The sequence below is a fragment of the Trichosurus vulpecula genome, chromosome 1, assembly GCF_011100635.1.
Source record: "Trichosurus vulpecula isolate mTriVul1 chromosome 1, mTriVul1.pri, whole genome shotgun sequence".
NCBI classification, from domain to species: domain Eukaryota; kingdom Metazoa; phylum Chordata; class Mammalia; order Diprotodontia; family Phalangeridae; genus Trichosurus; species Trichosurus vulpecula.
Window position 1 is genome coordinate 297281552 of NC_050573.1, and position 70407 is coordinate 297351958.

General features: G+C 36.0%; 1 protein-coding gene across 1 annotated transcript; it reads left to right on the plus strand.

The window, feature by feature from the left end:
• The first annotated feature begins 231 nt into the window (after nucleotides 1-231).
• On the plus strand, nucleotides 232-60630 carry ZC2HC1A (zinc finger C2HC-type containing 1A). The gene is made up of 9 exons (XM_036742041.1): nucleotides 232-361; nucleotides 13732-13808; nucleotides 16188-16304; nucleotides 23067-23208; nucleotides 27423-27571; nucleotides 30093-30192; nucleotides 31752-31851; nucleotides 52417-52527; nucleotides 57440-60630. The coding sequence occupies exons 1-9, from the start codon at nucleotides 346-348 to the stop codon at nucleotides 57600-57602; spliced, it is 975 nt and encodes a 324-aa protein (XP_036597936.1). The 5' UTR covers nucleotides 232-345; the 3' UTR covers nucleotides 57603-60630.
• Nucleotides 60631-70407: the final 9777 nt, after the last annotated feature.

Below are 70407 nucleotides of genomic sequence, written 5' to 3' on the forward strand. Positions count from 1 at the left end.
GGATTGTAAATGCCAGAGGCGCCCAGGAGGGAGGAGGGGATGCAGAAGGGGAGTTGAGGCGGGGTAGGGGGGGACCGGAGGCGTAGTCCTCTCCCTGCCCCCTTTCTCCTCCTCCTCCCCTTCTCCCCCTTCCCCCGCCCTTTCCTCCTCCTCCTCCTCCCCCTCCCGTCTCCAAAGCCCAAGCCCCTCTCCCTCCTCCTCCAAGCTCCTGAGCCAATGGGAGCGGGGTATGTTAGCGGGTGGGAGGCGGCGGCCGCGTTGCTAAAGCAGGAGCTTGGGCGGCGGCGGCGGCAGGAGCGGGAGGAGCCGGAGCCCCGGAGCCCCGGAGCCAGAGCGTGTGGCGCCATGGAGGGGCAGGGAGGTGAGCGAGGGGCCGGGCAGAGCGGGAATGGCTGCTCCAGTCCGGGGCGACCCCTGTGTCTGGGGGCCCAGGAGGCGGGGCCCGGGGTGCCCCCTGCCTCGGTCTGGGGCGGGCAGGAGGGGAAGTCAGGGCTTGGGGGGCAGCGCGGGGCGGGCCGGCGACCCCACCTTCTCCGGGCCCCGCCCCAGAGCCCCTGGTCGGAGGAAGCCCCGGGGCATCTTCCGAGGCATCCTCGGCTGTGATTTGTGCCCTTCTTCTGCCCGGGACACACCCGTCCGTCTGTCCATCTCTCCGGCCCGTGTTGATCTCAGCTTCATGCTGCGCGTTTAATTTTTTAACCCCCCCCCCCCCCCCCCCAGCTCCTTGGAGGCTTTATTGTCTTCCTCCCCTCCCCCCTTCTCCGCGGCGACCGTGGGGCGTGTCCCCACCTTCTGCTTTTTGCTTGAGCCTGTTATTGAAACCTTAAAAAACAAAACAATCGGCAGCATCCCTCCCCCCCACTCCCCCAGTGTCCGGGCGCAGCCCGGGGTCCGGGTGCCCGGTCCGAGATGACAGAAGGCGGCGGGCACCGCTCTCTGCGCCGCTCGTGCCCGCGGCGTGGGAGGGGGGCGGCTGCTTTGGGTGATGTTTCCGTTTGTGCCTCTTTCTGCCGCTGGTTATTTCACCTCACTTGTTCCTCCAGCATTGCCCCTCCTTGCGGGGATGGTTGATCCAAAAGTTGGGTTTCTCGGGGATTTTGATCAATAGCGGCTGTACAGTTTACTTTTGAAAGGTGTTGGGCACCCACCCCTTGAGCACTGTGGACTGAAGGGCCCCCGGCCTCTTTCTGTTCTTGTTTCTGCCTAGCGTAACATCAGTTCTAGGAGAGTTAAGTGTGAATTTGGGGATTGGACCTTGGCCAATACCTTGGCTATTGCCTCACGGTACAAAAGGAGGAAAATTTTATGGTGTGAAATGGAGAGTAAAATGATTTTCCCCCTTGAATACTCAATATGCAAATAGCAACTAAGATGTCTTATGTAAATTATTTTGCAGAGTTTTTTGCTTCCAAGATCAAATTTTTCCATTAAACCTAGCTGCTTCTTGGCTTTTCCTTCAGATGCCATATCTATGCCAGATATGTGTTTAATATAAGCACTTTGAAGAAGGACGCAGAAAATGTTAGAAGCAAAGTAGTTTTTTTTTTTTAAACGAAATTCCATTTTTGTCCAGGAGGAATACATTAGGACATAGCTATCAAGTTCTAGATTCTTTTTTTCAGTAGTTTAGTGGACAGATCACTTACTCTGTTCCAGTGTCTGTAAAATAGGGGATGCTGGTGATTGTTCATCACTTTTAAGATAATAAAGTGTAAGATTATAAAAACTTTATAGATTAACTTTTAAGAATTTGAGTGGTCTGAAAAATATTTGAATAATATTGATAATTACTTTAATATTTTAAAATTTTTGTTTTAAAAAATTATAAAGTTTTAAAATTTTTAAAGTTATGCTTTTAAAAGAGCAGAACTCTACTGTAACAGCTCAAATTATAACTGATACTTCTAAAGATTTCTGATTTCACTGATCCAGGCTCCCCCTTCCCTGACACTGCACCCACCAGAGCATTTATTGAATTGCTTTGCCACACTCTCCAGTTCATCACCTAGAGTGTCTTAAGTCTTCTTGTGAGCTTAGCTGTTTCTCAAAGGGAAGGCACACTAGCTATCATTTGTTTGTAACTAAAGATTTTCCATCCTTATAAGCTTTCCAGACCTTGAATATCATAGCCATAACTTTCACTTTTGGGTCAGCATTGGGATAGGATTTTATTTAATGATAATTTAACCCAATTAAAATGTGTGTCTATCTCATAAGTTTGCTTATTACATATGTAGTTGTATTAGTACCTTTTTTCCCCCGAAGGGGGTAGTATAAAGGGTCAACTTTTCAGTGGATTTTATTTATTTACAATACACTAATTTTTTTTGTCACAATTATTTGTGAAATAATATTATTTGTCATGAAGAGCAGAGTTCAAAACTGACCTCAGACACTTATTAGCTGTTTGGCCCTGGGCAAAATCACTGTTTGTCTGAGTTTCCTCAGGCTGTTTTGAGGATCAAGTGAAATCATATTTATAAAAACCTTCATATCAGTGCCTAGGTCGTAGTAGGCACTGTATAAATGCTTATTCCCTCTCCCTTCCTATAATTTTGGGATTAAAAAATACTCAATACTGCTTAATGAGAGAACAACAGAAAAATAGTCTGTTGGGTTGCAATATAAAAATGTCTGTGGTACTCTGGTTGAGCAAGAAAACTTCTAGGAGAAGACAACTTCTGAGGGAAAGTAGTAGCCAGACAAATATAGGTTCAAGTATATGAGTACTTATGCCCTCAAAAAATTCTAGCAGAGATAAATTAAATTTCATAGAATATTAGTAATCTTGATTATCTGGATATTGATTCTCTACCATAATATATATTGTTATTTGTCAATAAGTCAGGCTTCTAGTACCTCCTTGGTTGTCAAGCAGAGGGAGTTGAGCCAGGAAGAATTAGGGTAGTAAGACAAAAGACTTGTATATGTCTGTATTTTTCTCCATTGAATATTGTCCTCCTATATCCCAAAAGTAAACATAGATGACTTGAAGATTATCTGCTACTATGAATAATTCACATGCCATATTCCCTCTGTATTAGTAGTTAAATCGACTTTTACCTTAACAAAAATTAAATCAGTAGTATTTCAGTGAGGAGCATAGGGGTAGAGGAAGCATGGTGTAATGGAAAGATACCTTCATTTAAAGTTAAGATAACTGAATTTCAGTCAAGTTGCAGTTGGTGCTTTCACCGACTAGTCATGTAACCTTGGGTAAGTAACTTAATATTATTGGCAGCCTCATATTCTTGTAAAATTGTATGCTTGGATTATATAACTTCTGTGGTTCTTTTCCAGCTCTGAAATATAATTTTATTAAAGTGATACATTTATGAGCCCTTAATGACTGTCTTTGCTTCCATCCATACAGGACTTACCTGTACTACTATTGGGATTTAGCTAGGTTTTTTTTACTTTTTTAAAAAAAATTTTGTTCATTTTAAACAAATATAAAATGAGAAAGGAGAAAAACTTTCCATGTACATAGTGGAACATAAGAGAAGATTCGATATAAAACAAAAAATTTTCATTTCAAGAAAACCCATTTACCGTGTTTCCCCATGTATAAGATGCACCCTTTTTGGGAAAATTTGGGGGCCTAAAAACTGAGTCTTATACAGTGGTTGTAGTTTTTTTTTTCTTGCATTTCCTGCTTTTTCCCGCTTGTTGTCTTTGCGCTCGTTGTTTTGAATTTGTTCCTGTTATATTAGGTTACATCTGCCCAGAAATGGCTCAGAAAAGATTTTCATACAGTGCTGAATTCAAGTTAAAAGTGACCCAGTTTGCAAAGGTGAATGGAAATCATGCTGCAGAATGTAAGTTTGGTCCTCCTCCAACTGACAAAACCATCCGAGCCTGGCTACGGAAGAAGAAACCCTATTGAAAACACCAAGGCAGAAGAAGGCCATGAAAGGCAAGTCAGCAAAATGGCCTGATTTAGAGAGGGAATTGAAGATACGGATTGACGTGCAAAGGGCAATTGGAATTCCTGTGTCCACAAAGATGGTTCAGCATGAGGCAAGAAGAATTGCTGATGAAAAAGAAGTTACTGATTTCAAAGGAGGACACAATTGGTGCTTCAGGTTCATGAAATGGAATGGACTAGGCATGTGTACACACACCAAACTTGCCCAAAAGATGCCTGAAAGCTATGAACATTTGTATAAAACTTGAATTCAATAACTTTATGTAATACATGTTTTTTTTTTTTTTCAAATTTTGGGCCCCCAAATTACGGTGCATCTTATACATAGGAGCATCTTATACATGGGGAAATACAGTAATAAATACAGCACATTGTTTTCAAAGCTACCCAGCTTTTTTGTGCTTTCTTCTGGGTTTTCTATTGTTTTCTACTGCACCTTCCCCTCTCCCCCACCCAGGCTATAGTGAAATGGGAATGTATATACATATACATGCATATCTATATACATACACATATATGTTATATATACACACTATATAAATAGATATGTATATGTAAAACCATACTATGCGTATTTCTATTTGTCAGTTCCTTCTCTGGTGCTGGATAGCATCCTCCTTCATAGGTACAAGTTGTTTCATGTTTTTCTACATCCATCAGCTCATCATTTCTTGTATCACAGTGGTAGTCCATCACAATCATACACACAGCTTATTTAACCATTCCCCAATTGAAGGGCATCTGTCATTTTAGCCAGTCTGATAAGTGTGAGATGATCTCTCAAAGTTGTTTTTATTTGTATTTCTTTAATCAGTAGTGATTTAGAGCAATTTTTCATGCGTCTGTCTATATATACACATATATTTATATATTATTTTGATATATCAAAGAACTGCTGTTGATATTCCTTGACCATTTATCATTTGGGGTGTGACATGTATTCTTATAAATTTCACAGAGTTCTTTATGTATTTGAGAAATGAATCCTAAACAATATTGAATATTGGTGACTCATAGTGTAGTTTCCTTATTTTTCTCTTTTAAATCTATTTTAGCTTTACCTTTGAGATCATGATTACTACCCCTGCTTTTTTTTTAACACAGTAAATTTTACTCCAGCCTTTTATTTTATTTGTGTATATCTCATTTTTATTTTGTTTTCTGAAAGTGACATAGTGTTGAATTCAAATTTTTAGTCCATTCTGCTGTTTCCATTTTATGGGTAAATTCATCCCGTTTACATTCTAAGTTACAATTACTTGTTCTGTATTTCCCTACATCCTGTTTTTCCTCATTATCCTTCTCACCCTATTTATTGTTGATTACAATATTTTCTTCTTAACTTGGGAACTTGGAAACTTTGCTATGATATTCCTGTAAGTTGTTCCTCCTAGGATGTCTTTCAGGTGGTGATTGGTGAATTTTTTTTTCTATTTCTGCTTTACCTTCTTGTTCTAGAACTTAAGGGAAATTTTCCTTAATAATTTCTTGTAATACTATATCAAGAATCTTTTTTTGATTGCAACTTTAAAGTAGTCTCAGTATTATATTGTCTCCTTGATCTGTTCTCAGTTGTTTTTCTGATGAGATGTGTCACTTATTCTTCTATTTTTTTCATTCTTTTGATTTTGTTTTATTATCTCTTGGTGTCTTATAACATCATTAGCTTGCACTTGCCCAATTCTAGTTTTCAAGGAATTACTAAGTTTTTGATTCTCTTTTTCCAGTTTGGTTGACTTTCTTTTCATAATCTTCTTGATTTTCTGGGGTTGCTGTTATTTTTCACCCTAATTTTTCCTCAATCTCCCTTAGCCAATTTTTAAAGCCTTTATTAAATCCTTCAAAGAACTCTTTTTGTGCTTGTGACCATTTGAAGTTTCTCATTGAAAAAGGAGTGATTTTTTTTAAGCTCCATTATCTTCTTCTGAATATGAACCAAATCTTCTCTATCTCCATGGTAGCTATCTCTGGTTGGGTTCTTTCTCATTTGCTTATTCGTTTTTATTTTATTTTTAGCAGCTTATTATTGATGTTCAAGTTCTAGTCCCAGTGGGTGGGGAATGATGCCCCAGGCCTCAGGTCCTTCTTACTGTTATTTTCTGAGCTCTGTCTGGGGCTCTATCCTTGGGCACTCCTCTCCACTTGTAAAGCTGGGGCCTCTAGCCATACTGTCCTGCAAAAACTCTTGCTCTGGCCAAGATGGCAGAGTAGAAGCAAGAACCTGCTTGAGCTTTCCCCGCAAACTCCTCAAAATACCTGTAAAAATGACTAAACAAATTCTAGAGCAGCGGAAGCCACAAAATGACAGTGAAACAGATTTCCAGCCCTAAGACTATCTGGAAGGCCAACAGAAAGGGTCTATTGCACTGGATTTGGAGTGGAGCCAGTTCAAGGTGGGCTGCTCTGGCACAGATGGGGCTGGAGCAGGCCTCAGGGTACCGAATCACTGGCAGCTGCGGTGGGTTTCCAGACTTCTCAACCACAAATGCCAAAGACATCTTCAAAGGTCAGTGAGAAAGGTCTCTCACCAGGGTGAGAGAGGAGCATGGTCTGGCCATAGCCCCTGCCCCAGGGTGGTGGAAGCTACTGCCACAGCGGTGGCTGCTTCTGGAACTCTCGGCCTAAAGACAGTAGGATAATCAAGTGGCTGAACTGGGTTGAAGTCCTGGGTGGCAGTCCTGGGGCGAGGAGGAGCATGGCAGAGCTAGTGGTGGCTGTAGAGAGGGAACCCTCTTTGCAGTTCCAGAGCAGAAAAGAGTGCTTGTGGTTGTTCATGGATCAGAGCGCAGGCTAGGAGAGGAGTAAACACCTCTCTTTTGGTTATACCACTTTGGAGGAACTAAGAATTTATAGGTCCCTAGAGATATCTCTGAAAACAGCTGCACAAAGCCCCTGAAACTTGGGGCAGTACACTCTCTACTTAACAAAGAGCTCAAAAGTCAAATAATTGGCTGGGAAAAGAAGTAAGACTATAGAAGGTTACTTTCTTGGTTAAAAGTTATTTCCTTATGTCCTTGGTGGCAAAGAAGATCAAAGCATACAACTGGAGGAAGAACGCAAGGTCAAGGCTCTTACATCCAAAGCCTGCAAGAAAAGTATTAAATGGTCTCAGGTCATGGAAGAGCTCAAAAAGGATTTTGAAAATCAAGTAAGAGAAGTAGAGGAAAAATTGGGAAGGGAATTGAGAGTGATGCAAGAAAATCATGAAAAACAAGTCAACAGCTTGCTAAAGGAGACCCCCGACCCCCCCCCAAATGCTGAAGAAAATGACACCTTTAAAAATAGACTAACCCAAATGACAAAAGAGGTATAAAAAGAAAACGCCTTAAAGAGCAGAATTAGCCAAATCGAAAAGAAGGTCGAAAAGTTCACTGAGGAAAATAATTCCTTAAAAATTAGAATGGAGCAAATGGAAGCTAATGACTTTATGAGAAATCAAGAAATTATAAAACAAAACCAAAAGAATGAAAAAATAGAAGACAGTGTGAAACATCTCATTGGAAAAACCACTGACCTGGAAAGTAGATCCAGGAGAGATAATTTAAAAATTATTGGTCTTCCTGAAAATCATGATAAAAAAAAAAGACCCTAGACATCATCGTTCAAGAAATTATCAAGGAAAACTACCCTGATATTCTAATTCTAGAACCAGAGGGTAAAATAGAAATGGAAAGAATCCACCAGTCACCTCCTAGAAGAGATCCCAAAAGGAATACTCTTAGGAATACTGTAGCCAAATTCCAGAGTTCCCATGTCAAGGAGAAGAAAGTATCATAAGTAGCTAGAAAGGAACAATTCAATTGTGGATCCACAATCAGGATAACACAAGATTTAGTAGCTTCTATGTTAAGGGATTGGAAGGTTTGGAATATGATATTCCAGAGGTCGAAGGAGGTAGGATTAAATAGAATTTCAGTGAAATAGAGGACTTCCAAGCATTCTTGTTGAAAAGACCATAGCTGAATAGAAAATTTGACGTTGAAATACAAGAATCAAGAGAAACATGAAAAGGTAACCAAACAGGAAAGACAAGCCATAAGGGACGTATTAAAGTTGACCTATTTACATTCCTACGTGGAAAGATGATATTTGTAACTCATGAGACCTTTCTCAGTATTAGGGTAGTTAGAGGAAATATGTGTATATGTATGCGTATATGTGTATGCGTATGTGTGTGTGTGTGTCTGTGTCTGTGTATGTATGTGTATATACATATATCTCTATCGGGAATATATGTGTATGTATGTGTATGTATATATTGTGTGTGTGTGTATATATATATGTGTGTATACATAGCTCTCTCTCTCTTTCTCTCCCCTCCTCCCCCTGTCTTCCTCTCCCCCTCTCTCCCTCTCCCCCTGTCTCCCCCTTCCCCTCTATCCCCCCTCTCCCTCTCCCTCTCCTCCCTCTCCCTCTCCTCCCTCCCCCTCTCCTCCCTCCCTCCCTCCCTCTCTCTCTCTCTCTCTCTCTCTTTCTCGACAGAGGGCACAGGTTGAGCTGAATATGAAGGGATGATACCTAAAAAATAAAATTAAGTATTGAGAGGAATGTAATGGGAGAAAGAAAGGGAAAGGTAGAATGTAGTAAATCATCTCACATGGAAGAGGCAAGAAAGAGCTTTTACAAGGGAGGGGAGGAGGTGAGAGGGAATAAATGAGCCTTATTCTCATTGGATTTGGCTTAAGGAGGGAATAACACACTCAATTGAATATGGAAATCTATCTTACCTGGTAGGAAAGCAGGGAGGAACAGGGTAAGAGGGGGGATAATAGAAGGGAGGGCAGATTGGGGGAGGGGGCAATCTGAAGCAAACACCTTTGTGAGGGGACAGGTCAAGGGAGAGAATGGAATAAATGGAGGGAAGGACAGGATAGAGGGAAATGTGGTTAGTCTTTAACAACATATATGACATTGAATTGCTTGATTTCTCAATAAGGGTGGGTGGGGAGAGAGGAAAGGAAAGAATGTGGAACTCAAAGCTTTAAAAAAATGATTGTTAAGAAATTGTTTTTGCATGCAACTGGGAAATAAGATGTACCGGCAGTGGGGTATAGATATCTATCTTGCCCTACAGGGAAATAGAGGGGAGGGGCATAGGAGAAGGGAGGGTGATAGAAAGGAGGGCAGATTGGGGGAAGGGGTGGTCCGGGTGCACGCTAAGCCATCTTGGGGTGGGGGGGAGGGGAGAGATGGGGAGAAAATTTGGAATTCAAAATCTCGTGGAAGTCAATGTTGAAAACTGAAAATAAATAAATTATTAATAGGAAAAAAAGCTCTTGCTCACTGTGGTCCTTCCAGAGGCTTCAACTTTCAGCTGTTCTCTTTACCCTGAACCAAAATCAGGGACTCTTCCTTTCTGTAAGTGCCCACAGCCAGCAGGGTCCCTGCCGTTCTGCTACCCCACTCATCGGGTGTGTGCTAGTTCTTTCTCTCCCATAGCAGCCTGGACCTTGTCTAGTCAGCACAGCTGTGCTTTGTGTCCCTTAACATTGGAAGGTTCTTAAATCTTCCCCTGCTCAGTCTTCCAACCCCAACCCTGTTCCTGAGGTGAAAGTTCCTGAGGCTGAGGCTGCCTCCCAACCCAGCTGCCCCAGGGCTTGTTTATTGATTCCCAGGAGTTGGCCTGGAGGTGTTTGCACTTCATTCAGGCCAAGCCTCCACCCCTGGAGGTCCAGTCTTTCCTGGGGTCTTCTTACATTGTCCTAAGAGTACAACTGCTTTACCCTGACTTTTGTTTATTTCTGTTGCTCTATGATCACTTTGAGGAGATGTTCTGTCTTTTTTTGTGGAGGAAATTTGGAGAACCTGAGGTTTTCTGACCTACTCCACCATCTTCAAGAATCCTCTCAATTTAGCTGATTTTTCAGAGGGATTGCCAGCCACTCTGAGACTTGCAGATATATGACCCCAGACTGTCCTTTCCTTTCTACCTTTGAACTTTTGCTTTTCTGTAGACTGCTAGGTTGTAAAGAGGCATTGTACCCCTCATCTAATTATACTGAGATCTGAGTTGCAAGGCTAATCTGTAATACGAAATTTTCCTCTTGTGTTGGCACTACAGTTGTCAGTTGCGGCAAGTCCATGGAGGTAGTCACTGTTTAGTGTTCTGGGTTTATTTTATTTTATTTATTTCTTTTCCCCTTCAGGAACTTTAACCCGCTGTCCATAACTGGGCCACTTCAATTCTCCTTAGACAGCTTGGTGGCCTCTGAATGTAGTATGGACAGTCCGTGGCTTAGCCCAGTGCAATTTAGAACTCTTTGAACTCAGGAGATGCTAGCCTTAAATTTCCTAGTAGCAGGGATTGCAGGTGTACACCACCACACCCAGCTGTCCTTTACTTTTAAACTTATTTTATTTATTAAGTGTGGATTACAATTTTTAAAGTTTTTAAGTAGTAGTATTTTCCTTCACATCTTTAAATGTCATTTCAAGAAAACCTATATCAACCAGATTAGAACCATTCTCTAACCTGTAGGTGGCCAGAGCTGAACAAAGCAGCCTAGAAACAGGAGAGTCAGGAATCAAGGTTAATTTCAGAGTGAAAAAAAAAAAAAACAGTTTTGTAAACCAGAGTCCTCCTGAGAAGGAGGGCTTGTGGCAGGGGTAGGGTTTTTAAGCATGAAAACCATAAAAAGGCGGGACCCAACACAGTTACTTTTAGGTCTTGAGTAAACAGTTCCCACAGCAGGCCAGGTGTCCCTGCATTTTGGGGACAATACTGGTGTTCTTGGGTCATGTGGAAACAGCCCCCAAGTTGGTTGTCTCAAGTCTTAAGGGTTATTAAGTCAAGTACAGAACCAGAGTTAGCATGGCGGGAACAGGAGTGAAGCACCTGGTTTGGTTCACTTAGCAGGTAAAACACAGGAATGTTTAGAGTGTCAGGAAATGTGATCGATTGCTTTCTGCTGCCCCGCCACGGCTGTTGCTTCAGTTGTCAGGCTAGAATCTCCTGGGAAATAGGGTAGCTCCAACAAATCTAAATAGTTATTGACTAATATGAAAATTATAAATCCCTCAGTGCATACCTCGTGCTGGTCAAACAGTAAATTTTGCCAGAGTCAGATCATCCAGAGCACAAAGGATTGTTGTTATTCCAAGCCTGGGACATGGCTTGCTTACTGGACCTTAACTCTGGAAAATGGTGTTTCCTACTATCTTGACACCTGTAACTCAAGTTTTGATGTTGCCAACTACATTGGTTCCCATCAGCATCAATGATGTGGTTAGGATGAATTCATAATAATAGCTTATATTTTTGATCATGGTTGTTTGAAAATTTTCTAGCATTAGCGGTACATGGATAATTTTATTCTTTTATTATGAAAATGCTAATCTTATGTCCATTAGCACTCAAATTGTAAAAGAACCTACTTTCTTTCTTCCTCAGTTTTTTTTAGGAGAATCACCCAGTTGTAGCTATGCAGAATTTTCTGTACCTAAGGAGTTTTATGCTGTGGTAAAATGCTGTGATCTCTTTCCAGCCTCATGAGATTTACCCTCTTTCAAAGGAATTTTCAGGCATGGTGCAGAGAAAAATTGTGGAGCATTTACTCCTCTCTCTCTCTCTGATCATTCTTATCCTAGATGATTTTTCCACAAGGAGAAGATAAACCATAGTCATGTGGTAGTTCTGGGATTCTGTGGAACTCCAGAGCTTGTTCATGAATAAAGGGCAATCATTATTACTCACTGGCATACTGACTAGTGCACTATTGCGTGTTTAACGCTCACTGTTGGGGCAATCATTTCTTACTGTCTGGTCCTTTGTATCATGTATAAAGACTCGGCCAAGCCTCATTTTACATGTTGTCACTCTTGAGGTGTATTTAAGGTAGAGCTTAGCTTAACCATTATAACATCTCATTTGATACCATTATTTTCTCATCTCAGTTTATAGTCCAAGTGAGCACTGTGCACATATATACTAAGAATTCTATTGAATGAGAAATTTGGGCAAACTCTGGCCATTTCATAGTTAAACATAGCAAAGATAACCTGCTTGGAGTTTATATGTAGGAAAAGAGAGTATGGTATAATGACTAGAGTATCAGCCTCATAGCCAGAAAGACCTGGATTCAGGTTGTTCTTACACATGCTGCCTGCGTGACCCTTAATCTTTCAGTGCTTTAGGCAACTTTCTGAAGATGTAAGTTGCAGAGAATGTACTGACCTGCATTGGTAGAGGGAGTTTCCTCAACTTTACTAATGAAATCACAGTTCCTTGTCCCTCTTTTATATAGTTGTCTTTAAACACACTTAAATTTTTTTAATAGAATTTTATGGTTTAGAGAATGTGTTCGTGATTATTATTATGTAGGGGTAGGGGGGCGGGATATAAGAACATCTGAAAACCAAGCTTAAGAGATTATATGACAGGTTGTATTTCATTGGTTATTATTGTGCTGACACTGTAGTCCATCAGTTCCACCTCAAGATAAAACAATCAGCAGCAGCCTCAGCTTTCTGGATTGTTAATAGAGTTAGATGATCCAGGAGTTGAAGTTGCTCTCCCCAGATAACCTAGCTTCTGCTATTGGAGAAGGAAGAACCAGGCAGAGCTTACCCTGGCTTTTGTATTTTGTGTTGCTTAACTTTTGCTGTACTGGCTTCAGCGTTTTGTGATAGATATGATACTACCAGTTTAAAAAAAATATGGCATTGAAGTACTGGGGAAATTAGAAGTAAATATAGTTCTTTGCTTACTGTATTTGAATTTAGGTTAGTGGCTGTTGTTTGGTTCCACTGGATTTGGGGGAACTCAGATCCCTTAAAATGAGTCAGTCATATTTTTACTGTTTTTTTAAATTAAAATTTAACTAATATAATTAGTGGCACTTTATAAATCAACTATTTCTTAAACTTTAACATAAATGAAGAAAAATTATGTTAATAAGTATGCATTAAAAGATTCATGAGAAAATAGAAAATTTCTTTTCATTTTAACCTTTTGTAGAATGTGACAGGTTTAAAAAAACAAATTATTTAGGAATAAAGTTAGGTTGTATGGTTAGATACTATAGTTCCAAGATGTGATGAATGTTATTGTTATAGATGACAATTGTTTGAATAATAAAATTTGAGTAGCCTAGCTACTCATTACATTGTAGATTATTTCCTGAGTAAGTGAATGACAGCTGTTGAAATAACTTATAGAGATCAGAGTTTCTTAATATTTATTTTTGTGATGGTAAAATAATTGAAGATGTAAATGCATTTTACATGGGAAAGTACTCAGGTTATCTTTAAAGCAAAATACCTGTTTAAAATACAAAACATAGTGCCAGATTTTCAATTCCAAAGCTATTTATTTTTAAGTAATACTTTTGGAAACTGCTTTTAGGGTGCTAGAGTAATTTTCTTTTTCAAATATCCTAGGGTGTTGTGTTCTGACAGGGTTAACTTGTTTCATAGTCCAACTTAGTTCCATTCATAAGTACCTGGGAATATGTGGCTTTTTGGTAATGTATAAGTCCTTGATATTTTCATTTTAAAAAATAACCTTTGGTTAATGTAAATTGAAGAAAATTAATGTTTAGAGAGATCCATTTTATAGTCCTTGAATTCTTAAGTATTTTTATATTTGTTCTGAATGATTAAATCATTGTAATAATTTGATATTGTGGGTACCAGATATTTATATATAGGATTTAAAAATTTAAATAACTAAGATTTTTACAGAACTCCATTAATTTAAATTTGTTGATCTAATAGCTATTTAGTAATAAATAAGATTTAGGGTTACATAGTTTAATTTGTGAGCTAAGAAACCTGAAAATTGTTTATCGATTTTTTTCTCTTAGAAAATGGAAGTGTAGTACAAATTGGGGAATTGTTACCATGCAAGATCTGTGGAAGAACCTTCTTTCCAGTTGCCTTAGTGAGTACATTGATTATTTACCTGTTTGCTTCTGAATTTACTAGGTCAGCAATGCGTTGGAATCCACATTGGTAGAGGGAATATCTATGTCGATGAGATCATGGATTCATTGAAGCACTATAACAGCTTTATATGGAACTGCCTCCACATTGTGATTGGATGGGATGCTGGAAAGAACTACTTATACCAATTAACTTCATTTTCTCATTCTTCTATTAGAGCTTCATAGCTTTTGTATTTTGAATAATCTTCAGGACTTCCCTATTAAAGTGAAAATGCTAAGTGATTAATAAATATCTAATAAAGCAGTGAATAAGTTAGTTGACAGCTAGCAGAGACCAAGATTCTGTAAGAATGAAAGGTTTAGAATTCTAGGGTAAGAAGAATGTAGTGAGCAGCATTGGTAGCATCAAGGAGGAGAAAGGGGAGAGACTTTTCAGGAAGGAGGAAAAGATGTTAACAATAAATTTCACCTATTTCACAATGAAATTATTTCAAGAAAGTATTGCTGGCATTGATTCATTTCCATTGAAATCCTTTTTTCTGCTATCTTTGTAATTACAAAAGTAAGTGTCTTCTTTCAGTCTTAAATAACCTTGAGAAGTGGTTTTATTATTCTGTCCATCTTTACAAGTGTGAAAAGGAAGGTTTATGGTATTAAATTACTCCATTTAAGACTTTGAAGTAAGTGTTATCTGGTAGGCACTGTTTTAGGAGGTTAGTCACTCAGCAAGGTATCCTATTTAGCATATTAAATGGTTTCCAAAGTACAATGAATTTTGGTGAAACTACTTTAAAAAATATACTTTCCTAGACAGGGAAGGAAAACATTACAAATAGGAGGAGAAACATAAAACAAAGATCCGCCACATCTTTATGTACCAGAAAACCATAATTGTGATCCTAGGGATAATTTTCATTTAATTTTGTATAATTCTTGCTAGGGTTTTCATTTTAGCCCTAGAAGTTAAGGATTATGCTAAAGATAACTAGAATAGTTGCAGAATCCCCCCTGAAAAATGGGTGTGTGTGTGTGTGTGTGTGTGTGTGTGTGTGTGTGTCTTTAACTACAGTAAATTAGTAAAATCAAAGTATAGATATGAAGTTCAGTATGGCTCTGATAATCTTTCAGTGCAGCTAGCCACCCCATTAAAATTGTGTTGAAGCTTATCCTTTTGTTGCCTTTCTTGAAGCCAAGAAGAAGAAGAAAAAGGAAGTAAATTGAGTCATGCAGCTAGGCAGTTGACATTCAGGTTGAATTAGGGATGTTTGCCTGAACAACAACAACAAAAAAACAAAACCAAAGAAGCCCCAAAACTCAAGAGGGATATTATCACTCACTGTCTTAAAATATTTCAAACATTCTCGTTTGAAAGAGAGGCAACTTAATTTAATGGAAAGGACACTGAATTTGAAGTCAGACTGGTTCATATCCTCTATTTGCTGCCAATTACATTTATGACTTTGGGAAATTCAGGACATTAAACTAGCTGATCTCTTAAGTTCTTCAAAATCATATTATCCTTTGGCTTATCTGTTTGATCCCAGAGGGGAGATCCAATGGGTAGAAATTAGGTTGAGGCAGGTTTTGGTTTCATATAACAACTTCCTGACAATGAGAACTATTTAAACGTGTGTGGACTTTCTTGTGAGATATTCCAACAGAAGCTATGTGGCCACTTATCAGTGATGGAGTAGTATATATTCATGCTACAGGTAGAGGTTGAACTCTTATTCTGATATTCTCTAATACTGAAAAGGTACTGGAGCTCTTCAGTGTCTCAGTTCATTATGGCCAAATTACCATGCTAGACTTTTGATAGCCCCTTCTTGACTATAATTACCTTAGTTGGCTAAAAGCAAGTCTATACTTTTTCTTTTTGCAGGTCTCACTAAGAATGTAATAATTACTTTTCCATTATTCCAACTTCCATTTCATCCAATGAGTTTCTTTCAAAGTATAGAGATAGGAACTTGAGCAGGAAGAACTACAATGGAAGGTGTCAAAGCAGTTTATAATAGTGGCACCAGCACTGGGGATAGTGTAAGGACAAATACAGATTGCAAAAAATACTGATGTGATCTGTGGGGACTAGAGATGTTAAGGGCATAGAAAATTGAATAAGAAAAAAATACAATGTTTATGTTTGATTAGTAGTTAGAATATGATTAAATGTGGGGTTTCACTATATTAAAACATGCATGTATTATCTTTGCTCACTACTGTCTTTCAGATTTTAACATAAACTGTTTTCATGGTTGCTATAAATATATTGTCTTTGAGAGTTTTTCCGTAAAATAGCTTGGATAACTCAAGAGCTTATATTATTCCTTATTGAAAAGAAAATGATGCACTGTGTTTTTTCTTTCCTTTAACAGAAAAAGCATGGACCAATTTGTCAGAAAACCGCCACTAAAAAACGGAAGGCCTTTGATTCAAGCAGGCAGAGGGCTGAAGGAACTGATATTCCAACAGTAAAACCACTTAAACCTCGGGTAAATATATAAGGTTTGGAATAATACCTACACAAAAAGAGTGTATATGCCAAAGTATGTATCCAATATTATACTGGTCATGTTAATGTTTATATCTAAATCCATGGGGTTTCTAAATCCAGTGTCTGGGGAATGGTTTTTAGTAGAAAACCACATCTTAGACTCATCCCTGAAAGTAGTACCTTATTACTCTGCTTGGGAAGAAGTGAAATTTCCTTCAAAACTCTTTAATTTTTCTAGTGTAGTTAAATTCATCTTCATCTAGGGAAGAATTAAATGGCATAGACTATACCTTTTTTAGAATGAAGCTATCTTTTTTCTGGGATATGAAGAATGCTTTAGGATTATATCAGACATTTCTAGTCAAGATTGCAGAGTGAATAAAAATAACTCAATTCCCATATGTGTACCATAAAAAAACCACCTGGAGTTGTCACATCAAATAATAATTAAGAAAAAAAGATGCTACAATCAGTACATTCATCCAGCTTAAGCTGGCAAAAGGGGACGTCCAGAATTCTGAAGGCATTAAAGATGAGACCCAAGCAAGAGGAGCTTGCACATGGAAGCTTTCTGGCTTTTAGCAGCAGTGCTCCAACCTGGAAGCCTCTGTAGGGTCAAATACATCACAGATACAGATCAGAAGGAGGGTTAGAGTGCCTCAGTGACGAGCCCCCTGGGTGTTTTAGCCAGCAAAGTTGCTATCAACTGGGCAGCAATAAGTTTATATACTCTAGAGGCTTGGAAACTTCGTGGTAAGCTGATGTGAGCCATCCTTGATGAATGACCTTAAAGAGGTCAGCATTTTCTACCCAGATGATACCATCGAGTATGAGGCCTACCAGTACTTTGTGCACAGCAGATACCAGCAGAAGGGAAGGGCTAGTGGCAGGACCCCAGACAATACTGATTGGGAACAAATGAGCCTACCACCCTATCCAAACATGCAGGGGAAATCATGAAAAAGTTCTAATTCAGGAAGTAAAGCTGGAAATATGAATAAACTAAAGAAGATAGTTGTGATAAAGGCATTTTGTGGATCTGAGGAAGTTGAGGAAACAAGTCTAGAGGAAGAGGAAAACTCAGTTTCTATGGACAGAGTCTAGAGAAAGGAATGTCATGGCCGGAAGGTCTGTTAGAATTCTTCAGAGAGACTTTTTAAAATGATATTTAAATGAAATGAGACAATAAAGGAAAGAATTGAAAGGAGAATAAATAGCTTAGCACGTAAGATACAAAATCTTACCTAAGAAACAGACCCCCCAAAACGTAAAATGGGCCAAACAGAAACCAATCACTCCATCAGACAACAGGAAATATGACAATGAAATCTAAGAAAACGTAGGGCAAATCCTCTCAAAAACAACAGACTAAGAGAATAGGTCAAGGTAAAAATAATCTAAGAAATGTTGTCTTGAAAGATAACATTAAAAAAACCTAGTCACCATATTTTAATAAATCCGAATGAAAACTGCTGAGACTTACTAGAACTGGATAGCAAAGTAAAAGTAAGAATAATCCACTTATCACCCTCTTGAAAGAAACCCTAAAATAAAAATTCCAAGCAATTTCAAACCAAAATCCAGAGCTTCTAGGTTTCAAGGCAAAAATACTATAAGAAACCAGAAAGAAAATTCAAACACCAGAGAACCACAATTGGGATCGCATAACTTGGCAGTTACTATCATAATGGAAAGGAGCTCTTGGAATACAATATTACAAAAGGCTTACTACCAAAAATTATATCAGAAAAACTGCGTATGGTCCTACAAGGGAAAAATGGATGAGGGAGGAATGGATCTTTAGTGACATAGAAGACTTTCAGGAATTCCTGATGAAAAGACCAGAGCTGAATAGAATTTTTGGGGTATAAAACACAAGAGTAAAGAACCTAATAAGGTTAATACATTGGAGCACTTGGCAGGGACTCTGATGGGTATGTATTATCTTTTAATAGAGAAGAAACAAGTGTCTCACTAGAACCGTTTTCACTTCAAGAATCATAGAAAGAGCAAATAATACCAACAAAGCCTGGGGTTAAATTTGTTCTGTTTCAATGGTCTTAATTTAAGTTTTTTTTAAAAAAAAAAAAAAAAAGGAAAGGGATTAAAAGAAATACATGGGTGAGAGGAGAGTGTAGAACTTAATATTTCACATAATTGGAGTACTCCAGAAAAACTCTATAAACGTGGAGGAAAGGATGGGAGAAATGGGCATCACGTAAACTTTACTTGAACTGTATCTGAATTTGACAGAGGAGGGTTGAACACACCCACAAAAAATTTGGTATAGAAAAAAATGACAAATTCATTTGGGAAACAGGTGAGAAAAGAAAGAGGGGATTGGATGCTTCTGTTGTTCAGTTGTTCTGACTCTTTGTGACCTCCTGGACACCGTGGAGTTTTCTTAGCAGAGATACTGGAGTGGTTTGCTATTTCCTTTTCCAGTGAGATTAAGGCAAACAGAGGTTAGGTGATTTACCCAGAGCCATTTAGCTGCCTCAGTTGCTCAAGTGGGAGGAATTTTTAGATGATTGATTATGAAGTGAGGATTAAAGACAAATAGATGGCAAAATCCTGTGATTGGTATCATTTCAAGGAGAAGGGAAGGGCAAGTGGAGTAGAAGGGTATTGCTTATTAATGTTGGGGACATTCTTACTACCTTTTTTGAAAAGAATGGGATGAGAGATGAGATACCCACTAAATGGATGAGCAATACCCACTAAACATCAATAGAGAAATTTTGAAAATTGAAGACATTGACAAAGATGAAAGCTAAAGTACCACTGATATGATTGATAAAAGGATTTTGATGAAAAATACTTAATAGAAGAGTAATATTTTTGAAAAGAAGAAAATCAAATTGTTAGTCAGAAATTAAAAGTAATTTACAACAAATGAAGACTGAAGAAAGAATGATTTGTACCAACAAAATGATAACTTAGATGAAATGGATGAATATTTACAAAAAATAAAAAATTACCCAGATAACAAACTAGGAAATTGAATAACCCGATTTCATAAGTAAGAAATCTAACAAACTACAGATGAGCTCTCAAAGAGGAAAATCCCAAGACCAGATGGACTTACTGGTGAATTCTCTCAAGCATGCAAAGAGCAGTTAATCCCAGGAATAAACTATGCAAAAATGATTTTTAAAATTTTTATGACTCTCTAAATATACCATCATGTCAGCTATGAAAAGTTTAGTTTTGTTCAGTAATGCATAATCAGTTGTCTAACTGCTATATCTAGAATTTTTAGCACTAGATTGAATACAGATGGCGATAAGGTACATCCTTTGTTTGTCCTTGGTTTTATTAGAAAGGCCTCTGAAACAGGGCATCTTAGCCTTTGTTGAAGCCTATAGACCTTCCTTTCAGAGTGTTTTTAAACGCATGAAATAAAATATATAAAATCACAAAGGAAATAAATTATATTGAAATACAGTTATCAAAATATTTTACAAATCAACTTCATGATCCTCAGATTAAGAAACCTAGCTCTGAATTTCCCTATTACAAATAATTCTGCATCTTGGTTTTAGATAAATACTATTAATCATATTAGTGGAAAATGTGTTTATTCCTATGCATTTTAGCCTTTTAAGTAGAAATCTGTGTTTTGTTAAAAAACTTTCACCAACTTAACATAATTACATTTTTACCATTATTAGTATGGCTTCTCATGTTTACTATTTATCATGTATTAAACTAATTCAGGATTCTTGGTATAAATCCAGTTAGGTCTAAACCTCTGCATTAATATGTTAACTAATTTTTTTGCGTCGGTGTTCAATAGGGGTATTATTCCATAGTCATTTTCTCTGCTTTGTTTCTCCCTGGTTTAAATATCAAGATAATATTTGTGTCATAGAAGGATGTCTGCGTCACCTAGCTGCCCCGTTTAGATCAGTACTTCACACTGTAGATCAAGGTAAACTTAAATGAATACATGATTTAGATATAAAAGGTCACATTAATTAGAGGAGCATTTAAGGAAATACTTTTTGTTACTAGGGGTTAGGGATAGAGTGCATGACCAGACACGAGAGCATCACAGAGATAAAATGTAGTTTTGATTATATAAAATTGACAATTTTTTGCACAAACAAAATTAATGCAGTAAAAATCAGAAGGGAAACAGTTAACTGGGGAAAAATCTTTGCTGGAAATTTCCCTGATAAAAAGAACAGTATTTCTTAAATATTACCTGGTATAGTCAAAGGATATGAATATGCAATTCTCAATGGAAGATAGAATGTCAAGAGCCTTATGAAAAAAAAATTATCCAAATCACTAATAATTAGAGAAGTGCAAATTAAATCAACTCACTTCTACCATATAGGCAAAGATGACTAAAAAGAAAACCAACAAATTATTGGAGGAGCTGTAGGAAATCAATTACATATTTTCGGTTTTGGTGGAGCTGTGAAGTGGTCCAACCTTTCTGGAAAGTAATTTGGAACTCAAACCCCAAAATTCCTGAATTACATATGCCTTCTTACACTGCTTTTCCATTACTGGGGCTATGTCCAAAGAGTTAGAAAGAGGGAAAAGACCCATATGTAAAAAAGTTATTTAAACTAACTTTTTATTTGTTGTAGCAAAGAACTAGAAATTAAGGGTGTGTCCATCAGTTGGGGAATGGCTAAACAAATTTTGTTATATGAATGCGATGGAATACTATTGTGCCATAAAAATAATAAGAGGGATGATTTCAGGGAAATCTGAGAAGAGTTACAGACCTATGCAGAATGAAGTGAGCAGAATCAGAACTATTTATACAATAATAACATTGTAAAGAAAAACAACTTTCTAAGAGTTAAGAAACAATGCAGTGACCAACCATTACTCCAGAGGACAGATAATAAAAGTGCTTCTCACTTCTTGATAGAGATTTGATGATCTCAAATTATAGAATGAGATGTATATTTTTTGATCTGGCCATTGTGTGGATCTTGCTCGATTATGCAAATCTGTTAGAAATGTTTTGTTTTTCCTTTTTTCCCCTTCCAATTTAGGGGGATAGTATTTTGGGAGAGAATGGGGAACTACCTAGTAGTATTGTCAAGAAAAATAAAAGGGGTAATTGAAGGATTTAAGAATGCAAAGAAGCAAACAGAAGGAAATTCAGGGGGAAACACAGATGATCAGGACAGCTTTAATATGTTCATTATATACTTGAAAAGCAAGTCACAGTTTCGTGTTCACTATCTGTTCTATTTGTATATGGAAATGCTTCCTTTTTTTGGCTTTTCTAAGTTTGGAATAAAAACTAATTTTTAGAAAATAATATATAAGCAAGTGTACTTTTTGTAGAAGAAAATATCAAATTCTTTTAAATTTATGTTCTGTCATATAATCATTAGATGGAAGGAGCTTTAGCTCTAATTGGGCCTCTCCCTTCTGAAAGCATCAGTCTTTTCTGCAACATTCTTGAAAAATGTTCATTTAGCCTCTGGTTGGATATTTCTAGCGATGGAGAATTTACTTGCCAACAAGGCACCTTATTCTATTTTGGGACAGTTCGAGTTGTTAGGAAACATTAATTGAGCTGAAAAGCTGCCTTTTTTGCAACTTCCACCTAGTATTAGTATAATACTGTCATACCAACCATAGACAAGCAGAATAATAGGTTTAAATCACTTCAAATTAAATCTTAAGGAATCGTTAACATCCATAATGAACAAAAAAATTAACAAATTGTACTTGAGTTGATAAATCTTCCTGAACAGTAATTTGTTTTTATAAGTTTTCTAAGTGTGTTAATAAAGTGGGAAAACAGTCAGTTGTTGGGAGGTGGAAGAGGAGTAAATAGACCCAGTTTCTATCACCATCTAGCTCAACTTTTTTTTTTTTTTCTGGTATTTTCTGATCTGGAGGCAAGTCAATTAAGTGCACAATCCTACTCATTTATTGTATCTGCATGCATTACTTAGTTGCTATACAGCGTCTAGAAATAATAAACCAGCAGTTTCCCCTTTTAGATTAAATATGTTCCATGAAACCCATGGATTGTAGTGAGGTGAAGCTTAACTGCTTGTGTATAGTTATCCTCTTCAACTGAAAAACAGCAGAAAGCATTGAATGGTTGGTAAAGGCAACATCATTGAATAGTATGGAATGAACTTGTGGCAAAATGTGACTTGAACAAAAGGTTTGACTGCCTATACTTTAAAAAATATTTTATTAGTTTACAAGGTTGTTTATTGAAATAACCTGAACTTTTTCAAAGACCTTGCCTTTTAATTTGGAAAAAAAAATGACATTAACTTTCTCTCTATGTATATACATATATACATATACACACACACACACACACACACATATATAAATAAATAAATACGTAAATAAAATCCTTTATACTAGATATTGATGTTTCAACCAAATGATAGTGATTTTTTTAAAAACTTTGTCAATTCAGTGTCTTATTCAATATATAAAATTCATTATTCGTGTATTAGGGTAATTTATGAATGTACAATTGGATAAAAGGTTACCATAATATCAGATTCATATACAGGATATCTCACAAATCTCAGTGGAGTTTTAAATTGTTAGAATGAGTTTAAAACTACTGAGACTTTTGGGACACTCTCTATAATGTTCTCCTTAAACTTTTTTCCCCCTATAACCTTAAGAACACCTTTGAAGTAGACATTATTGAAAGTAAAATGAAGTTGCCATCCATTTTAATTTCAGTGTGCAAAAATTAATTTTTTTTTGTTATTCATTTTTTTTTTGAAAAATTTCTTTCTAGCCAGAACCTCCAAAGAAACAGTCTAACTGGAGAAGAAAACATGAAGAATTCATTGCCACCATAAGGGCAGCTAAAGGACTTGATCAGGCACTTAAAGAGGGTGGCAAACTTCCACCACCACCTCCACCTTCTTATGATCCTGGTATATAATATTGATGAGACATATTAATATGAGGGGGTTATTGAAAGATACCCATGTACATTGCTATTATATTGTTAATATGATGGTCATGGGCTGATAAGTCATAATTTTTAATTCAAAGGAAACAGCCTGAGTTTATAGCATAGTTGTGATTCAGCATGTAAAAGGGGGAAAAATATACAATTTTATAATTTTGGCATTGATCATTTTCAAATTGCTTTAAACTACTAAAGATAACTTCAGGGTTTTTAGTTGTGGGTTTAAAGTTATTTTATCTAAAATGTGATTGATTAATTACATACATACATAACTCCATTGTTTCAGTACTTCCTAATACAGAAAAGGCTTATTTCATAATAATTTTACTTCTAAGGTTAATTTCAAATGTTAATAGCCCACATCTTATTTATCTTCCACAGTGAAACAGATGTGTAACTAGTGTTTTTAATCAAATTTAGTCAATATAATCTCTTGACAAAAACTACATATTTAATGTTGTGATGCTTTAAGAATATAAAAATACTGTTAAAGTGAGGTTTCTCTTTTATTTACTTGAGCAGACATCTTGACACAGCAAGTTTGCCATTGAAGTTTTGACTCATGTCTATATAGTGGTTTACCTTCTAGCATGGTTTTCTTTCTAATAGCTTCTCTTTTGGAGAACCTAGATTGTCTGAAGAGGTTTGCTCACAGAATCAAGTGACTCAGTAATACTCTGAATTTTGTTGTGTTTTCAAGCTAGTTATGTGCCGTGTACAAGCAGGGATATGGGTATATCCACATTGCCCAGGAATCTTCAGCAGGATTTCTAGGGTGCCATTAAGGATTAAGTTAAAAATTCCATTAGAGTTAAGTTAAAAAAGTTAAATTACCATAGAGGTCCATCTAGGAGGAAAATAGGAGCAAAGTCCAGGAATTGTCACCAGGGAACTGAATCTAGGGTTCAAAGGCACAGAGAAACCAGATTCCAGATTTAGGAACATGCATGTCTAGAATGTGATAAATGTTCACTTAATGAATAGTAATGTTACTTCTTATGTGTACCACTTCCATCTACTATTACTCAAAGATAAGAATGTTTTATAGTAGTGGCAACGCCGAAGGTCTAGGCATCTTCCCCTTGCTTGTAGTGTTCCTTATACCCAGAGTGTCAGGATTGATAAGAAATACTGTGCAGGCAGAAGAAATGGTTAGGTTAGGTGGGAAATGTGGTTGAAGTTCTTGACTGGTTCTCATTTATATTTGCGCCACAAGCCTTCTAATCCACTAGGTACTACATTTGCCCTGCATTTGGGAATTAGACTGCAAATTTTTCTTTATCACCCATTACTGGTAGATGTGTTTTCAGAAGTGGGGAAATGTTGCAACCTGTGCCTTTTGGGCCCATGACTATTGAAAGACTGGGTTTATGATATTCATGGAGTCAGGAAGCCTCAGTTAAAAGGGTTTTTTTTTTTTTTGTTTCAGTTTTCAGTAGTGTTATCTGTTGTGAAAGTCAATAGCCATACTTCATGTCTGACCTGCAGGGGTTTGCAGAGAGTTGGTGATTGTGGTCAGTAGCCTGAAAGGTAATATGATATGGAAAGAGTACTGGATGTGGAGCCAGGATACCCTGGGCTCTGAATTCTACTTCTGAAGTTTGTAATATTGGAAATTCACTTAAGCTCTTTGAGCCTCAGTTTCCTCATCTGTAACATGGGGATAATATCTGAAGTAGTTACAAGGATGTTGTAGAGCTCAGAGGAGATAATGTATGCATCATATAGTGTTAATATGCTTTATGAATGTTACCTATTACTATGATTTAGGCTTAGCAGTCACCTAGCTTCTTCACATACTGTTTGGCTACAGGGACAGTGGTATGGAGCATTATAGATGCTAAGAATTAAGGAGGAGCTCTGTAGTTTGAGATACATTGCATGTTTTTGAAAGGAAGCATGCATTTAATTATTGAAATACAAGTCACCAGTAGGAAAGGTGGACCAGTTATCTTTGATGGTAGGCAATATGGTATCAGTATAAATTTGGTTTACTCAGTCTGACCCTCAGTTTGAGAATGGTGGATTGTAGAAAAGCTATAGTTTGACTTGCTAGGGACAGGTAGGAGAGTAGGGAGAAAGGGTTGTTCAGAAGTTTGAAATGAATGCTGGACTTTGGTCAGAAATAAAGTGAGCGGAAGGTTTCGAATTGAAATCTTTCCAAGATGAACAAGTATACTGTCATTGTGATAGTTGTGGGAGTTGGAGGGGGCAGGGAAGTTAGGTTGAAGATGCGCCATATTTGTTAGTGTCCACCAGGCCTGTTATGGTGACTTGACCTTAACAGGTTTATGAAGCAGCTCCAGGCCACTTAAGATTAGAATAGCTTTACTGCATTAAGGTTGGCATAGCCCAGGGATGGGGAACTTACAGCCTTGAAGCCACATGTGGCCCTCTAGGTCCTCAAGTGCAGCCCTTTGACTGAATCTAAACTTCATAAAACAGATTCCCTGTCGTAGCCCATTAGACTTTTTGCTGGGTATGTCAGCTTATGTGTAGATTGTATGTTATAAGATGTAATGGGAACCATGTGTGTTGTGCTACACCCAGGGAAAAGTATAATTTAACCATATAGAGGGTCTTTAACACTCTCACATGACCCATTTCTAATCCATCATAATAGAATGAGTAATATTATGTATTATATGATTATATTCTATATAGAATAGGCCTTCTGCTCTTTCTATCCCACAATTCTATTCATTTGTAAATGTGGAAGGGTACCTATAGAGATAAATCATCCCTCTGAAGGAGTCAGGTAGGACTCAAGAGTCAGGAAGACCTAGGAAAATGTGTTCCATTGCTATTTGTGTTGATAAATGAGTTTCATAATTCCTGACTATGACAGTACTCAGGCTAAAATTCTTAAGGAGAAAGGGGTTGCTCCTCCCTAATATCTTTGAGCTAGGCTTGTGCAGCAGACCCATCATAACTTGTAACACCTTAGGATATACCAAATTTAGAAGCTGAATACCCATTAGATCTGTTGCTCATTGAGTTTTATTACTGAGGAATTGTTCAAGGTCACAGTAATTAGTTTTTTTACTTAGTTCTAGGCTTCTCTCAAGAGAATAGTACTAGGCTGCTTTCAATAGAATAAGAGAAAGGTTTGCCTAGATTATGAGCAATTTATTTTCCTTGACGTTTTAATCAGGTTTCAGGAGACAGCTCAGGAGAAGGAGTAATGATCTCTGTGGCTATTTTGGAGCAGTTTGCTTCCATTACAACGCATGAGGGACTGACATGAGTTCTTTGAACACCTCAGTAGTGGACATCTACTGGAAGCTCATAGGATCTTTGGGAAACTGGTTTATTGTAATAATTGTGCAGTTAAATGGCAATGGTAGCTAGTAAGCCCCAATGATGATTTCAGTTTCTTCATGTTAGGTATACTTAAGAGTGCCATCTCTGTCTCCTGGTGGCCTATAATATGACTCAGCTCCATCTTAGCTGGCACAACTGGAATTTTTTTCATCTTATTAGAATGTTGATCGTGTAGTTGTCATTCATATGAAACATAGTCATGTGATCAGCAAGATGACAGAATAGAGACTTTCTGGAAACCGTTTCAAGGCCTAACTTGAAAATAAAGAAATTATGGAGAACCCATATGATAAATTGAGAAAACCATTTTTACTTAAAATATTTTTTCCTGTTGAAGTACTAAGCTATACCTTATTCAGGCCCTTATTTTTAAAATATAATACTTTGTATGATGAATATACCAAGTATATTTTCCAAGTTAATCATTCCACAGAATTTTTCATCTTCAGTTAAAGAATGTGAGACAAATAGAGATGAAGTGTTATTTCTTTACTTTTCAATACCATAGTATTGTGAGGATTCTTGTTCATCTCTTCCACTTATTCCTCTCAGTCCCCTTTCCCTCTTAGCTGAGGTGAGGTCATGGTAGGGAAAAGCTAGAATTAAGCAGCTGTCTCTTCCAAGTCTTCCTTAATGGGGACAGACATGGCTTATCAGCTAAAAAATAAAACAATGAAGAACCTGGCAATTTATAACTTAGCGCATTTTCCTACTCACCTCTAGTATCTTATTTATAGTGTGTGTGTTTTGAATGCATGATATATGTATACATTTTTTAATATATACAATTGCCATAATTTAACCCTCATTTCACATACAATTAATTTATTTTTGTATTTATATCTCTTTTAGATTACATTCAGTGTCCATATTGCCAGAGGAGATTCAATGAAAATGCAGCTGACAGACACATTAATTTCTGTAAGGAACAAGCTGCTCGTATTAGTAACAAAGGCAAATTTTCCACTGATACTAAAGGAAAGTCAACTTCTCGAGCACAGGTAAAATGATATGGGCTAAACCTGGGGTGGGGAGTTTGTGGCATTGAGGCCACATGTGGCATTCTAGGTCCTCAAGTGCAGCCCTCTCAGTGAATCCAAACTTCACAGAACAAATCCTTTTTATTAAGGGGATTTGTTGGTTTAACCATTAAACCATTTCTGGGGACAGATGGGAAAGACTGCATAGAGTTCAAAGTAGTATGATTATATTCCAGAGGACATTTTCATACATCTTATCTGCTATTTAGAAATTAAATTAATTTAAGAAGATTGGCATTGTAATTTATGAGAAGTATCACTGGCCTGGGATTTAATGATCACCAAGTATTCATCCAGCTCCAAAAGTCTGATTCTAAGTATATTTAATGTGATAGTTTTGAGGAGTCATAAGGAAAAAAAATGATTAAGAAGAAAAACAGATTTAGAAGAAAAAGTGAAATGTTCACAGAAGAACAATTTCAGAGTTGAAAGGGCCCATAGTAGAGTGAGCACATACCTCAAAAAGCCTCTTACTACAACACATCCAACAGGGTCCATCTGGTAAGGCAGAACTCATTCTCTCCTGAGCAGCCCATTGTACTTGGAGGTAGCGCTAAAGGGTAGGAAGCTTTTCCTAACAGCAAACCTGAATCTTCCTCTTTTCAGCTTCCACTCATTACTCCTAGTTTAGTCCTTGGGGATTGAACAGTGCAGCTAATCTCTTCCACACTATCAGGTGTCTTCTGAGCTTTTTTGTCTCCAGGCTAAGAATCAATAATTTTTTCTATTGGTCTTTTACATTTCTGGTTGCTGTCCTCTGGAAGATCTTTGGTTAAGGTTTTGTTCTTTTTAAAACATGGTACCCAGAACTGAAGATAGTATTCCAGATGTGCTCTTCTTACCTCTTTGCCCCTTTATTCCCTTTACAACTTTATGCCCTATTTTCAGCTCTTAAATTGACAGCATCCCTAGCTTCCTTTTCACTTCTTTGAACAACTTCACACCCAGCTTCTTTTCCATTCTCTTCCTTGCTTTGCCAGTATTCTTTAATTACTTTTTCTTTTTTACTTTGGTGACAACTTGGCACAGTAGAAAGAGTACTGACTCTGAAGAAACTTGTTCAAACCCTACCACCTATGCGATCTTGGCCTCATTGGCCTTATCTATAAAACAAGCAGTTTGGACTGGGAGGCCCGTTCTGTCTCCAGATCCGTGATCCTATGGTCTCCCTGTCCTTTCCCCGTATTCTGCTCTACCTTAACAGAAAATGTGCTCTTGATCTTGCTTTTGTTCCCTGTGAGTGGTGAAGTGGTGGCAGAGACTTTGGGAATGCTGTTGTACAGCTCAGAGAGCACTGGATTTGGAGTCAGAAGACCTGGATTTGGATCCTGGCTCAGTGTCACTAAGTGGGTGATCTTGGGCATGTCACATGATCTCTAGGGGCCTCAGTTTCCTGATAGAGTGACATGAGGTTGTTGGACTATATGTCTTTTAAGGTCTTCTTCCACTCTAGATCCTTTGATCCTTTGAGAAGATTTCAATAAAAATAATCGTGAAAATTCATGTAAATATTGAATTTTAGGATATAGTTATATTGGTAATATTGTGTATGAAATCTACTTTAATTTGCTGTCTATAATAGTTTTTAAATTAAATGTTTTTTTTTTCTTTTTTTTTTTTTTTACTAAAAACATTTATTCCAAAGACACATTCATTGATGATGGAAAGTTTTCAAGCAAATTTCAGTGTTAAAAATATATATCTAAACATCCTGAGGCGTATTTGAATGTGCTTTCAGGTGAAGTAGCAAAAAAAAAAAATGGGGTCTCTTTCTGTTAGTATTTGTGCACAAAGTCCTTTTGGGAGAAAATTTATAAGTTTACTCACACTAGGATACATTTTATATCCTGCAACTTTGCTAAAGTTGTTAATTATTCAGTTTTTTTTAGTTGATTCTTTAGGATTCCCTAAATATGCCCTTGTAGCATTTGCAAAGACTGATAGTTTTGTTTCCTCATTTCTTATTTTCATTCCTTCAATTTCTTTTTCTTACTGTTAGAGCTAGTATTTCTAATACAGTATTGAATAATAATGGTGATATGATCTCTTTTTAAAAAGGAAACCTATAGGGTGACATCATATTCTCTTCTATACCTTATGAATTCAGTCATATCTAGACTGATAGGAACCCTAAAATCAGCATATTTGGGCAAGATTATTCATTTATCTGAGTTTGGGATTCTGAGATCCATAATCTTATGGAAGCTTGGTATTTACTTAATAAAAAGTCTTCATGATGGTTCACTGATATGCTGTTTGGTTGAATGTTAGCTTTTAAAGTACAGCAAGAATCTATTACTGCTTGCTTCTGTTCTGTCTATATTACTTGATGTCTAGATTCTGAAGTAATTTACTACTCTTAAAAAGTTACTGCATATTAAATCTAACAGAATAACATGCAATTAAAAGAGAACATTTTTCCAAGAAAAGTTTGTGCTGATTATCGCAAAGTTTCTAATTTATTTTATTTTCCTTATTTTAGTACAAGCCTCCTGCCCTTAAAAAGACAAATTCTCCAGGAACAGTGCCTTCAGCATCCTCACGTTTACCACAGCCAAGTAGCATTAGCAAATCTGTTGTAGGTATGAAGTACCATAAATTTCACAGGTATTTTCCAAATATGTTACCAGAATAAGACATGAAGGTAGTGTGTGGGGGGAAATGCATTCAGAATACAAAACAGCCAGCTTTAAACAACTTTTGGAGCGTGAATTACTTATGAATTTTAAATATTTGTACTACCAAATATTTAAAAATGGAGCCACTAGAGATTTTAAATGGTATTTTATAGGCATACTTTCAATTATGGATTATCTCTACATGTGAATTATACATACAGTGAAGTAAAATAAACAAGACATGCTTGACTGCAAAAATTGCTGAGATTTGAAGAAAAATAATGTATCTGTGATATTAAGTAAAATATCATTCAATGATGTTATTTTTCAGGTTTCCCAACCACAGTTATTTTTGCTTCTTACTAATTGCTGTATTTGGTTTCTTGGCTCTGCTTAGAGCAGAGACTCAAGTTAAAAGATTTATAGGAGATTGGTATTCAGGAAGCTTGTAAAAACACGAAGTTTATTCCTGTGTAGTCCAGCAAGCAGACAAATAAACAAAGCATACACACACTGTATGATAGTACAGGCGGATTTGGCCACACAAACTCTCACAGCCAGAGTCAGTCACCTGAGAGGAAGGGAGACATCTATGTTGGCAAAGATCTTGATGGGGAAGAGTTGGGGGTGCACATTCAGAATGGAGTCTGAGCAGGGAAGTTTTCTACTTTATAAATGAGCTTGGTTGAGAACAGATAATGCCAGCTGAGGGAGGAAGCATTCCTAGCATTCCTAATCAAAATCAAAATCAGATGTGATGGGGAAATTCTCTGGGACATTAGGCAATACCACACTTGAGTGGGACTTTCTTAATTGGGACCAGAAGTTTGGCGAGGGTTTGAGTTGGTAATTGTGGGCTCTAGGAATAGGTGTTAGCACCACAGATGCTATAGTCAGCCTAGAGTCTAATCCAAACAGGAGCCATGATAGTTTACATGTTTGATACAGGGTCATAATGAGTCAGGACAATGGCAAGGTGCAGTGTATTTGTTATTGCTTACATGTTTATGGTCATTAGGACCACTTAGCCTCAGTGACTCCAAATTTTAGAGCCGTATCATAAATCTTTTTACCTCTTACTGCTATTGTTTTGATGCTACCTTTTGTCCAGAACAACAAAAACAGCAAAATCCCAAATATTTCCTGGTCTTTTGGTTGTGATACCACCTGTAAAGGTCTGCTGTACTTCAGAGCATAAGGCACTTTTGGTTACGTTGAAAGGCTCTTTTCACTATCTTATGTAATTATATGATAATGCTTAATTATATGATACACTATTAGGCATATGTGAGTACTTCATCTTTTTAATTGAATAAAGAAACCAGCCAAAATTGTCATGAGATTGTAGAATGGCTCTTTTCTTGATTTCTGAGAATTTCTTGCAGTTTTAAATTTTCTCCATAATTTGTAGTTGTGCCTTATTCTTACCCCAGAATAATTACCATGACAGTCTTTAAAGAGATGCAAAATAGTCTCTACTACAGTGCTAGTAAACACTAATATTCATTCTTTTTTTTTGAAAGCTGCACCTTCAAGTAAAGGGTCTTCTGTCAGTGGCTCTTTTGGAAGCAAAGTTCAGAACTTATCTCCCTCTCATAAAGGGATAGCAGCTCCACATGCAGGGTAAGTTTATATTTGGATTAACTCAATTCATTGCTGCTACATTCAAATTGTTTTGTTTAAAATTTTGAGCTTAGATAGGATTTTAGTTTATAAGAATCCTTATTGGCATTGAATTTTAGGTAAAATGATGTGGGTTTTACAAATTTTTTTTGTTTTTCTTTCATTGTACTTAATCATGGAAAGTTCAGCCATGACTGTAGCTTAGGAAAGCTAATAGTTTTTTTTGTTTGTTTGTTTTTACCAAAAAAGAGTTTAGAACACTTAAATATGACCTTTTCTTGTGGTCTTTTTCACAGATGAAAAATTAAGAGGTTGTTATATGGTGTTTTCAAATGAGTATTCCTACCTATTATTTGCACAAGTGATGATGCTCTTTAAGGTTTGCAAAGCCATTTACATACATTATCCCATTTGAGTCTGACATTGGTTAAATTGATCATTATGTCAGCTAAATTTCCTCAAAGTATAAGTAACAAGAGTGGGATTGCCTTTTATACCCTGCTTTAAGACACCTGTGGAGTTGATAGATCCAGAGAGGTACCTTTTCTTCAAATGTAGAGAGTTACTATCTCTTATACAGATGTATTTAGTCAACAAGTTACTGGTATTCTGTGGACTATATCTTACCTACCTTTGATTTTGTTCCATGTAATTAGACATTGGAATGTATTTTCTCATTAAGTAAATTTGTCCATGTTTAGGTATAGAGGAAAGAGTACTTTTCACACTGTATTTAAACTCCACTATAGATTTAATAAGCTTTTGTCAGGGTAGCTAGGTAGCATAGTGGATAGAGAATTGGGCCTGGAGTCAGGAAGACCTGAGTTCAGATTTAGCCTCAGACACTTACTTGCTGTGTATCCTTGGGCAAGTCACTTAATTTCTGTTGACTTCAGTTTCCTCAGCTATAAGACGAGGATAATAATAGTACCTATCTTGCAGGGTGGTTGTAAGGATTGATGAGATACTATTTGTAAAGTGCTTAGTGCGTTGCCTGACGTATATTAGACACTACATAAATGTTACCTATTATTATTATTATTGTTATTGTTAAGAGTTGGCTGAGAGCCAAGCCACCATTTATGACATTTATTTTGGGGGGGGAGCAAATGTATTTAGAATGCCAAACAACGAGCTTTAAACAACTTTTGGAGTGTGAGTTACTTATGAATACTTAAATATTTGTACTACCAAATATTTAAAAAAATGGAGCCACTAGAGATTTTAAATGGCATTTTATAGGTATCCTGTCAATTACTGATTATCTCTACATATGAATTATACATGTACTAAGATGAATGGAGTAAGATTCTCTTTTGCCTTACCTCTGTACTGATAAATTGGGTGTGGGCCACAGTTATATACCTAGTATCAGAATTCCTTTTTGATTTGGGGTTCCCAGGTTGTCAACTGCTATTAGGAAAAGGACTATAAATCTGGTCTAAATAATTTTCACACCAGAGCCATTGCCAGAATTATTTGTGGGTTAACTATAGGAAATTTGGATATTTAGTTACTGTATTTATAACTTTACATTTATAGAGGTAAGTTACTAAAATCTAATATTAGCTGGATAGCTAATTTTTAAAAAGAAGTAGGAGATGGTGGCATGCAAACATTTAAAGCCTGGTATGTATAGAGTTTATTTTAGTGACCAACCATACTGCAAGTAATTTGATGTCTTTGGAGAATTACTGGAGTACTTGCCACTGCCAAACTCATTTATATGCTTGGAGGATGTGAATTAGCTATAGATAGGTGTGTTGTTGCATTGATGTTTGAAGGACCTGTGCAGTGCAGGTGACCTGTGCAATGAGAAACCCAGTGGAAAATATTTTCCTGATTCCAGAAAATGATTATCTCTAATCCTAGGGGATCCTTAAATTGGGTTGAAATGTAGAACTCTAAAACTCAACTTAACCATGGTTTTTAAGAAGAGAAAAATTGCCAACATTTGAATTGGGTAATGTGGTTTGCATAATTGTTTCCTAAGAATCATATTTCTTTTTTAAACAAAATGAATGATGTATCACTTTAGTTTCTGCAACTATAAGAAAGTCAAATATCAAAGATTACCTTCTAGTCATTTATTGTGGAAAATCATCATTTAATTTAGTCACCTATGGTGTATTTATTCAATAGAAGACTGGCATAGAACACTTTATTTAAGAAAAGTAATTTCAAAAATCTTCTCATTTATTTTTGGCATGATAAAAGAGGAGCAAAGAAATTTCTGTAGACTTTATTTACATTTTCTACAAATAGAAATACACATCATTACCCAGCTTCCATATATATGAGCCATGAATACAAACCTTGTGGACCGCTTTGGCTTCTTTAATTAACCTGAAATCTGAATCTCAAAGACCTTGGTGCTAAGCCTTGTACCTGGAAGGTCAGGAATGGAGCTCTGTGTCCAGGGACTAACTTTTGGGCTTGAAAATTGCTGAGTTATGGTCTAAGCAGCTGGTGAGCTGAGTCCCAGAAGTAGAGATGACTTATACAAATCTATAAGGATTCAGAGAACAATAATGAATACTGCTATACTAACTGCAGAGGGAAGGGAAAGGGAATATTTATATAGTGAATACTATCTGCCCGGCACTGTGCTGAGTACTTTACGATTATTTTCTCATTTGATCCTTACAATAATCTTGCAAGATAGGTGTGTAATGGCAAGGAAGGTGGGACTTTTTCTTGCCTTTTGTTTTGGAGTGCTTCTCAGCACTAAGGCAGACAAGTACCTTTAATTGAGTCTTGCCCTTGTTTGTAGGAAGGCTCACACCCTTTTCTTAATTAGGTCACAAGAGGTGTGAAGCCCTCAAGAGGTGTCAAGGCCTAAAAAAGGGTATATATACTCTGAGGGTAGCTGTTTATCTAGAACTCTCAGAACTGCAGGAGGAGAGGATTTGCTTTGGGGGCTCACAAACTGGAAGAGAATTCTTGTGATTTGACCAGATGAGACTCTGGGTAGCCATTAAGGAGCCCCCTGGCTTTGAAAACCCAGATGTTGGTGCTTCTCTCTCTCTCTCTCTCTCTCTCTTTCTCACTCAGGTAACTATGTATGTGTTGCTACGGACAGACAGAAGCCCTGTCTGCTGATTTGTGTTATTTGCTCTGTTTATATAATTTCTGCTTGTAATTTCTGTTTGGGTTTTCTGGGTTCAGGGCGCTGACTTTTTCCCCTGAACTAAGTGAATGATACATGTATGTTTAATTAAAGTGAGATTGTAAACCCCTTAAAGTTGCTTTCCTCAGAAAAGCAGATCAAAGAACCAATGCTGGCAGCCTTCCTGTGTGCTGGCGTTACTGGTCTTATACAGCCACAGTAGCTACAAGTAGCATTGTTGTTACAAGGTGCTGTTACTGTCACTGTTTTATAGTTGAGAAAACAGAAGTGACTTGCCCAGAGTCTTACAGCTAGTACATATCTGAGGCCAGATTTTAATTTGGGTTGTCCTGATTCCAAGCCTAGCATTCTGTCCACTGCATCACCAGCTGGGCCACAAAAGCAAGAGATACTTTCCTTGGTGAAACAAATTTCGCCTTTCACTTCTTGTCTCACATCTCCTTAGTGTCGGGTACCCAAATCCTTTGATTGTGGATAAATCAGAAAAATGTTTTTCAAGTCCTTTAGTAAACCGGATTGAGTGAATTGTTTTCACAGGGAGCTAATTTCTCTGATATTAATTCTCTGATTAAAGGCACTAAGGATTCCTGTTAGAAATATTTCACCTTAAAAAAAAAAGATTTTCTTGAATATTTTCCTTAGGAATACTTTGTCAATCTGTAAAAAAAAAAATTGCTAGCCCATCTTAGATATCCTTTCTAATGTCAGAGTACTTCTGATTTCAGTAAGTATCTTTAATCTTGAATAATAAGAGGATAGTAGATGTGTGGTTGTATTCTGCTACAAATATATTTCTGTTAAGTGAATCCAAATTTTCCTGTTGAATATTATTTGTAGCTATTTAAAAAAATCTTTAGTCATATACTAGCTACAAAATGCACTTGTTTGGAGGGATTATATACTGATGTAATATTTTTTATATTACCATCTATGCAGTAGTTCATAGAATAATAATAAAGTAGCATTTTAGATGAGTTCTCAATATTTGTTGACCTGCAGAGTAAGATATTTAATACTGTGTTAGTTTTTGGTGCTGTGGAAATACAAAGGAAACTATATGTAGTTTTTTTCTTATGAAATAAAATAAATTCTAAAATTAGGGTTTATCATTTTAACTTTCAGAGATGTTGAAAATCGATTTTGTGCATTACCAGTTCTGAGCAATTAAACTCCTTTGTGTCAGACTTTAAAAAGCTCAGGGACTTAACCAACTAGGAAACAGTAAAGATACTTTCCACCGAGACTGACTTGTAGATAGGTGGAAGCTGCCAAAGTGATATTATCGCAGCTCTACTTATTAACTGTGTTGATTAGGAAGTGCCAATGACTACCTCTTGCCTTTAGATTGAATAGAAATTCTTTTATTTGGCATTCAAATCTTTCATTTTTTACTCTTAATCAACTTTCTGTTCTAGACAAACTATACTCTTTGCTTTTTCTTGTAATAATATTCCATCTTGTCTCCTTCCCTGTATATGGTGTTTCCCATTCCTGAAATGCACTTCTGCCTTCCTTTTGCTACTGAGGATCCCTAAATCCCTTCAAAGTTTAGTTCATATGTCACCTTTTGCCCAAGACCTATTCTGACTGCCACCAACTTCCCCCCACCGTTAGTTTATCACTGAAATTACTTTGTATATATTTTATATTTACATACATATGTGTTATTTTCCCCAATGGGATGTAAGCTTCTTGGTGGAAAGGAATTTTTATTCTTTCATCTCTGGCACCTAGCACAGTGCCTGTTATATAGAGAATGCTTAATAAATGGTTGTTGATTAATCACAAAATTTGAGAGAAGGGACCTCAGCAGCTTTATAGTCCAATCTCTACACCAAAGGAATTACCTTTATAACATACCTTTCAAGAGACCATCCAGCTTCTGATTGAGGATGTCCAAGGAGAAGGAAGCCAACATTTCTCAAGGCAACCTACTCCACTTTTTGAACAACTCCAGTTGTTAAGTTTTTCTTGATATCAAGCCTAAATTTGTCTGTACACCTTCCACATTATTCTTAGTTCTGGTCTTTGGTCCCCTTAGGGCCCCTCCTCCTTATGATGGTTCTTCAGATATTATCATGTCAAGTCAATAAGTATTGATTGTTTATTATGTGTCAGGCACTGTGCTGAGCGCTAGGGGTACCAGGAAAGGCAAAACAAAGTCCCTGCCTTCAAGGAGTTTACAATGTAATAGGGGAAATCAACATATAAACAATTTAGCACATTCAAAATACACACAGAGTAGATGGAAGGCATTCTGAGAGGGGAAAGCATTTGGAGCTATGGGAAACCAGGAAAGATCTCCTGGAGTAGATGGGATTTGAGCTGAGTTTTGAAGGAAGTCAGAGAAACCAAGAGGCACAAGTGACAGTGTAGAATATTCCAGGACATGGGGGATAATTACTACAATAGAACCGAGACAAGAGGGATTATATTGTTGGAGGAATGCTAGTATCAGTGTTATTGGTATATACAGTTCAATAGAGGAGAATAAAAGTGAGAAGACCAGAAAGGATAAAACCAGATTATTAAAAGTTTTGAATGACAAATGAATTTATACTTCATCCTAGAGGTAATGAGCCATTGGCACTTCATTGAGTAGGAGAGGTAGGGTAAGGTACGGGGTGACATGGTCAGATCTACATTTTAGAAAAATCATTGAAGTAGCTAAGTGGAGAATGAATCAGAGAAGGGAAAAGCGATTTTGGTAATCCAGGTGAGAGGTGATGAGGGCATGACCTGGGTAGTTGTTATGTTAATGGAGTATAAGATCTTCCTAGCCCATCAATAGGCCTCATGTGGAGCCCATTCAAGGAAGCTTGCTTGCTTGTAGGCAGGCTTAACACGTAACCTTTTGCTAATTTCTAATTAGGCACTGAGTCAGGAGGGTTGTGATGCCTTTTGGCTCCAAGCCTATTAGCTGAAAGAATGTATATTCTGAGAGTGAGCTTTTGCTTTGGGGGGTTGCTTACAAGAAGCATCTCATGATTTCCTGGTTGAGACTGAGTGGCCTTATGTTCAAGAGCTCCCTGATTGCTCAGAGGTAAAGGCTCTTTCTTGATTCAGTGGTGAATGTAAAGTAGATATAGCAGTTTTGCTTTGATTCAGGCAGTAGAGCCCTGTCTGTTGGTCTTTGTTTCTTTGCTCTGTATTTTCTCTGTATTTTATGTAATTAAAAAAGATTGTTGACTTCTGAAACAACTGTCTTTCCTAGTAAAGCAGATAAAAGAACCTGCACTAGCAGCCATCCTGGGTGTGCCATTGTGGCTGCTATTACACACATTGTGACGGTAGAAGTGACAAGATTTGGCAATGGATTGGATATATGTTGTAAGTGAGAATAAGAAGTCACGTGTGACATCAAGGTTGCAAACCTGGGTGATTACGAAGATAGTGGTACACTCAACAATAATAGTGAAGTTCAGAAGAAGGAAGGTTTGGGAGGAAAGATAATTGAGTTCTATTTTGGACATACTGAGTTTGAACTGACTATGGGACTCTTTGAAATGTCAAAAATGCAAATGGGTGATGCAGAACTAAAACTGAAAGACAAGGAGGACTGGAAATACTGATATGGGATTATTTTCATGAGAGCTGATGAGATCGCCATGAGAGATAGTGTAGAGCAGAGAGATAGTATAGATCCCTTAGCAGTCTAGAGAAGCCTATGGACTCAGAATGTTTTTAAATGCACAAAATAAAATACATAGTATTACCAAGAAAACAAATTAGATTTAAATAGTTATTATAATTGTTTTTTGAAAAGAAAGTTCAGTGACCCCAGGAAAAGAAAAGAAGGCCAAGGATAGAGCCTTGGGAATATCCACAATTGGTGGACATGATGTGGATTAAGAACCAGAAAAAAGAGATTGAGAAGGGGTGGCCAGAGAGATAGGAGGACAGTCTCAGGAAAACCTGAGAGGAGAGAATATCTAGGAAGAGTAGATAATCAGCAGTATCAAATGCTGGAGAGAGACCAAGAAGAGCTGTCTGGAATATTCCGTTGGAGAATTCTTGTTGTGTTGATGTTGAACTAATAACAGTTGTTCTTTAAATTTAGTCATCCAACCAGCAGCTAGATGTTGAGGTGGCTAGAATGCTGGGCCTGGAATCATAGCTGGCTTCAGACGTTTAGTAAGGGTGGCTCTGCAGGTTAATTTATCTGTTTCCTCAATTGTAAAAAGGGGGTAGTGAGGATTAAACAACATGATATTTGCAAAGTGCCTGGTACTATGCCTGTCACACAGATGCTCAGTAAATATTTGTTTCCTTCCGATTGTTATCTAATGTGTATCTCTACTATGCAGTAAGAATAGTATGAGCTACTTTAGTCAAAGCTCTGCTGAAATCTAATATCCCCTGAATTCCTGTCATTTTCTGGTTTTAGTAATCCTTTCAAAAAGGGAAATGAGGTTAAATCTAGCATGACCTGTCCTTCTTTTTAAACTAAAATTTATTTAAAATTGATTTCTCTCAGCCTTCCACCACCTTCCCTCTCACACTAGGCAAAAAGAAAAAAAAGAGAAATAAAACTCTTCCAATAATTATATGCATAGTCAAACAAAACAAATTCCCACACTGGCCATGTCGAAAAAATATACATTTCATCATGTACCCTGAGCCATCACCTCTCTGACAGTAGGTGAGTATAGCATCAGTCCTCTGGGATCATGGTGGTTCATTACGTTGATCAGAGTTGTTAAGCCTTTCAAAATTGTTATGACAGTGTTATTGTTATTGTATAAATCTTTTGCAAGACCTGCTTTTGATGAAGCAATATTGCATTTTGTAATCACTGCTTCCTTTTTCTTGATGTTCACCAACCAGTTCTTTAATGATCTAGTCTAGAATTTTTCCAGGAATTGGAGTCAAGTTCGCTGGCCTGTAGTTTGCATGTTCTCTTTTTTTCTTCCCCCAGTCTTCAGAAGAGCATTTGAATTTCTCCAGTCTTGCGATATCTCTCCTATTTTCCATGATCTTTCAGTATCACTGACAAGAGCCCCAGTAGTCACATTTGCCATTTCTTTCTGATCCTGAAGATGTTGTTCATCTGGACCAATTGACTCAAATTTATTGAGGGCAGCTGTGTGCTTTCTTACTCCTTACTTTTGTATTAGTTCTCTATTAGTCACTTTTCTGTCATTTCCAGTGTGAAGATCATTTTCCTTTGAAGAGAAAATGGATTAAAAATAGTAATAGTAATAACTGGAATTTATAAGAGGACTTTTATGGTTAACAGGGTTCTTTGCATGTGCTGTCTCATTTGATCCTGGCAAAAATCTTGGGAGGCAGGTGCTATTAATGTCCCCATTTTATTAATGAAGAAACTGAGTCACAGAGAAAAAGTCTTGGCTTCCCTTGTCATTTATCCCATTTACCTATTTTTCCTTTGAACCTTTTAAAATTTGCTTTCACAAAATTTAGGATAGAAGTCAGACTTTGCTCAGATACCCTCCCCTTTATCACAAACTCTAGGATGAAGTTGTTTCTTCTGATGAGTTTCCAGTTATTTTCTCCCTGACAGCCACTTCTTCCCTATTAGTGAGAAATAGAAATTCACTTAGTTGGTGTTCTACTTTTTGAATAATAAAATTGTCATTAAGGCAGTCCAGTATTTATTAGCTGCTCTGTTTTTGTCAGAAAGGTCCAGCAAATGTCTGGATAATTGAAATCTTCCATTACTACTATATCGTACCTCTGTTCCAGGGTTATGATACAATTTCCCAAACTTCTTATTTCTCTGCTTTTTCTGGCCAGGTGGTCCATAGTATACTCTAGAGGCAAAATAATTTTTGTTTTTCTCTTCTTGACCATCACTCATACTATTGTGCTATAAGAAATGATGAAGGGGATAGTTTCAGAAAAAAACCTGGGAAAACTTGTATGAACTGATGCATTTTGAAGTGAGTAGAATTGGTAGAACAAGTTACACAATAACAATTTATACAGCAATATTGTAAAGATAGCAAACTTCAAAAAACTTAGTAACTCTGATGAACGCAGTGATCAACCAGTCAATCTTCGCCATTCAGCTTCTTGGATTTCTTCACACTTCCTAAATTAATCATTCTCTTCTGCTTCCCTTGCCTTCAGTGGGCAAAAGTAAGGAGAAACACACTTGTGACCCCACTTGTCTTCAGTTTATTGCCAAAGACTTCATAATCATTGATAATACTTTTTAGGTTCCTTCTGGAAATATCATTTTTGTCTCTGTGAATCACCATAAGTTGGTAATTGTTATCCATTTTTTTTATGTCTTGAGAGGTTCTCTGTTATATCTTTCATACATGACTCATGAAGGCAAAATTGCTTCCACTATTGTTACTAGGTCAACAAAATAGCTGCTTCACGTATGGCTGAGGAGGGAATCACCATGCTATACTACTATTCTCTACTTCCTCTGCTCCATATTAGAAGATCTCTTACCTAAAAGGTGACTCTACCATGTTACTCCTGCAAGGACCAGAAGTTTCTTCCTCTTTAGGGGATCCAACTCTACCATCTTTTGTTAAAGGCTCAAATCTGCTTTTAAGCCCCTAATTGTCCTTTAATTTCTCTTTCTCCTCTGTGTAAAAAGTCCATTCCTCCTCATCTCGATAAGGATTGAGTCACCCTTCATTACCCTCAGGTCCCAAATTCATTGAAGCCAAACTTGTGTTTCCTTTTAGGAACTTTTAATTCTTGCTGTCAGCTTGGAGTATGGAGAAGCATTCTTTAAGTTTCTTCATTTCCTCCAGGGAAGAGATTAGCTTGCATTTGGAACAGAGATAACAATCAGCTCACTGTGGCAGAAATAGAAATATGCTTTAGGGAGTCAGTAATTAATTGATTGAAAAACTGTAAGAAAAAGTTCCAGAATATGCATATGCTAGCCAACCTCACATGGAAACACAAGAAAGATACCATGGGATTTCACAAGATTTTTATAGATATCATGAAGTATAAGCTGCTTAGCCTACCATCAGAGTGACCCTGTTTAACTGAGTACCATATAGACCATTTTTCTTGCCTATAATCTCATTGTTTGACTATATAAGCTCTTGGGCCCATATGTTTTCTGTGAACTAGATTGAGGATCCTTTTAAATGATAGAAAACTATGAAAATGATTGGTATAGACATGCCCTTAATAAATTATTATCAGGTTAAAATAATACCCCTTAAATTTTGCAATTTCACATTTTTTTTTTTGGAGGGGGAAGGCAAGGTAATTGGAGTTAAGTGACTTGCCCAAGGTCACACAGCTAGTAAGTGTGTCAAGTGTCTGAGGCTGGATTTGAAGTGTTCTACTCACTGTGCCACCTAGCTGCCCCAACTTCATGTTTTCAATAATAACTTTAAAGTTTATAATAAAAGTAGTCATACAATTAGAGGTTATTTAATTTTCAATCAAAAAATAACTTTTCAAATATGAGTCCTTGTGATGTAAATGATTGATTTTCATATTTTTGCTACCCAGAAAGGGGATGTTAACCATCTATATATAATCAAAAGTATTATCCAGGACCACATGGATCTTTTAGTCACAGTATTTCTATAATTTGCTTATCTGCTTGCCTAAATCACTGATGTTTTAAGGAGTTAAAGAAAGCAATAGTTGAAAATATTAATGAGCAAGATTATATGTTCTCTGTTAGCAGAAAATATCCTTTCACAAATACTAGAGGTTAAAGAAACTTTTAAAGCCCTTTTTGGATCCTGACTGTCAACGACTGTGTTAACTGTTCTTCTCAAGCTTTGTATGATCTTTAAAGTTGATGATTATGCCATCTATGGCATTAAAGTCATCAGTGAAAATATTGAATAATACAGGGCCAAGCAGAAACCTCACAGATTGCACTAGAGACTTCCTATGTTTGACTTTGAGTCACTAATTTACTCTTTAAGTTTGACCATTCAGTCATTTTTAAATCTGATTGTATTGAATATAATTTGGTTACTTAAATTCATTAAGAGTTAACTAGGCACTCTATTTACTGTGTCCTTACTGACCTTCCTTATCAACTCCTTCTTCGCTTTCTGCTTCTTTGCTTTCTAAGGTTTTTCTCTTAAGTAGCAATAACGAAAGCAGAGTAAGAATTGTCCAGTTTTCCTTTATGTCTGTTATCTCTGCTTGTCATCATCCCATTCTGGCCTAGACTAGGGTCTATTCCTTCTTTGATTCTCTTTCGCAGAAAAAAGCAGGGAAACAAAGCCAAAAAAAATCCTTTTTGTATTCTTGACTTTCCCTACTACCCATAGCTCATAATGAGTGCCTGACAGTATTTTTACAGGAGGGATCATGCCACATTCTTTTATTCATCTTCTGTTACTGCTTTTGATTCAGTCTTCTGTGCATATTTTTAAAAAATTCCTTATTATAAACTTTATCATCACTAAATGTGAACAGAATACTATAAACAGTACAGTAAAATCAATAAACACTTCAAAGAATAAAAAAAGGATTGTATGTGAGATCATGAACTTTTCTTACATGTTTTTAAATTTTAAACTGTATTTAAATTTAACACAGAAGCAGTAAAAAGTTTCTTCTTAAAGTCTTTTTGTTTTCTGTGTATTGTAAGTGTTTTGTTGATTTTTCTTCATACCAGTTCAGTACTTCCTTCTCATAAGAAGTGTGCTTCTCTTGTGTTTTCAGAAGTTTATTCATGGAAATTTCCTGTCTCATCTGGGCTGAATTCTTTTACATAGTTTTAGTCCATGGGATCATACCTATCCTTCTTCTGAACCCATTAATATTTGATTATCCAAAGTCTGGACAGCATGTCAGATTATCCATAGCTTTCCTCTATCATATACACTAGGAGAGTGATCACTTTTCATAATATGCCCATCGTTTCTACTTCAGTAACCATTTTATTCTTGTTGGAATCAGATCCCAACTAATTTGGGTATGATTAACATAAACATAAATTTTTAAAAATAATTTTTTACTGATGTCTTTTGTTTTTTCATCAACCAAAATTTTCCCCTGCGTCCTTCCCACAGAGCCATCCCTTAAACAAGTTTTTTTGAAGAGAAAGAAAATTGGCAAAACCAGTCAGTATATTGAAAAAATCTGAAGATATATATAATGTTTCATACCTGATGATACCTTATCTCTTCTGAGGAATAGAGGGGGAGGTGTTTTCTCATACCTCTTCTTTGGGGCCAACCTTGTTCCTTGTGATTTCACAATATCTGTTTTAAATTATTTTGTTCTTTCCATTTATGTTGATGTAGTCATGTATATTGTTTTCTTGGTTCTACTTAATTCACTTTATCAGTTCATGTAGTCTTTCTGTGCTTATCGTATTTTATGTTATATTGATGCAATTTGTTTTTACTTTATGTTTATGATTACTCCCACTTTGTGAGAGTTCCCTTGTATCAAAGTAAAGCATTTAAGTAAAACTAATAATATTGTGACTAATTTGAAAGTGTGCAACATTTTACATCTGTAGCACCCCCACCTCTATTTTTTTAAGTGAACAAATCTATTTTCAGTCTAAAAAAAAGAAAAATAAATTTCTTGTAACAGATTTCTTATAAAGCAAAAAAATTCCTTCAGTGACTGTATGCCAAACGTGTGTGTGTGCGTGCGCACACACACACACATCTCATTTACTTTCTTAAATCCATATCTATCGGTAATGGATAGCATGTTTTATCATCAATAACTTAGAATCATTCTTAGAGCTTTCAAAATTGTTTGTTTTTACAGTGTTACGGTTATTGCACAAATTGTTCTATTGGTTCTGCTCATTTAATTCTTTATCAGTTTATAAAAGTCCTCAGAATTGTTCATTACTATAATATTGATGTTAGAATAAATTGTTCTTCTGGTTCTTCTTTGCTTTTGTATCAGTTGATATAGTCTTTGCATATCTTTTTGAAATTAACTATTTCCTCATTTCTTATAGAACAGTAGTACCCCATTGCATTTATATGCTATGACTTATTCAGTCATTCCTCAGTTGATGGGTATCTCCATAATTTCCAGTTTTTTGCCACCACAAAAAACTGCTATAAATATTTTTGTACATAAAGGACCTTTTATTCTTTCTTTGGTCTTTTTTGAGTATTGGCCTAGCAGTGGTATAGTTCCGTCAAAGAATATCACAGTTGAGTAAATTTTTTTAATATAATATCAAGTTGCTTTTCAGAATAATGTACTAATTCTCATTTCCACCAACAATGCAATTTTACAGTCCCTTTAATACTGACTTTCCATTTTTTGTCATCTCCGCATGTTTGCTGATTGTGAGCTGAAGCCTTCAGGATTGTTTTGATTTGCATTTCTCTTATTAAAATCTTATTAGAGATTTGGAGCATTCTTTCATTTGATTGTTAATTGTTTTCATTTTAAAAAATAATTATTTGTTCATATCCTTTGATCACTTACCTATTGAAATGGCTTTTAATCATATGCATGTATATATATATACACACACACATATTACATATATACATATATATACATATATATATATACATATATATGTGTAAAATTTTATTTGTCTGTATATCTTGAGTACCAAACCCTTATCCAAGAAATGTGATGTGAAGATTTTTCCCCTCATTTGACTGCTTCCCTTCTTATCCTGGATGAACACTAGGAATTGTAAAGGTTTTTTTTTAATTGTATCAAACATTCTCTTAATGATTTATTTCTAAACAGTGTTTTTGTTACATATGCCATTTAATATTAGATTTTATTGATTTCGCTTATTAAATACGTAAGGCATTTTGGTTTTTGTCAGTGTATTCTCACTCCTCAACCAATGAACATTGCATTTTCTCCATGCTGTAGACTGTTGCTGTGGATTAAAAAAAAAATTCCATTATCTTGCGATCAACTTTTTGGTAAGGAACCTTTCCAGTCTCGTCTTCAGGCAAAAGTTATATAGTCAAATTCTAGAGCTGTATGAAAGGTCTTCATAGGACCTTATCAAAACTTGCATTCTGCTGCTATAGAATTGAAAACCTAGCCATTTCCATACCTTGACAAGGCATTGGAGGAGTACTTTGCTGGAGGTTTATTCGTATGGGGAAGACATTTTTTGTGTGTGTTATGCCCCCAACATATCTCTGTAGTAAAACTAATTCTGAACTGTGTGTGTTTAGGTTTAAGCAAAGAATGAAAAACTAATCTTGAAATTAGTTTTATAATACATGTATTAAGTATTTATGTAATGTTACTATGTGAAACCTTAATTAGAGTCCTAGTCTTATGCCTTATTCTGGTATTAGATGTGACCTTGGTGCATAAAGCAGAGTGAAAATTCTGGTGGATACCAACGAACTAGAAAAGGCTTTGAGTATAGGCCCAGTAACATACTCCACGTCTATTTTCTGACAGTCATCCTAAGTTTGAAAAGAACTCATCACCAGGATGTACTCAAAATGACAAGATCTTTGTCCACATCAGTTCTTAAACCCATCTTCAAAGCCCCGAAAAGAAGGTGAACTGAGGTGTTGGAGGAATTACTCAAATAGAAAAAATGCTACTTGAAAATTACATCTAGATTAAAGAAAAAAATTCTGCCACCCAGACTTTCTGTATACATCTCATAATTGTTTTTAATTTCTGTTTATACTTAATAGGAAAATTAAACTAAACCTTTCTTAAAGACTAGCTTAAGGGATTTGGGGAAGCAAGAGTATCCAGTTAGCTTATCCAAGAATGAAACAGTCTTTCCCTCGTGACAGTGGCTACTTTCTGCTTAGTAGCTAGGCTTTAATGTCAGAGACCAGAGGTGGTTTTAGTGGGAAGCAAATAGTCTTGACACTAAAGTGATCGACCTATTATACACAGGGAAAGTTAACATCAAACATGCAGAACCAGAGATTGACATTCGCCTGATGGCACCTAATCCAGAGAAAGCAGTTCTTGCTATCCACATTTAGGGATGGATTTTTGTGGAAACCCATAGAAATGTTTTAATTTCTTTAACATTTTTTCTGATGAGCAAAATGTTTTCTTATTCCCCAAATCTCCATATTTTTCACCTGCATATTTTGATAATCGGACTCAAGGGGCATTTATATTTTGATCAAACATAATTTTTTAGATTGGAACTTTAAAATATGATATGAATTTCCCCTTTCTTTACTTCCCACCCCCCACAACCACTGGAGAGGTATTTATTAAAAAATTAATCCTTTTAAGCAGGATTCAGATTGGCCGAGACTTAATAAATTCATATTATGCATATCTAAAGATAATCTCTACAGTCTTTATTATTAAACTTTAAAAATTTAAAATAGCATTTATAATTTGATTAAGACTTTTCCTTTAAAGGTAAATTAAATTCTTTTTTCCTTTGAAATTGAAAGATAACGGTTGTGGTTGTTATATATAATTAAAATGCTTCTGCTGAAAAGGGATGAAAATTACTCTTAAACATGGTGCAGTTTTTTCTGCTCTCCTCTAGGTGGAGACCCTTCATGCTTTTTGCAAAAATTTCATGATAATGTGCAAATAAGACTTTAGGTTTGTTTTTTGTTTTTTTCAGATGATTGAAAATTTAATGCAGTTACATGTAGAATCATGCTTCATTATCCTCAGCATGCAGTTGACTAACAGAGTTAAACATTCTTTTTCTCCATTGCCTGATTTTTTTCCTCACAAACTCACCTTTGTAATAGTAGTTACCATAAGAGACATCACATAAGTCTATCATACTTGAGATAAATTATATGGAATGGGGTCATTTACAGTCTTACTAGTTAATTTCCTAGTAGTAAAGGAGTCAGGTTGTGATCCTCAGTGATGAAGTTTTTGTCTTTGCATGTATTTATCTGAAAATACAAAGGAGTCATTTGAGAAGGTGATGAATATGGATGGTAAAAAAAAGTATTTAGAAAACAGAAGGGAACATGTTAGATGAGAAATTTAACAATTAGTCCTAGGTTCCCACTAACTTCACTAATTTGCTTTATATTTTAAGGCAGTTGTTTTCCATACCAGTTTTTCTACCTCTTCTCTTGCCCACTCCTCCCTCCCCCATTGGTTGCTTTATTCTTCTACATTTATATATAGAACAATATATATCGTTCAGAGTGATTATGAAGTAGTTTTTGACGTGCTTTAAGATAACCTTTATTGTGTCCTTACACCAGTTTTCTGCATTGTCATGTGGGAAATTTGTGTAGAATTCCTAGATCCAATAGTAGCTCTTGAGTAAATTCTATCAATGTCCTATAATCTATATATAATTGCTTAAATTAGTTTATTACCTGGAAGCTTCTTAGTGTGCTTAGGACAGTGGGAAGAAAAGGAAAGAAAGAACTCTGATGAGGAAGATTAATGTTTAATTTGTATGAAATTTTTTATTACTTAAGATAGCAAACATTAGCAATTTCCTTATGGGTACCCCTTTATATATTTTAGTAGTAAGATGGACAAATTAGGCCCACCACTTCGAACTGGAAGAGATGTGCAAAGGTTGTATGAAAGTGATACAAAATCAGACAGTGCCGTCAAAAGAAATAAGTTATTACCCATTAACAAGTAAGTATTTGTGACTCAGTTTGATTAATCTCTTTCAGATATTTCCTTAAAGGATTGAAATATTAGGCTGCCCTTTAACTTTTTAAATATAGAAGGCATACTTATTTTAAGAAATTATATTTGCTGCTGGTTTAAAATTTTTAAATGAAAATCCAAGTCTTTTTTAAAAGTATTTTCTTTTAGTTTTGATTTTAAAACCATTTGTAAAAATGAACTTTTTATTTCTCCAAATCTTTGATAAAGTCAATATGAAAGTAGAGCAAAGAAGGTACACCTTTGCCAATTCTGCTCCTGTTGATGTTAGGAAAAACTTGTTATCTCTGAAAGAACTGGAGACAGGACCCAAATTGAAACTCTTCCAGATAAGATTTCAGGATCATAATTTGTTGTTTAAAGATCCCCAGTATACCCTAAACCAACTGTATTCAACTTATACATAATAATAGAAATACTGGGTTGCATTTATATTGTGATTTAAGGTTTACAAAGTACTCACAACAGCCCCATTGAGAGAACATATGTGAAGCAATTTGCAGACCTTAAAGAACCATGTAAATGTAAGGATGATGATGATGATGATGATGATGATATACTGGATAAAACTGGATTTGGAGGTGAATGGCTTTTGTCTGGATCCCAGCCTGCTCACTCCTTGCCTAACTCTAGGCAAGTTAATCTCTGGCCTTCAGTTTCCTCATCTGTAAGATGTGAGGGTTAGTAAAGTTCCTTCCAGCTTTGCTGTCCAACCTAGAATTTGACCCTGAATATTTCAGGGTCTTTCCATCAATCTTGTAACAGTCCTTTTTGTGTTGTCTACCACAATTAGAATGTTAGCTCTTCTTGCTCATTTTGTTTTACTTTTGTACCCTTAGTGTTTTTAGTACAGCGCATATCACATAGAAAGTACTTAACAAATGCTTTTTCATTCATTCATTTAAACCTGAAGGTATGCTGTCTCTATTTTTCAAGTGAGGAAGCTGAGGCTTTACCTCACCAAACCTGAGTCTGTATGACTTGGTTACATAGCTAGTATTTTCAGAAATAGGACTTGGACCCAGATCTCTTGTGTGACTTTCCCCCAAAGTAAAGCTAGTTAATTGCACAGAGCTAGGACTATAATCTGTTTTTTTTTAAAATTCTCAATCTAATACCTTTTATATTACATCATGCAGACACCCACTTTTAAAGGTATCATTGTTCATTTAATCAGAGACACAGTAAATACTAAAATTTGAAAAGTTGTCTTCAACTTAATAGGCCATCTTTAAAAAAGAAACATAATGACTAGTAATAAGATGGTGAAGAAAGAACGCTATGTACATTATGCCATTTCTCTTATAACTACCTCTTCTAGTTATTACTTCAGTAGCTGATATCAAGAATGGATAGATGTTATTAAGGTAGTAGAACTTTAGCCTTATGAGATTGTTTTCAATTATTTTTTAAATCTTTCTAAAGCATAATTTAGATACATTGACTAGGGAGAAAAATTTGTTTCCAAGTGCCATCTTGGGGTCAAAATATTTCATGTACTGATTGAGGAAAAAAATCTTCTATGTCTCCTTGGAATTCATAGAAATTTTTATCTCATTCTGAAGAGGCACAGCATTTTTATATGCATTTCATTTCAATATTGAACCTCTGGAACATTTAAATAGTCTTAACGATTGAACTGCAGTAATTGGTCACTTGTTCATGGCCTATAAATATGATATAAGCAAGTAAAGGGACTAAGTTTTTAAAATTCCTGAGAGAACTTCTAGAGAGACTCTACTGTCCATTGTCATTGAACATGTCTTTTCATGCTCATTTTCTGTTAGAAGTATCTCATATAATTTAGAAGAATAATTTCTAAATAGGGCTGTGTAGTAGTTCTGCAGTAGATTTCAAGATGTGCTGAATAGATATGAGGTAGAGGAATTTTAATCTAATGGATGAACTCTTTCCCTTTGTATCTAATTTGGGTGCTGTGGATGTTTTTTAGGGGTGACCATGTGGTAGTGACAGCTTGAAGTAGATATTGCCTTAACCTCCAGATCTAGTGGTGTGCATCTTCATTTCTCTTGTTGGGCTTTAGAAGTGACAGTTTAGAAAGGATTATTTCCCAAAATGGCCTGACATGAGTCATTGATACGGCAACTTAAAGCTTTTAGGGTTGGCTCTCTCTCTTCCACCTCTCCTATATAGTTAATTGTTAAAGAACCATTAATCTAACTGAATATTTTGACATTAATGATTATTTTAGCCATCCTGACCGTTTAAACATGTTTTTGTTCTTATGTTAGACTTATGCATCAATCTACTAGGTAAAACTAGTAACCTGGAACTAGGTAACCTGGAATACATGGCTACTTAATCGGAACAATGGATAGAATGGCGTTCACCAAATTCCCTTAATAACTGTACTTGTAAGCATGAGATTTAATAAACCAAATACTAGTTTTTAATGTCTTAACTGGTTTCCATTTTCTTTATCCACAGGGTAGTGACTAAAAAAATGATTTATGTTATGTTTTGGTACAGACCTGTTTCGTGGGGAACTTCAGGTTTATAGGGAAACTCTCTTCACAAATGCAGATCAGTAACTTGTCTGCTTTTAAATCTTAGAGTTGTCTGGGACACTGAGAAAGTTAAGTTGATGTGTTCATAGTCGCATAGTTTGTCAGGCAGTGTGGTGTAGTGGAAGAACATTGATTTAGGAAGCAGTGGACCGGCTCCTGAAACTACCTGTGTGACCTTGGGCAAGTTACTTAACTTCCTTGGGCTTCCGGTCTTCATTAAAATGAGAGGTGTGCAATTTGATGATTGCTGAGGTCCTTCTTAGCTCTAGATCTATGATAATATGTGTCTCAGAGGCCTACCTTGGACCCAGATCTTCTTGATGCAAAGGCCAGCCCTATACCTACTATACTGCTCACCACACCACACTGCCTCTCTCCAATTATTTAGCAAATTACTTTACAAATATAAGTCAAGTCAACAGGAATTTATGAACAAGCATTTATTAAGCAGTTACTACATGCCAGGCATTGTATTAAGTGGTGGGAATAGAAATACAAACAAAAAGAAAGACAGTCCCTGCTCTCAAGGAGCTTATATTCTAATGGGAGGCAGCAACTCAAAAAAGGAAGCTGAAAACCAGTGGTAAGGGGATGGAGGGATAAAGATGGAGAGAGAGATAATAACCCAGGGACATGGTGAAGAAAGAGGTCTAAAGAGTCAGTATCATCCTTGAAGAAGAATGAAGGAGGGAATGATGATTGATCCAGCCCTTCCTTAAAATGGAAACTTTGGGAGGAACTGACCAATCAGAAGAAGGGACCATGGGGGCAGAGGGATCTTTTGTGGTGAGAGCTGGTGGGCAATGGTGGCTAAATGTTTATAATAAAATATTTTTATGTACGTGAAATAGGTCATAACTCTTTTCATATTTATGGTTACAAAGTGCTTTATATGTAGCGAGGTAGTGCAAATAATATCTGTGTTGTGCAGCTGAGGAAACTTAGACCCACAGTGGTTCAGTAAGCTGCTGAAGGTCACACAAACCAGTACATTAATGAAACCAGAATTCAAACTCAGGGCTTACGACTCAAAACACAATGTCCTTTCTGCTCTACTACTCTTACTTCAAGGCAACCTTTTATCTTGTTCAAAGTCTCTAGGGAAATGATTGAATCCATTGTAATTTCATGTGAAACATTTTGTACATTTTAAAAGATATTTGTATTTTCAAGATAGTGATGGTAAAGTATAGCATTAATTTCAATATTATTCTCTTCCTCCATAGTCTCATGAACGTTGTTTTGATTCTTTGTGACTCTGAACTTTTATTTCACTTAAATTCTTAAACATAGTTTTTTTATGATTATATTTTTGCATTTGTACATAATTAAGGTGCTAATCATTGTGTCTTTTTTGATCTACCTTATTCTCCCTCTTAGAGGTAGCACGAAAGCACGGTCTTCAACACCACCTAGTTTGGCAAAAAATTCTGTACCAGGTGTGTTAACAAACAAGAGAAAAACCTATAATGCTGATAGTTACACAAACAGGTATGTTTAACCTAGTGATATAACTAGGAATTTTAAAATGTATTTTTGAGAATGTTATATGGAAGAACATAATGGTTTTTAGTAATCAACTCATTCTTTTTATTATGAGATGATTTCATTCAGTTTTTGAATATGTACTAGAATTAGATTGGGGATAAATAATTTTGCTTTCCATTGCCAGCAACTGAAAAATGTTAAAAACATAACTTTCCATGTCATGCAGTTGGTTCCATTGAAATATTTTGCATTTGGATCTCCTTGCAGTATTATGTTCTAAGAACCATAGTTTAGTTGCTGCAAATAATGAGATTTCTTGAACCTAAAATTTAGTACAAATTTGATATATGTAGAATGCCATTTAGCTTAGGGCAGAAAGAAAACCTTGATCAGGCTTAGTGGATTTCAGCTATATGAGCAACATAGTACTGGATTTTTTTCTCTTTTAGCATATATCCTTATACTTTACTCATCCTAAACTTAATTCTTCATCCCCACTGTGGCCTCCAATTCCAGTACCCCAGACTGTGTCATTCCAGCTCTTCACATTCCTCTTTTCCCAATCTCAAAACTTTAGTTGACTGGTTCAACTCTAGACTATCTTCTACTTTTGAACTCCTTTGTTCTATCACCACTCAATCTTTGTCAGACTCCTACCCTAAATTACTTCTACCTTCTGCTGCCTGCACTGCTACGTATATGCTGTAAATGGAGCGAGAAGAAGTCATTCAACTGTGCTACAAATTTATTATCTTATCTCAACTGGACCTATGCTGCAGTAAGTCAGTCCTTTTTACTCTTTTATAATTAACTTTATCCTACTTACCATAGCAGTTCTTCCAAATCTTTTCTTTTCTCAAGTCTCCCACAATATCCTCTCCCATTTTTTCCAGCTGAAGACCTCTTCTCTTATCTCACCAAGAAAATCTGGACTGTTAACCAGCTTTGAGCTCCCTCTTCTCATCTTCATATCCCTACAGCCTCTTGATATCATTTGCCATTTTCTCCTTACCCCAGTCTTCCCCTCTGTGTAATCTCTATCTATTGACTCTTTCTTTGCTGCCTAGAAACATGTCCAGATCTCCTTCATCCTTTAACAGAAATCTCTGCTGGACCCTTCCTGATAACTATCATCCATTATCTCTTCTTTCTCAGCCAAACTCTTAGGAAAAAAGCTGTTTGTACTAATTATCACCACTCATCCCACTGTCTTCTCATGCTTCTGACCTCATCACTCAACTGAAACTGTTCTCTCCAAAGTTACCAGTGATCTCTTAATAGTTAATCTAGTGGCCTTTTCTTAATCTTCATCTTTCTTGACTTCTCTGCAGCTTTGGATACTGTTGATTACCTTTCCTCTTGAATTCTCTCTCTTCTCTGGGTTTTCATGGTACTGCTCGCTCTTGCTTTTTTTTTCTGTCTAACCACCCCTTCTCAGTTGCCTTTGCCCCCTAGTTTTGGGTGTGCCTCAAGATTCTGTCTTAGGCATTCTCCTCTTTTCTCTTTTGTCTCTATACTCTTTGATTTGGTGACTTTATCAGCTCCCATGAGTTTAATTATTATCTATATATTTGTATCTATACATGTGTGACTTCTAGATCTGTATATTCAGTTCCATTCTTTCTGCTGAGTTAATCTTACAACACTGATTTCTTCTCAGGTATTTCAGACTAAATGTCCCACAGGCATCTCAAACTCTACATATACAAAACAGAACTCATTATCATTTCCCTCAAAAATATCCCTCTTCCTTACACTCTTATTTCTCTTGAGGGTACCACTGTCCTTCCCTTTTTGTCTCCCAAGTTCATAACCTGTGTCACCCTTGACTCTGCTCTCTTCTTCACCCTACAGATCCAGTAAGTTGCAACATCTTGGCATTTGTATCTCCTCAGCATCTCACCTCCCTCTTTCCCTTCACCCATAGAGCCACCACCATAGTTTAGGTCCTCGCTGCATGATGCTAAACTGTTTTGACAGCCTCTTAATTAGTCTTCCTGCTTCAAGTCTCCCTCCTTCTCAGTGCATCCTCAATATATCTGCCAGTGATTTTCTAAAACACAGGTTTTACTTTGGCCTCATATAACCTCTAGATTCAAATATTAATTCTTTTGGTTGCATTTAAACTTCTTCACAACCTGGCCCCTACCTAACTTTCCAGCATTAAGCATTATTCCACTCTGCACTCTATGGTCCAGCCAATCTGACCTTCTTGCTTGTTATATCTGTTATTTTGTATCTACTATATGTGTAAATGTTATAATAATGTAAAGTCCTTAAGTTGAAACTGTTTTAGCTTTTGCCTTTGTACATCAAGTGCCCAGCACAATGCTTGGCATATAGGTACTTAATAAATACTCATTGCTACTATGCTGTTCTTTTCTTCTATTTCTGAATATTTCATCAGTAGTTGTATTCATGCCAGTGCTGATGCTTTTTTTTAAATAGATAAATAGAAAATAGCTTAAAGTTATACAAATGTCAACTATTATTGTTACCGTACAACATCTGACATTGCCTCTAGATCATGTTTACATTTCATAGGTTCCTAGGATTTAGAACTGGAAAGGGATCTTAGAGGACACTGAGTCTAACCACTCCCACTACCCCCTCCCCCAAAAAAATAAACATAAGGGAACAGAGCTCCTGAAAGATCAAGCTAATTTTCCAAAGTTTAGACAAGTAATACGTCTCAGAATTAGAATTCATATTTAGGTCCTCTGATTCCAAATTTAGTGCTCTTTCCAGTTAGCCACCTGACCTTCTTTATTCATATAGAATGCAGGAAGCAAATCAGGAGCAGTTAGGACAAGTTCCTAATTGAGTGTGTGTGTGCACGCGCGTGCATGTGCGCATGCACATGCACATTCTATGACTGACTGAAGTTTTGGCGGTCCTTAATATTTCCTTATACAGTTTGCAATGTTAATTTCATATCAGCAGTAGGCTATTCTTTGTTTAATTAGTACATTTCCTCTTTTGGAGAAGGGAACCAACTTTGTTTTTTCCTTAAAAAAGAAGTTTTGCTTTTGGAGAATGATCTTCTCTGTTATTCTATCTAGTTTTTTTTTTTAATGTTTTGCTTATGTGTAGAATATATATATATATATACTTTTTTGCATGTAAACATATTTTCATCTTTAGTTCTGTGTCATTGTCTGTCATAGTGTTTTGCAAAGAAGTTCTGTTTAAGAACTCTTAAAGAATATTGGGTAGAAAGGAGGGATTTTATAGATATTTCCAGAAAGTTTGAAGACTATATTAGAAAAACTGTATTTATACAGTGATTCTTTAGTTGATAAATATATTGTAGGGGAAAGAATAAAGAGTTAAGAGTAAAGTGACCTGGGTTCCAATTCTGTTTCTTTTATTAATTAGCTGTGAAACTTTGGTCGATTCCATTTATTTTTGTGAACCTTGGTTGTCTTATCTGTAAAGAAGAGAGGAGTTGAAATTAGGTGTCCTTTGAAATCCCTTTCAGCCATAAAATGTGGAGATGCTGTGATTCAGTTATATGACTCTCCTAGGAACAAAGTTTGTGTTTATATCAGTTCTTCATTTTTTAAAAGATACAATACTTCAAAAGATATTTTATTTTATTGGTTGTACCAACACAGACTGTGCCTCTTCTATATACCTTTAGTAAGTGGGCTGCATAAATTGCTGTGGCCAAACTAAATTATCTATTAGCCAACCTATTTTAAAGCTTTCCCTGCTTAGAGCTCTCATGTTCTACTGGCAAAGCCTTCTGGTTCTCTGAGTTACCTCCATACCCCACTGAGGCGTTGACCTTGTATTTAAAAGAAACCTACATATATTATTCGAAGCAGAACTATAAAGAACTATACAAAGGCCATCTACTATGATGAGAGTTATTATTTTGACAATGGAGTGAGATATGAAGAGAACTAGAAGGTACCTAAAGTGTTTCCAACAGGAGGTCAGCAGACAGGGAGTGGAGAAAGGTGACTCTGTATACAGAAAAAAGATACTTCAAAATTTTGGCCTTTTTAACTTCAAATGAATTAGGTCAGACATGCACTAGATACTTTTTAACTGCATGTGGAAATACAGGTTGCTCTGCTTCTTCTAAATAGACATGAATCCAAGTTGACCATTTATATTTGTTGTTTTAATGACTCCATTTTAAAAGAAGTTTGTTTTTTTTTTAAATAGAGTATTACCTGAAACAGGCATTTTCATTTTAAATCTCTTTACCTTTTACTATGAGGAGTCAGTCTATGGGATAAAGTACTTGTTTACTTTTGAAAATAAGTTCAAGCATCAGTAAACAGTTGGAAAAATTGTGTGAGGACATAAAGACGCCATTAAAATTAGTCATTTCATCCTAGAAATAAAAGGTACCATCTAATACAACATTATTCCCAGTATAGGAATCTCTTCTATAACATTTTTTGAAACTGATCATCTAGAACAATGACTTTTGGTTGACTAATGGTTCATCACCAATATTGGTATTTCCTGGATGTCTAACTTTCTATATAGTTATAATTTAATGATAAAGCCTTGAGCATCTACATAATATGTATTCAACTCAGCTTCATCTGTTTCATGCAACCGGTACCAGTTTCCTTTCAGTTTGGTGTGTTAATGTATATCATCTTGCTAACCCATGACTTGGTGGATCTGTGAACATTCTTGGGTATTTATTTAATATGGATTCAATTATATTTTCATAGCAGTGTCTTAAAATGGTATTAATATTTTGATGCTAAAGAAAGGAGTTAACAGCTTTATCTTGCTGAGTGAGCTGCTATTTTCATATGAACTAAAGGACACTTGAAAGCCTTGGCCAGAAGTAGATATCATATAACTCATTTTGTTGGGTTTTTTAAATTTTATTTGAATGTTACTGATAGAGACTTTGTATTTCTAATGTTCTTCATCACTTCAGGTCAGATGTAGATTATTCATCTGTCAATGGAGGAGGCTTTAAAGGCAATGAAGGAAATTCATCTGGACAGTTACCAAAATTCTGCCATGAATGTGGAACCAGATATCCAGTGGAATGGGCGAAATTCTGCTGTGAATGTGGCATTCGAAGGATGGTTCTGTGAACATGTACCAAAAAGTAAAAGAAAGATCTAAGCCCAGAGTTGTGTAGATAACTGCTTCACGAAAACTTAGAGCACTTCCTCCAGTCATTTCATGCTACAAATATGCAAACATAGTAATTTTTTGAGTGCAATCCTTTTTGGCTGCATAATTTATATATACACTATGTACACATTTTATGTAAATAATAAATTTCAGATACCCACAGATGTGTCGTTTAGGAAAATACTCTTTTAGCTGTCAATATATTTTCAAGTGGGCATATGTTAATTTATGGATAGTAATTTTTGTTTTGTTTTTAAAAAGCACATTATCCCAACACAGTTTAAACTTACCTCTTTGAAATTTTGAGAGTATGTCCATTGCTTTCAGAAGGTTATCGAAGAACACATTATTTTAATGTAGATTCTGTCTTTGAGAGGTCACAAGATAGGTTTAGAGCTAGCAGGAACTTCAGTGGCCATCTAGTTGAACTCTCTTATTTTACATGAAGAAATCAAGTCCCAGGAATGTTGTGACTTGCTTAAGGTAGTATCAGATATAGTAGATGGTTTTCTTGTAACTTTGTGCTTGAAGAGAACATTTTTGGCTAAAATCTTATCAGATCATAGTCCCTTTTTGCCACTGCAATTAATTTAATGAAATTTATTAAAATAGACACTTATAAACCTATGTTGCCTTTTTATTCTAAACATTTATTTAATAACATGTTTTAAAACATATTTGTGCATTCTTTGAAAATGAAATTTCCTTTTGAGATGCTTATTTGCAACTACAAGAATGGTCCAAATCGAAAATATAGAATTTTGCAACTCCATTTCTAAGTTAGAGGTTTATTCCCTTAGAGCCAATGAAAATATTTAATGTCATCTTTCTTCTTTGATCCCAATTGTGTTCTCAGCCTTAGTTTTCTTTTTCTGCTGCTCTTCCATCTTCATTTTTGAGGAGAAATTTTAATTCAAAATTGCATTTTTGTGGGTTTAGAAAATGTAATTATTATCCCTCCATAAGTAATATAAAATAATTTGTTTTAACAGATTTTCAATAAGTATGTAGTTTTTTTTTTAATATTTCACACGAAAATATATAACAGATTTTATAGGAATCCAGTTTGTCTGATGATGCAAGTTCAGGATCCTTCAAAAAAGAAGCAATCATTAAACTCTTTGCCAAGAGCTATAGTAAGTGCTAGTGATGCTGAGAAAAAACAAAAACAGCCCCTGTCCCCATGGAGCTTATATTCTAATGGGAGAAACAACATATATAAATCAGAACATAACAAGATAAATACAGAGTTGATGTAAAGTATGAATGATAGAAAGCTATGAATTATAACTGGTGGATATATAGATAGTAATTCAGTCACCCTTAAGTACAGTTACTGTTTGTTACATATGTGAAACACATCTAATTTTTCATATAGGGTTCAGTCTTGTAATACCAATTTACATTGTAAATCAATAATTAACCATTAGAAATTAGGATTTTAATGTGTAGCTGAGATCTGTTATTATGTAGGTTTTTGTTAACTTCCTATTTCAGTTGTATGTCAGGAATTCATATTAATGATTTAATTTTGGCTTCCCCACAACCTAGTTATCTCCAATTATTATTTGTAAGTCATTGTCACTAATAGCATATGGTAGATATTAGGTTCCTAAGAGCTTCTGTTGGAAGTGGCATAGTTTGTGCTGCCACTTTTAGCATTCTTGCAGTAATTTTAATTAATTCAAATTTAGGGGAATTAAATTCTATTTTGAAATATATAGAGCTGATTACAAACAAAACTTTGGTGTATATGAGGTTAGATTTTGGCTATTTAAGTGTAGAGTTGCTCTGTCTGGGGAATTGAGATGGACATTTATGGCAATCTTGGGCATTTCTTTCTGCAAAATGTAGTTATGTTTAACATCTACGATTTTTGCTCAGTATTAAAGATTTATAAAGGGGAAGAGGGGAAGTGGAACTGTCATTCTGTCCACCAATAATCCCTTCCTATTATTAGTACCCATTTTTATTATTGCATAGGGCTAATTACACACAAAATGTTGGCATATATTAAAGTATATTGGACAAACATCCAAAAAATGATTATTACCTAGTAATTAAGTTAGGATTTAAGATGCACATATTAGAATTTAATTTTGACCATTCTCTGTTCTGTTCTTAATATAGGTTGTTCTGACCTAAATTATGAAGAACCTAGAGGTAGCTTGGCTTAGTGAAAAGAGTGCTGGACTTGGAATCAGGAAACCTGAGTTCAAATCCTGCCTCAGACGCTTACTAGCTGTGTGACCATGGGCAAATCACTTAACCTCTCTCAGCCTCAGTTTCCCCATCTGCAAAGCAGGGATTATAATGCTTGCACTTCCTACCTCACAGGGTTGTTGTGAGGAAAGCACCATGCAAACTGTGCTATAAAAATGTAAGTTATCAAAGTTTGAACATTGTTTCTTGCTTTCCTTTTGTTAAAGCCACAGAATTTTCTCTGCACAAGAAGTAAAGCTAAATGGGTTAAATCAGATAGACTGGCATATGTGTTTCTCTTAATGAATTTTATAGTAACAAATAAATGTCTAAATGTAATGCATGAGAAAATGATTTGATAAGGAATTGTTTGTTTCCGGAGTCCAAAAGAGATTATTATGAACTGTGAGGAGATAAAATATGTTTATGAATTATGAAACATGTCATGACAATGTATTTAAACTCATTTTAGAATTTCCATAATCATATACATATATTACTCCCAGTTTGATTTGTTGTGCAATACTATGCTTCAGTTTTTAAGAAATTATCTTACAGCTATGCACCATTTATTTTATTTTTATTTATTTTTGTAATGTATTTTCCAGTGCTGTAGTGTAGATAATGAATTTAAGCCTGAACTGCAAATGTAAAAATCCTTTGTGTAGTCTTCTGAAACTTACTAGTTTAAGGTTAAGATAACTATTGTCTGTTGTCCACTGTAACTTTTTATATATAATGTATGATATGTTTGATCTCCTACAATAAAGATATGAAACAGCATAATATTTTTCAATCACTGTCATAAACATGTATGTCAACCCATTGATAATACAGAGAAAAAATATATTTTGAAGTATACATTCTTATATGAGAAAGTGATCTTTTTTAGCCAGTTGTTTTTAATGATCATAGATTTTTGAAGTTGAAACTATATTTTATTATCACAGTTGCCACAATTTTAAAGAATAGATTGGCACACTTTTGCCTAAGCAATTAATAGAAGTATAGCAACCTTCTGTTGAAGGTAATCTTTTGGAATATAAAAATATGGCTAAAGTATGTCTAGTTAAACAATAAACATTAGGAAGTTATTAATTTGCAATAAATGCCTAGTAATACCTGGTAAAGATTAAAAGTCTTGTCATGACTGTCTTAGCTAATTTCTGAAAACCTTTCTCTGGTTAAAAATAAATCCAGTATATACAGGGGTTGTGATCTGCTTGGAGAGAAATTACCCACAGCCATAATATGGATCCTAAAAGTAAATGGAGGAATTCAGTTCATTATTATTAAATTAAGAGATATTTATTGGACATTTGATTGACACAGACATGCACAATTTTTGTTAATGACCTTCAGGCATATTCTGAATGCTATAAGGAGGTGAAGATGTTGAAGAGAGTGCCGGTCTTGGATTCATTGGAATCATGGGCTCAAATCCAGACTGACCGTGCACAAGATGACCTTTTCTATATCCATTTCTTCATATGTTTAAATGGAAATACTAATCTCTCTAAGGGTTTTGAGGATTAAATGATGTGTATAAAGTGCTTTTGAAACCATGGAGAGCTAAAAGTACCAGTTATATAATCGTTAAACTGTAGTAAATACTAATGACCTTCATTGACGTTATACTTTAAGTCCTTATCTTGATGTGGAGGGGACTCATTTCTTTTTTTTTTTTTTTAAATGCAATTTATTTATTTAACATATTTGGTTTTCAGCATTGATTTTCACAACATTTTGAATTACAAATTTTCTCCCCATTTCTACCCTCCCCCCCACTCCAAGATGGCTTATATTCTGGTTGCCCTGTTCCCCAGTCAGCCCTCCCCTCTATCACCCCCCTCCCCTCTCATCCCCTTTTCCCTTCCTTTCTTGTAGGGCAAGATAAATTTCTACGCCCCATTGCCTGTGTATCCTATTTTTTAGTTGCATGCAAAAACTTTTTTTGTTTTTGAACATCTGATTTTAAAACTTTGAGTTCCAAATTCTCTTCCCTCTTCCCTTCCCACCCACCCTCCCTAAGAAGTTGAGCAATTCAACCTAGGCCACACATGTATTATTATGTATAACCCTTCCAGGGGACTCATTTCTTTGATAGCTATTCTAGACTTCAAGTTCTGGGTACTTACATCAAAGAAGTTGGTGTAAATCCAACTTGGTCATATTACCTTTTTTGGGATAAATTGCTAAAGTCTGTTTGAAAGGATTTTATTTAATACTTTTGAATATTCATCAATGATAATGGCCTAGAGTTCTTTATTTTCTCCTCATATCAAGTCAATAAGAATTTAAGTGCGTAAGTTGTGCCTTATAAAAAGAAAGGCTGAAGGAAGTCAGGAAGCCAGGAGGTGGAGATGAGGAGAGAGAGCATTCTGGTGATAATGCATGGTGTGTCCTGTGAGAGGAATAACAAGGAAGGAGTACTGTCACTTGCCTGTATAATCCAAGATGGGGAACAAAGTGTAAGATTTTTGGAAAGATAGGAAATGGTCAGGTTTTATAGGAGTTTAAAAGCCAAACAGGACAAATTTTATATTTGATCCCTGAAGGAATAGGGAGCCACTGGAATTTATTAGATATAGGTGGTGGAGGGCTTTGTGTGACACAGTCATCATCCTGCTTTGCTTATACTTTGGATTAGATTGTTTTTAACAGGGAAACAAGAAAGCAATTTTTTTTTGAAAGCAATTTCTTTAACAAAAGCTCAGGCAAGCCCAGATATTTCCTTCGGTTACTTTGGTTATTGTTTACAGAGGAAAGGATATTTCTTTTCGATTGATCAACCTGGATGGGAAAAGAACAACTCTTAAAGTCAAATTATACACATAAACGTGTGGGTGTGTGTGTGTGTGAAGGAGGGGTCTGTAAACCGACTACCATCATGGGATTTGTAGTTCAGAGGGACAAGAATCTCCCTCTCGGTCTTTTAGGTGATGAGATTGTTTCAGTCTTTGAGCCAGAAGACAGTATTCAACCACTTCTGAGAGTTCTTGAAGGGACACACAAAGTCCGTAACTGGAAGGAACAGGGACCTTTAGAGCAGATCTGCAGCAACAACGTGGGACAGTATGCCCAGCCCCACCCAGGATTTATCCAGCAGAGCTGGAAAGAATCAGAAGTACAGAAGCAATAGAAGAAAAGAGAAACTGAAAGGAGGAAGTAAAAAGCTTTGAGCTGTGGTAAAGGGGACAGCTTGAAGGCCATCAATCAGCCCTCTACAGACATTTTGGAGCGGAAGACTGATTATTGGTTATACCTGTCTCTAAAAGAACAGAAAAAAGTACCCCCAAAAAGCCGACTCTCCAAATTCCCTTCCTCATGACTATCTAGTAACAGACATAGTAACATACTTTGCTTGCTAATTTTACCTAACATTTCCTGAATCCTGACTTTTACTTCAAACATAAAGAGGCCAGATAAATTTAAATTCAGGCTAGAAGGTCAAACCCATAACCGAATTTTAGGAATTTTCTGACTGGGGACTCTGAGCTAATGTGATTATATTCTTAGTTTTCCATCTGATATAAACTCTGTATGGTAGCAGAGGAGGGACTGGGTGAATCTAAGTGTTCATTATATTGCACCTGTGTTAAAAAAGAAAACAAAAAAAACCAAGCTATTGTAATCCAGTGTGGCTAATTAAATCTTCAGCCATAATGGGGGCTAGGGAGAAGAGGGTGGGTAAGAAGGACTCAAACACAAGACATCAATCTGTACTTTCCATGGCAGCACACATCTGCTGGCATGTGTATATATCACCACTATTGATTTATATACATTAGAAGAATGCAGGTTGACATTTCTACTTGCTTACAAATGTCCTGATTCAGTTCTTAGCAAGAATGAGTAATCTTTGGTCTTCCCCAAACGTAGCAATCATTTACTGAGTACTTTATCTTCAGATGATTGTCTTGTAACGACAAAAGGGCATCAGAAAATCCCATTCCTCAATTCTTAAAGCAGAAAAAGGCAATTGGAAGTCATTCCCTCATTTGACTGTTTTGCAAAACAAAACAAAAACTTAAAAGTCTTTGGAAATACTATGGAAATTTTGGATATGAGGCTCATGGCTCATGAGATGTGAGCAAGTTAAATTTGAGGGGATATAAAAAAAAAAACCCTTTTATATATACTTTCCTAGAGTGTCTGTGTGATGAAAAAGTGGAAGAAAATGGGAATAGTCAAATGTGTATCTCAAATTTGGGAAGAGATTTTGAAGAGGAATGCAGCCACTGAAAACTTAAGTGGAAAATAACCCAAGCAGGAGGGGAAGCTCTCAGGAATGAAGGTCTAATAATGCAAAGAAACAATTCTAATAAGAAGGCAAAGAGGGAATTGTTTAAAGCAATCTCTGTGGATATACTTGGGCCTTGGCAAGAGATGTGAAAATTTAAGACACATAGAAGATGAAAACAGATTGGTAACTGATGATGTGTATAAAAAAGCAAGTTCCAGTGAAGAGCATTAGGAGAGCAAAAATTCAGAATGAGTTGAGACTGTAAAGACAAATTATGGTTACTTCTGAAGTTTTTTTTTCTCCCTAAATATATTGGGAAAAAGAAGAGTTTCAAAAAAAAATGCTTAGGGGATAGAAAGGACTCTCATACCAATATTCCTTTTGTTTCCATCTCTCTTGATAATTACTCAAATGATCTCTGCTATGCTTCCTTCCATGGTCTCCTTTTTTTTCCTCTGATGATAAGTTTATCTTTTTAATATGCAATGCTAGTCACACCCATTGTTTAACTGTTTCTTTTGAGTAAAATACACCCTTTGGGAAACATACTGCAATAATGTCATCGAGTCTCAGTGACACCCGTGCATCAAGCAGAGTAAGTCTATTTGGGCATCTACAGGGCCAGCCATCATGGCCCTTCTAAGTCTTTTTTTTTCCCTCCAGGCTAAACACTCCAACTTCCTTCGATTGCTTGTCTTCTATGGTTTTTGTCTTTTCACTTTACTTTCCATCTTCTAGACCATGCTCCCGCTTGTCCATTCTTTTCCCTTTTAAAATGCGGTGCCCAGAATTGAACACAGTGCTACAAATGTGATCTGCTTGGGGTGTACAACAGCAGCCTTACTGTCTCCCTGATTCTGCACACAGTCTCCATACAGCCCAATATAGCATTACTTTTTTGGCTCCTAGGTCACACTGTTGACACACATTGAGTACACATGTAGTCTACTACCCCTCCTTTGTTACTGGGACTGTGCACTACTCATAGCTGTATGAAATCTTCCTGGTGTTCAAATCCTTTCATAAAATAGACTCTCCACCTCACCATTCTTCTTACACTTTTCGTATCCTCCACCACATATTCTTTGATTCAGTGACACTGCCCTCCTTGTCGTTCCTCAAACTGGTCACTCCAACTAGGCTCCAGGCATCTTCACTGGCTGTCCTCAATGCCTGAAGTATTATCCCTCCTCATCACTGCTTCTTGGCTTCCATGGCTTCCTTCAGGTCTTACCTCAAAGCCTATCTTCTACAAGAAGCTTTTCCTGATCCCTCTTAATCATAGTGCTTTCCCTTTATTATTTCCTATTTATCTTGTATATAGCTTGTTAACATATAGGAAACACCTTGTTGAAGGAGAATGTGGCTTAACCAAATGAAAATTTTTTTTGTAGTCAAAAGAATAAGAATCGCATGTATGCTACACTTTTCAGTGATGCCATATATGTGGTCTATTGTGAAAATCTGCTTGTTTCCTTCTGATACTGTCATAAAAGATGCTCTCAATACATGTGCAGACTATTCTCATAATAAATAATCTTCCTCTCTGGTCTACAAGTATCTGTGACCAAACATGGAGGTGGTGTTGATAAACTTCAAGTCAGTCTTCCTCAGTGCATGATGTTTTGTTTGTACGAGCAAGGACTTTTATAATTTCAGAAGATGTTTCTTTGTCTAAACAATACAGCCCTTCTGTATGATAAAGTCCCTGGTCACTTCACCATGGTGGACAGACCCTTCCACTAAGTCAATGCTCTTGTAAGATCATGATTGGTGACCATTTCTGCTCTAAGAGCCCTGGCCAATCATGTAGATCTTGTTGACCTCAGTATGGTAGTGTTGTGCTTCTGACCAACTCAGGCCATAAAGAATGCTGCATGGGCAGGATTCTAAGTTCTGACATGGGTCACCTTGTACTGGCCATAGTGGGTTTATGGAGTAGTTTCTTGGTGTGTCAGCAGCTTTACAATCCTTGTGTGACACCTTTGTAATTTTTGCTCTTAGTTACTCATATGATATCAGTTATCTCATCCTGCCTAAGCACGGTAGGCATAGTGTCCTGCTGTTTCAGCTTCTTTCAAGCCCAGTTTAATTTCTTAGCCACACTACTGTCATTACTTAGATCTCTCCATGAGGTGAAAGACTTCTGCCTCAGGGGTAACAGGACCATCTGGGTATGGACCATGACTCCCATAACATGAGAATATTTCTTAATATTGCTAAAGTTTTTGTCCAACTTTTTCTTGCCATCCCTATTCTGCCTGTGTGTGTGTGTGTGTGTGTGTGTGTGTGTAGGGCTTTTCCTTTTTTTTTTTGCTAACTTTTGTAGGACCACATCTTGCACTATGATTCCCAGAGCTTGTTTTTTTTTAATAGTATTTTGTTCTTTTTTCCCAATTACATGTCAAGACAATTTTTAGCATTCATTTTTATAAGATTTTGAGTTCCAAATATTTCTCCCTCTCTCTCTTCCTCCCCTTCTTCCTCCCTCCCCTCCTTCCAAAAATGGTAGGCAATTTGATAGACATTATACATGTGTTATCATGTAAAACATATTTCCATATTAGTCAAAGTTGTGAAAGAAGAAAGATATCAGAGAAAAAAGACATGAAAAAGAATAAAGTAAGCGTAAAAAGTATGTTTTGATCTGCATTCAGAGTCCGTCAGTCTTTTATATGGACGTGGATAGTATTTTCCTTCCTGAGTCATTTGTAGTTATCTTGGGTCACTGTGTTGCTGAGAAGAGCGGAGTCACTCATAGTTGATCATCACACAATGTTGCCGATACTGTGTACAATGTTCTTCCGGTTCTGCTCATCAGTTCGTACAAGTCTTTCTAAGTTTTTTTTTTTTTCTGAAAGCTGCCTGTTTGTTACTTTCTTATTGCATAATAGTATTCCATTACATTTATATACCCCACCATTTCAGCCATTCTCCAACTGACAGGCATGCCCTCAGTTTCCAATATTTTGCCACCATGAAAAGGACTGCTACAAATAATTTTGTACATTTAGGTTCTTCTCCCTTTTTTATGATCTCTTTTCGATATAGATCAAGTAGTGGTATTGCTGGGTCAAAGGGTATGCACATTTTTATAGCCCTTTGGGCGTAGTTCCAAATTGTTCTCCAGAATGATTGGATCAGTTCATAACTCCACCAGCAGTGCATTAGTGTCCCAGTTTTCCCACATCCTTTCCAACATTTATCATTTTACTTTTTTTTGTCACATTGGCCAACCTGATAGGTATGAGTTGTTTTCATTTGCATTTCTCTAATCAAGAGTGACTCAGCATTTTTTCATACGATTATAGAAAGCTTCATTTTCTTCATCTGAAAACTGCCTGTTCATATCATTTTATCATTTATCAATTTATCAATTTATCATTTATCAATTGTATTCTTATGAATTTGACTCATTTCTCTATATATTTTAGAAATGAGGCCTTTATCAGACACTGGTTATGAAAATTCTTTCCCAATTTTCTGCTAACCTAATCTTGGTTGCATTGGCTTTTTTTATGTAAAAACTTTTCAATTTAATGTAATCAAGATTATCCATTTTGCACTTTGTAATGTTCTCTGTCTCTCATTTGGTTATAAATTCTTCTGTTCTCCATAAATCTGGTAGGCAGACTATTCCTTGCCCTTCTAATTTGCTTGTAGTGTCACCCTTTATGTCTAAATCATGTACCCATTTTGACTTTATCTTGGTGTATGGCACAAGGTGTTGGTCTATACATAATTGGTGCCCTATTGTTGTCCAGTTTTCCCAGCAGTTTTTGTCAAATAATGAGTTCTTATCCTAGAAGCTGGGGTCTTTGGGTTTATCATTTACTACTGTGTCTTGTGTACCTAATCTATTCCACTGATGTACCACTCTTCTTTCTTAGCTGGTACCAGATAGTTTTGATGATCACCGTTTTATAATATAGTTTGAGATCTAGTTTGCTAGGCCCCCTTTGTATTTTTCCGCTATTAATTCCCTTGATATTCTTGATCTTTTGTTCTTCCAGATGAATTGTTATTTTTTCTAGCCCTATCCAATAATTTCTTGTAAGTTTAATTGGTATGGCACTGAATAAGTAAATTAACTTAGGTAGAATTGTGATTTTTATTGTATTGGCTCAGTCTACCCATGAGCAATTAATATTTTTCCAGTTTAGATCTGGCTTTATTCGTGTGAAGTGTTTTGTAATTGTGTTCATATAGTTCCTGGGTTTGTCCTGGCAGGTAGACTCCCAAGTATTTTCTATGTTTTACAGTTGTTTTAAATGAAATTTCTTTTTCTATCTCTTGCTGCTGGGCTTTGTTGGTCATATAAAGAAGTGCTGATGATTTATGTGGATTTACCTAATATCCTGCAAATTTACTAAAGTTGTTAATAATTTCAGATAGTTTTTTTGTTGATTCTCTAGGGTTCTTTAAGTGTGCCATCACATCATTTGCAAAAAGTGGTAGTTTTATTTCTTCATTGCCTATTCTAAATCCTTTGAATTCATTTTCTTCTTTTATTGCTATAGCTACCATTTCTAGTATTATGTTGAATAATAGTGGTGATAATGGACATCCTTGCTTCATCCCTTATCTTATTGGGAAGGCTTCTAGCTTATCCCCCATTATGGATAATATTTGCTGATGACTTTAGATAGATATTATCATTTTAAAGAATGTTCCCTTTACTCCTATGTTCTCTCGAATTTTTAATAGGGATGTGTGATGTATTTTGTCAAAAGCTTTTTCTGCATCTATTGACATAACCATATGATTCCTAATATTGAAACAACCCTGCATTCCTGGTATAAATCCCACCTGATCATAGTGTATAATCCTTGTTATATAGTGCTATAATCACCTTACTAGTATTTTGTTCAAAGGTTTTGCATCAATATTCTTTAGGGAAATTGGCCTACAATTTTCTTTCTCTGTTTTGGCTGTTCCTGGTTTAGGTTTCAGCACCATTATTTTTATCATAAAAGGAGTTTGGTAGAATTCCATCTATTTTCTCAAATAGTTTATATAGTATTGGAATTAATTGTTCTTTAAATGTTTGGTAGAATTCACTTGTGAACCCATCTGGCCTTGGAGAATTTTTCTTAGTTCTTTAATGCCTTGTTCAATTTCTTTTTCTAAGATGGTGTTTTTTAGGGATTCTATTTCTTGATCTATTAATTTAGATAATTCATATTTTCATAAATATTCATTGATTTCACTCTGATTGTCATATTTATTGGCATATGATTGGGCAAAACATTTCCTAATCATTGCCTTAATTTCTTCTTCATTGGTGGTGATTTCACCCTTTTCATTTTCAACACTGGATATTTAGTTTTACTCTTTTTTTAAAAATCAAATTAACTAGTGGCTCATCTATCTTATTGGTTTTTTTTTCATAAAACCAGCTCTTATTTATTAGCTCAACAGTTTTTTTTGATTTTCAGGATTTCCAATTTGTTGCTCAAGTGGGAATTTTTAATTTGTTCTTTTTTCTAGTGTTTGGTTGCATACCCAATTCATTGATCTGCTCTTTCTCTATTTTATTGATGTAAGAATTTAGAGAAACAAATTTCCCCCTAAGTACTGCTTTGTCTGTATCCCATAAATTTTGGGGTGGTATCTTATTGTTGTCACTTTCTTTAATGAAGTTGTTTCTGTGATTTGTTCTTTTGTCCTACTTATTCTTTAGGATTATTTAGTTTCCAATTTATTTTTAAACTATCCACTGCCCTTTGTTGCATATAATTTGCTTTGCATTATGATGTGGAAAGAATCCATTTACTATTTCTGTCTTCTTATATTTTATTTTGAGGTTTTTATACCCCTAATACATGGTCACTTTTTGTGTAGGTGCCACATGCTGCTGAGAAAAACACATATTCCTTTCTGTTTCCATTCAGTTTTCTCCAAAGGTCTGTCATCTAACATCGTAAATATTCTATTCACCTCAGTTTCTTTCTTGCTTATTTTTTGGTTGGATTTATCAAGTTCTTAGAGGGGACAGTTGTGGTCCCCCACTAGTATAGTTTTGCTGCCCTTTTCTTCTTCTAATTCACTCAACTTCTTAAGAATTTGGATGCTCTTAACCTACAGGAAAGTAGGGTGAAAGGGGATGGGGGTGGGAAATAGAAGGGAGGGCAGATGGAGGGAGGGGGTGAAGCAAACACTTTTGAGGAGGGACAGGGTCAAAGGAGAGAACAGAATAAAGCCGGGTGGGATGGGATGGAGGGAAATATAGTTAGTCTTTCACAACATACTATTATGGAATGTTTTGCATGCTACACATGTATAACCTATATCGAATTGCTTGCTTTCTCAAT

What these genes read in the sequence shown, in the direction of transcription:
- ZC2HC1A (XM_036742041.1), top strand. An exon ending in CCTTCTTTCCAGTTGCCTTA is followed by an intron (nt 13,809 to 16,187) that starts GTGAGTACATTG and finishes TTCCTTTAACAG; the next exon opens with AAAAAGCATGGACCAATTTG. An exon ending in TCCACCTTCTTATGATCCTG is followed by an intron (nt 23,209 to 27,422) that starts GTATATAATATT and finishes TATCTCTTTTAG; the next exon opens with ATTACATTCAGTGTCCATAT.